This window comes from Glycine soja, chromosome 9, assembly GCF_004193775.1.
Source record: "Glycine soja cultivar W05 chromosome 9, ASM419377v2, whole genome shotgun sequence".
Classification (NCBI taxonomy): Eukaryota; Viridiplantae; Streptophyta; class Magnoliopsida; order Fabales; family Fabaceae; genus Glycine; species Glycine soja.
In genome coordinates, this window is record NC_041010.1 from 47,698,822 (window position 1) to 47,770,120 (window position 71,299).

General features: G+C 32.1%; 9 protein-coding genes and 1 pseudogene across 11 annotated transcripts; 4 read left to right on the plus strand and 6 right to left on the minus strand.

Moving 5' to 3' along the window:
• Positions 1–5,518: 5,518 nt before the first annotated feature.
• On the plus strand, positions 5,519–13,376 carry LOC114425369 (abscisic acid 8'-hydroxylase 2). Its single transcript, XM_028392283.1, has 8 exons — positions 5,519–5,859; positions 6,167–6,485; positions 6,818–6,967; positions 7,632–7,892; positions 8,100–8,189; positions 8,958–9,143; positions 9,728–9,846; positions 12,943–13,376. The coding sequence occupies exons 1-8, from the start codon at positions 5,651–5,653 to the stop codon at positions 13,046–13,048; spliced, it is 1,440 nt and encodes a 479-aa protein (XP_028248084.1). The 5' UTR covers positions 5,519–5,650; the 3' UTR covers positions 13,049–13,376.
• Positions 13,377–17,810: 4,434 nt separating this feature from the next.
• On the minus strand, positions 17,811–21,577 carry LOC114425774 (pentatricopeptide repeat-containing protein At2g35030, mitochondrial-like). The gene is made up of 4 exons (XM_028392731.1): positions 19,393–21,577; positions 19,169–19,236; positions 18,588–18,628; positions 17,811–18,362 (listed from the first exon to the last, which is right to left on the minus strand). Exon 1 carries the CDS (start codon positions 21,324–21,326, stop codon positions 19,470–19,472), a length of 1,857 nt encoding a protein of 618 aa, XP_028248532.1. The 5' UTR covers positions 21,327–21,577; the 3' UTR covers positions 17,811–18,362; positions 18,588–18,628; positions 19,169–19,236; positions 19,393–19,469.
• A 2,767-nt stretch (positions 21,578–24,344) lies between these two features.
• On the minus strand, positions 24,345–25,037 carry LOC114368573. Its single transcript, XM_028325785.1, has one exon. It carries the CDS (start codon positions 25,035–25,037, stop codon positions 24,345–24,347), a length of 693 nt encoding a protein of 230 aa, XP_028181586.1.
• Positions 25,038–27,252: 2,215 nt separating this feature from the next.
• Positions 27,253–30,353, minus strand: LOC114425371 (nicotinamidase 2-like). Of its 2 annotated transcripts, none has more exons than XR_003669220.1 (2): positions 29,479–30,353; positions 27,253–27,585 (listed from the first exon to the last, which is right to left on the minus strand). XR_003669220.1 is itself a non-coding variant. In XM_028392284.1 (2 exons), exon 1 carries the CDS (start codon positions 30,177–30,179, stop codon positions 29,571–29,573), a length of 609 nt encoding a protein of 202 aa, XP_028248085.1. In that variant the 5' UTR covers positions 30,180–30,348; the 3' UTR covers positions 27,253–27,585; positions 29,528–29,570. The 2 variants fall into 2 exon arrangements, 1 of the variants encoding a protein (XP_028248085.1); XM_028392284.1 differs by having other exon boundaries at positions 29,528–30,348.
• Positions 30,354–32,371: 2,018 nt separating this feature from the next.
• LOC114425372 (thioredoxin-like protein YLS8) lies at positions 32,372–33,602 on the plus strand. Its single transcript, XM_028392285.1, has 2 exons — positions 32,372–32,581; positions 32,996–33,602. Exons 1-2 carry the CDS (start codon positions 32,462–32,464, stop codon positions 33,302–33,304), a joined length of 429 nt encoding a protein of 142 aa, XP_028248086.1. The 5' UTR covers positions 32,372–32,461; the 3' UTR covers positions 33,305–33,602.
• A 1,568-nt stretch (positions 33,603–35,170) lies between these two features.
• LOC114425458 (chaperone protein dnaJ C76, chloroplastic-like) lies at positions 35,171–39,503 on the minus strand. The gene is made up of 4 exons (XM_028392386.1): positions 39,075–39,503; positions 37,993–38,249; positions 36,103–36,283; positions 35,171–35,970 (listed from the first exon to the last, which is right to left on the minus strand). The coding sequence occupies exons 1-4, from the start codon at positions 39,480–39,482 to the stop codon at positions 35,359–35,361; spliced, it is 1,458 nt and encodes a 485-aa protein (XP_028248187.1). The 5' UTR covers positions 39,483–39,503; the 3' UTR covers positions 35,171–35,358.
• Positions 39,504–42,541: 3,038 nt separating this feature from the next.
• LOC114425373 (protein MOS2-like) lies at positions 42,542–43,596 on the minus strand. Its single transcript, XM_028392286.1, has one exon. It carries the CDS (start codon positions 43,535–43,537, stop codon positions 43,028–43,030), a length of 510 nt encoding a protein of 169 aa, XP_028248087.1. The 5' UTR covers positions 43,538–43,596; the 3' UTR covers positions 42,542–43,027.
• A 1,472-nt stretch (positions 43,597–45,068) lies between these two features.
• LOC114425477 (lysine-specific demethylase JMJ706-like) lies at positions 45,069–50,616 on the plus strand. Its single transcript, XM_028392413.1, has 10 exons — positions 45,069–45,287; positions 46,685–47,002; positions 47,658–47,814; positions 47,900–48,119; positions 48,330–48,383; positions 48,464–48,543; positions 48,639–48,916; positions 49,211–49,606; positions 49,807–49,982; positions 50,146–50,616. The coding sequence occupies exons 2-10, from the start codon at positions 46,813–46,815 to the stop codon at positions 50,362–50,364; spliced, it is 1,770 nt and encodes a 589-aa protein (XP_028248214.1). The 5' UTR covers positions 45,069–45,287; positions 46,685–46,812; the 3' UTR covers positions 50,365–50,616.
• A 1,642-nt stretch (positions 50,617–52,258) lies between these two features.
• Positions 52,259–55,694, minus strand: LOC114425374 (annotated as a pseudogene).
• A 6,854-nt stretch (positions 55,695–62,548) lies between these two features.
• LOC114425531 (protein TRANSPARENT TESTA 16-like) lies at positions 62,549–66,532 on the plus strand. Of its 2 annotated transcripts, none has more exons than XM_028392475.1 (8): positions 62,549–62,617; positions 62,714–62,919; positions 63,778–63,853; positions 64,045–64,209; positions 65,452–65,493; positions 65,601–65,642; positions 65,722–65,941; positions 66,169–66,532. In XM_028392475.1, the coding sequence occupies exons 2-8, from the start codon at positions 62,732–62,734 to the stop codon at positions 66,174–66,176; spliced, it is 741 nt and encodes a 246-aa protein (XP_028248276.1). In that variant the 5' UTR covers positions 62,549–62,617; positions 62,714–62,731; the 3' UTR covers positions 66,177–66,532. The 2 variants fall into 2 exon arrangements, with proteins under 2 accessions (XP_028248276.1, XP_028248277.1); XM_028392476.1 differs by having other exon boundaries at positions 65,728–65,941; positions 66,169–66,530.
• Positions 66,533–71,299: the final 4,767 nt, after the last annotated feature.

Genomic DNA, 71,299 nt, shown 5'->3' on the forward strand with positions numbered 1-71,299 from the left:
AAAAAATTATTTTAAATAAAAGCAGTTTAGATAAATACGTCATAAAATCATAAAATTAAATATTTTATTTAAAAAAACGCTTATATTCTTGTTGAGTTTAAGTTTTTGCATTTTTATTGGTTTTTTGTGGTCCATTGAGTTGGGTAAGTTTTCTGTTTACTTGCTTGAATTAAAAAAAAAAAAACCAAAACTTGGCTCATGCGGTCTTCTGTTAAATGGCCCAATCTATAAACAAATGAACTATTTTTTTTTAAATTTAATTATTCATTTAATTTTTATAGTTTTCAAATTTATTTTTTTTAGTTTCTATAGTTAATAAATAATTTTTTTAGACCCTGAATCTTATATTTTAATTCTCGTGAGATCGTTAAATATTTTTAACTTTGTTAGTTAAAAAATTTAACGGCGGAAAATTTTTGAGAATTAAAATGTAAATTTCAAAAATTAAAAATGTACTTATTAAATTTTAGAAACTAAAAAATCTACTTAAAGGACTAAAAGAAATAAGTTTAAAAAGTATTGAAATTAAATGAGTAATTAAACTTATTATTATTATTATTATTATTATAACTCTATCGTTTTTATTTTCGTTTTTAAATGTTTTATATAAAAGAACCACGATGGCTGCATGCCTCCATGCCAAAACTATTAGATTTGATTGGCGGATATGATATGATGTAAGAGTTAGATAAGAGTAGCATAGGATAAAAATATTATAAGTTGATGTGCACAAGTTAATCTCTAACAAGTTTATATTTGATATCATATTTTATTTGTGAGGTGGATGATATAATATTATGTGTTTATGTGACAATATTTCCGTTTTTATCCAAATTGCATACTTTTAAAAATAATTATAATATTTTTTTTAATTTTTTAATAGATTATTCCGTTTTAAATGATAAAATTATATAAAAATTATCTTAATATTTCTTCTTTAGTTTTATACATTATTTTAATTTCTAAATTGTAAAATTATATCAAAATAACTAAAATAAATCAATGAAAAAATAAAAATTATAAAAAATTGTAAAGCAAAAGAAATATATATATATATATATATATATATATATATATATGACTAATGTTAAAAAACGTTGTGAGATATCTTAAATAATTAATGTATTTTTTAGGCTTAAGTATTGCAATTGTGCATTTTTTATCTCTCAAGTTCCAATTGCAATAAATTGGATTCTCTTGTCCTTTGGTGCCATCTCTTTTGTTGTTGTTTTTTTAAAAAAAATAAAATTGGATCCTCTAGTTGTTATAATTATACATTTTTTGTTCCTCTAGTAATTCATTAGTATTCAAAATATTTCTCTAACATGAAAGTGATATTTAAACTAATGTTACCTTACACATATGTTAACATGACTTAATTATGTTTTAGTTCCTTTGATATTATTATCCTAAGGGATGACTTAATTATGTTTTAGTCCCTTTGGTATTATTATCTTAAGGGATCAAAAGTGTAATTTAATAATGTTAACATATGTATTAGACAATACACCTATTATCACATCATCATTCAATATCACGTCAATAAAATATTATATTTTATCTTATTCACACATTGAATAGGATGAATTTGCATAATAAGACATCTCATGTAGTATCTATTATAAATTATCGGTGAATTTTGAAATTGAGTTGTGTCAGTCTTAGACATCCTAAACATGAATTCCATTGTTAGAGATCTAGACTAATTAACAAGAAGGACAATGCTTGTTGAAGAGGATGGAGTTTGCGGGTGAGAAGAAAAGCAATCATAATATAGTATTTGCTACAAGTCTTTTTATACTCAAGAATCATGATTTTTTGAAATCATAAATTCTGATAATCATAATTTCAAGAAATATTTATATAAGCTATTGTAAATCAAATATTAACGTGATGTATTTTTACCAAAATGTTTAAATATTTATTAAATTAAATGATTTAATAAGAGTAATATGAAAAACTTTAGTTATATTTACCACAATAAAACTTTTTTTAACTCAAAAAAGTTAGATTTTTATCACCTATTATGGGAATATTTTGTGAGAAACTCAATTTAAAATTATACCTAAGAATGTTAGATTCTTAAAAATGATTTTTAAAAATGCATATCAAACGTAAGAATTTAAAATTCTTGACCTAAGGTTCCTTGAAAACTTAGAGCATCCACATTGCAGCAACTCACATGAGTTGCTTCCAATGGGACCCTCATGTATACATCACTCATTTATACTATTTCCTTGCAAATAGCTAATTACTTATGAATAAATTTCCTTTGCAGTAACTCTCTTTTGTTGCTTCCAATGACTCATAACTTGATGGTGTATTCAGATTAGAAGAAGATGAATAAGCTCCAGAAGCATAAACATTTGTTCTCTTACTAGATCCTTCATATTGTGTCAATCATTTCGATTCCTTCCTCACCATAAGCCATACAGTTTCTTATTTGAAACTTGTCATTTTATCTTGAAAATAAATCGCATGTGTATCTCACATGATGTTAATCTCGGAGCCACCACTCTTCTTTCTTTAATAGGCTTGTTTGTAACATATAAGAAATTTTTTTTACAGATTCGATTGATCTTTTGCCATCAATGTTTTAGATGTGACGTTTCTTTCAACTTCCAATGTTGCTCACGACAACTATTACAATTTTTTACCAAAAAGTTGACTTTTTTTAGTTTATCCCAACAATTGCATTCTTCAAAACATATAGCCATGAGTTGGTGAGACAATCATCTTCCTCAATATTTGGGATGCTTATTCTTCTTCTTCTCCTACTCCTTCATTGAAATCAATATTTTTCTATCCAACTTGGGTGGAAAATGATAGAATTTGAGATTTTGATGCAAAGTCGATGGTCTGCCATATTATCTTTAATTACATTGCTCACTACTAGTAATTATTGAAGAGCTTTGATTCATGGAAGGGTTAATTGGTGGTGATTAATACATAGAAAATTGATATAGAAGAAATGAGAGTGTAAGATATTCAAAATTTGCCATATTTGAATTTGGATTATTGTGGGTTTGATAAATTTGAAAAAATTTACAAATTTGAATTTGTGGGAACTTGAAAATTTGGTATGAAATTAAACCACGGATTTTGGAGGAATTTTGGTTTGAATTCATTGAATGAAAACAAATCAAAGTAGAAATTGAGAATTTTTTGAGAATAAAATAAGATAAATTTTAGAAATTTTGGTAGTGTAAAAAAATTGAATGACATTCTATGAAAACAACATTGTGTGACACATGACCGTCATAATTTCAATACGAGGATCAAATTAGTGAATAATTTTATGGGAGGACAAAATTCGAAATTAGAGACAAAATAGAGGAAAAAAATATAATTTTACCTTGAAATATATCCTTATTATCCGGTGGTTGAAATAATATTTTATAGCTTTTTTCTTTAATTTGATAAGGAAAAGCAACGTTGCTTTGAGAAGTAACTGTTGCCTCGCATGCAACGTCTATTGAGCTGCAGGATCCAGAGTTGCTACTGAAAGCATGTTGTTTCGGCCTCGCAATTACCAAACCGCCTCATACGAGTCATATCTGTGACATTAATTATACACTTTTGATATTTTTCGTTATTAATTGCTCGACGGAGAACAGAGCATAGGATGGAAAATTGGACAGAACATGAAAGAGTATTTCATCGATCCATAAAGATGGAAAATTGGAGAGAACATGAAAGAGTATTTCATCGATCCATAAAAATGGAAAAATTAAAGTTAATACTTTTACATATATAAAGATTAAATTGTCCCTTGATAAAAAAAAATATATTAAATTGTCCTTATTTATCATACTGTTATTCTGTATTAGTTAAGGATATTTATGTCATTTAATATATATGCAAACTAAAAAATAGATAAATTTCCTTTCTTTAGTCTTCCAGCTGATTCAGACCTTGAATAAGTAGCATTATCCTATTTTATGAAGATAGCAAATTAAATTGAAGCAACGGATGGAGTTGATAAATTAAGCACAGGGACAAATGAGATCCTGCGGAAAATGTAGGACCACCCCTTCAATCATGGCCCCTATTTGATTACGATACAAACCTAATTAAATTAATATTTTCTTTTTTGTTTTTTTTATTACCAACATATATATACTCTTATTAATACCGGCAACTTAATGTATTTTAAATTCTTTAAAATAATAATTATTGATTATATTATTTCATTTTAGTCTTTGACGTATACTGTTAGTGCAGATATCAAATACAAACATAATATAATATTGTTGCAAATGCAACATGAGCCAGAATCCTCTCTTCACAGAAGAAAGCCCTACAAGCTAACCCTCACATAGCTCAAAATTGCTCGAAAATCCTCAAAACGAAAAAAAAATGTGAACTCAACGTTTAAAAAAGTATCACGTTTATTTTTCAACAGTATCACGTTCTCATTCATTTTTTTTTGGGGTTTGTCTTCCTCTATATATATATATATATATATATATATATATATATATATATATATATATATATATATATATATTCACATGGCTTTAAAAAGGTTTCAAGACCATTAAAGCTAATTGAAGACTCAACGTTTAAAAAAGAAATGTATCATTCAAATGTCATATTTAAAATAATTGATTTAAAGTTATGAAGACATTAAATCAAATAAAAAGCTTCTGTTCAACACATGATTGTCAGACCCGGTCCGGACCGGACAGTTCAACCATAAACCGGGGGCCTGTTCGATTGGTTTAAGCTTCAAAACCTGTGTGCTGTTGAACCGGAGAAACTGATCAAGAACTGGAAAAACTGTTAAAAATCGGCGATTATGACGGTTCCACAAAAAATCACAATTTTAAAAAAGGATTGCTGATTGATTTTATTTATTGTTGTTGTTAATAAATTTATTTATTACTGTTGAACTTAAATATTATTATGATATATATTTATTTTTGTTGTATGTTATAGCTTATAATGACACTTTAAAGTGAAGTTAAAATTTTCGCATTATAAATTTATGCCTATTATGTTATTTTATGTTTAATATTATATATATATATATATATATATATATATATATTTAAAAAAAATAATATTTTACTAAAACTGATTCACTCCCTTTAAACCTTGAACTTTTAATCAGTGTGTTCACCAATTCAGTAACGGTTAAACAATAAAATGTTTAAATGTTTAAAACAAAATTAAAAGCATATAATACAATTTAAAAAATATATATATCCTTATTTAATGTTCCATTGTACTTCAAATAAAATTGTTATTGAAAAAGAATACATCTAAAACCAACAAATAAGATAATTTACCAACTATATAACATTTTGTAATAAGATGTAAAATTTGTTATAATATAGTTGATTGATATTGTTATTAGCTTGTAAATAAAGCAGAGGTGGATCTTAATTGATTGAAGAAGAGAATTCTAGATTTTTTGTTTTGTTATTTATAGAATAGAGAGGTGGTTATTTGTGGCAATTGAAGTTGGAGGTGGTGGTGACGCCTGTCCCGACCCCAACCTGCCACACTTATAAAACCTTTTCCTCACACACCGACACCCCCACATTTTTATTTTTTCATCTATACTTATACATATATCACTATCCCTCCCATCTCTATATTTTTCTATTCCCCTTCTTCTCTCTTTTTATTCACTTCCTCCACCATGCAAGCTATTATTATTTCTTTCCTTCTCATCATCACATCCCTGCTTTTCAGTTCTTTCTTTCTTCTTCTTTTCCCTTTCCTCCACTGCTGGCACCACCACAAGCACAAAAAATTGCCTCCTGGTTCCATGGGTTGGCCTTATCTAGGAGAGACCCTCAAGCTCTACACTCAAAACCCAAATTCCTTCTTCTCTAACCGACAAAAACGGTATCATATATATATTACTCATGCATGCCAATATGTACCTCTCCTCTCATATACTATACAAACACATTAAAAAAAAAAAAAAAAAGTACGTGAGTAAACAATTTAATTTAATATTCATGTAACTAATTTGATTGGGATCGAAGCTTGTTATAATAAATCATTAAAAGAAGTTTATAAAAGTGCATTTGGCAAAATCAATTAAGGATGTGTTTGATTCTCCGTTGAATCCAGCGTAACACCAATCTGACTGAAACATATTTATTTGAATTTGTGTTTGATGAGTCATGATTCTGGATTGTACGTGTAGGTATGGAGATATATTCAAGACAAACATATTGGGGTGTCCTTGTGTGATGATATCAAGCCCTGAGGCCGCTAGAATTGTGCTTGTGACTCAAGCACATCTCTTCAAGCCAACATACCCTCCAAGCAAAGAGAAGTTGATAGGGCCAGAGGCTGTGTTCTTTCAACAAGGTGCCTATCACTCCATGCTCAAGAGGTTGGTTCAAGCCTCTTTTTTACCCTCCACAATTAAGCACTCAGTCTCTGAGGTCGAGCGAATTGTCATCAAAATGGTGCCAACTTGGACCTACAAAACTATCAACACCTTGCAAGAGATGAAAAAGGTATCTCACATGACATAACTTAACTACATCTACACATATGTCGGTCAAAACTTTCAGAATTAACCATATCTTATCATATTAAGAGCACGCTACTTAGTCGGCTTCATGGTGGAAATTTGAATAATATGCATGAGCTAGCTTATAAATTTTAATCCTAGTTTGACTTTTGTGTACCAAGAAATATTAAGAATCACGATAAATATTAACTTCATTTTGGTTGGATTATAGTAGAAAGAGGAATAAGAAGAAAACGAAAATGTGATAAAAAAAAGTATTTATTTCATTATGTGGATTTAGAATCTCAATAAATTTTCTTGGTTTCATTTAATTAGTATGCATTTGAAGTAGCTGCAATCTCAGCCTTTGGGGAAATAAAGGAGCTTGAAATGGAAGAAATCAGGGAGCTCTATCGTTGCTTGGAGAAGGGATACAACTCTTATCCATTAAATGTTCCTGGAACTTCCTATTGGAAGGCAATGAAGGTATGTAAAATGTATTTCTTATTATCCTGTTTTGTATTTCTTGCCCTGTTTTTGCATAGTTTGTACATTTATTATTATTATGTAACCGAGGACTTGAATAATTATTGCAAATCGTTAGATAGTACGAATAATTTTGATACGAATTGATTACGAGAGATATTTCCGTACGAATCATTATGAGACAACGTGGCAGTATTTTATTTAGTTAAACAATAAGTTAAAACTTTTAAAAGAATAAAAATAAAAGCATAGAAGTGGGACAAAACCCACGGTGTTCATATACAGTTTTTGCTATAAAAAAATTCCGTACCATATAGCCTTTGCACAATTATTTTCAATCATTTGTGCATAATTAAAAGATCAATCTTAGTATTAAAAAAAAGACTAATCTATTTTTTCAACAAAGTGCTTTCGTAGTAATTCATTTACTAGCTACTATTACAGTTTATACCTGTATAATCATTTTCAGGTAGATTTTCACTAAAAGTCTAATTAACATTTTATTTAGTAACTTTTTTATCAGGGATATTAATTTGTTAGGAAGAAAAATTAAACTCAGCACTTATCTCTTCTTTCTTGGGGTTAAACTTTCAAATTATATGACAGTATTCTGTGTAACAGTATTATATGATCTTTAAATTCAACACCCTTTATATGAATGTAGGCAAGGAGGCATTTGAATGAGAGCATAAGGAGGATAATAGAGAGAAGAAAGGAAAGTTCAAATTATGGTGGGGGGCTATTGGGAGTTCTATTGCAAGCTCGAGGTGAGAAGAACAACAAGTACTATCAGCAGCTCACAGATTCTCAAGTTGCTGATAATCTCATTGGTGTCATCTTTGCTGCACATGACACCACAGCAAGTGCTCTAACATGGGTCCTCAAGTACTTGCACGACAACGCCAATCTATTGGAAGCTGTGACGGTCACACTTTTTCTCTCTTTCATTATTCAATTTTATTATCAATCAATTTACATTATGTCAAAATTAATCATCTTTCTATATCTTATTTACTCCTAATATTAATTATTATTCTCTCTCTCACTTAAAGTACATATGCCCCCCAAAGCTTGTCAAGTGATTATTATGGCTGATTTTGATTCTTTTCATTGTAAAATTTATTTTTTGCAGAAAGAACAAGAAGGAATAAAAAACAAACTAGCTATGGAAAATCGTGGACTTTCGTGGGATGATACCAGGCAGATGCCGTTCACTAGCCGGGTATATTAATTACTTTCTTGCTTGCTTTTAATCATTTAGTTTTCTTTTCTTTTCTTTGAAAAAAGAGTTGTTGATGATTTTGGTAAACATCAGATTAAATTTTAAATGACAAATAATGTCATCAATTTTGTCCACTAAAAAATCACTTGGAAGACATTAACTGACATTGACAAATTTGGTGTAACTATTTTTTTATCATTAATTTGATATTACCATAAATAGGAAAAATTAAATATTTGACGCTCTTTCCATTTTTTTATTTGACTACTTTTAGAAGATTTTTTTTTGACAGAATATTTGTATTCATACCTAGAAGTTCAACATAATATTAAATATCACTTTTCAAACATACCTATTTTTATATAATTCTTGAATAATTTATATGTTTATGTTTATTATAAATAAAATAAAAAATAGTGGAGATTATATTAGAAAGTTAAAAATATTTTAAAATAAAAACACTAATTATATTTATTAATCTGTGTATTATCTTTTCAAATAAGATAAAAAGAAACAAAAGAAGTATGAAGTAAGTGGGAACAAAAATAGCTAGTTGTTTTTTTCTTTTCCTTTTTATTTTTTGTGGAAAGTATCGTTATGATAACTTCAGCTCATCTCCAAGGCCTGATTCAAATTAAATCTAGTTTTTTTTTTCTCATTTTTAAAAAATAAGAATTTAATTAATATCTCAATCAGGCATGATTAATTTTGTTAAATATTAGAAAGGTTGTGAAATAATTATAATACTACTAAACTGAATTTCATCAGGTGATCCAAGAAACACTGAGAAGTGCAAGCATTTTGTCATTCACATTCAGAGAAGCAGTAACAGATGTTGAGTTGGAAGGTTACACTATTCCAAAAGGTTGGAAGGTCCTTCCCCTCTTCAGAAGCATTCATCATTCTGCTGACTTCTTCCCTCAGCCAGAGAAGTTTGACCCTTCAAGATTCGAGGTAAAATATGCTGGAAATTTAACAATGAGTTTTAAATGATGATAACGGAGTATAAAATAAAATAACACTCATGCATATATATCCTTAACATATATGTGATGTCAAAACCCACTATTGCATTCTTTTTCTAATCTTATTGATGAATATCTCTCTCCTTTTACACATCCAACAACAAAATATATATCTCATTTATCTAACTTCATATATATATATACTACATTATAATAAGAATTCAAGCAATGATTTCGGGACCAGGGATTATATTTTATCTTTTACGTCAGAAACATAAGGTTATGAATGGTTAGAGATTATCCTGCTGTAAAGTCCCATTCGTTACCTATTTGAATCTTCCCCTTCTAAGGTGATTCAGTGTTTTTCACAATCTTGCGAGTATCAGAGGCACGTGATATAAATTTGTAGGGTAGTAGGATAATTAATTTATTTCTCTATCCTTTTTGCTCAACAGCAGACAAATATTGCTGCATATATGGTACTAGGACACATTTATATATATATATATATGAAAGAAAGAGGTGTTAAAGCCAAAGGGATATAGGTTTGACTAAGTTTATGTGATGCTGCAGGTGCCACCGAGACCAAACACATACATGCCTTTTGGAAATGGAGTCCACTCTTGTCCAGGCAGTGAGCTGGCTAAGCTTGAGCTTCTTGTCCTCCTTCATCATCTTACCCTTTCTTACAGGTATATATATATCAAACTTTTCTCACTTCTTAATATATAATATCATGATATATTAATAGTTATGTACTGTATAAAATAATTTTTATACCAGCATTCAGTCATAAATGACTATGCATGATATATTTATTAAATTTTATAATAATTAACTTAAAAATCATATCAATATATATATACATATATATAATTAAATAATAATATAATATCAATGCATAATTTTTTTTCACTAATAACATACATCTTATTCATCTGTATGACATAGTGACATTATCATTAAGGTAATTGTGTAGAAATTAGGGCTGAGACATATAACCACGAGCAAATAATGACTGAAATAAAAACTTTGTATAACTTAACCCTTCTTTGTAGGCATGATTATTGTGACCAATTATATAACACTTTCCGTTTATAGAGTTCATTACAAGCTAAGAATTGGGTCTTGCATGAACTTTTTTGCAAAATTAGTTTGTCAGCTACGATAGAGATCTCTCAATTGACCATTATATACAGAAGATTGATTGATTGATCATGGTGGTCCTAATTATATAGTGGTAGCTGCATGTTCCTTAATATATGGAAGTGGTCCTTTTTGACGCATTAAAAAAAAGGGTTTCTTTTAGAGTGTACATTCCAAAACATTATAGCTAGTGAACAAGTGAGTAGGGATTTCATCAATAACCATGTATCTCATACGTATATATACGTGGCACACATGCATGGTATTGTCGCCAAACGTATTCATAAGACTGTCGCACATGTAATTGCCTAACTTGTCATCATCCTAGCTTGAGAATATTAAAGAAAGTTCTTGCTAAATATAAATATGCAGGATAACTACAATAACATAAGTTTTTTTTATTATTAAAAAAGTATATTTCTCTTATTTTATATTAAAAAAGTATGTTACAAATTATACTTTGAAGTATTATTTTTACACATGATCACCCTCTGTTTTTTTAAATTAAAATCATCACGCACATTTCCCACTTTTATGTACAAATCATGCGTACATACAGTACCATAAAACATAACAAAATAAGGGAGCAATCAAGGACAAAAGTTAATTTTTTTAGAGATAATTTTTCCCTCAAATTTCTAAAAAAATAATAATTTGTGCAAAATAAGTTGAATCAAATGCCCACTAGATACAATTTTAATTAAAAAAAGGTGTAAATATAATTAACGTTAAACTCAAAGAAAATCGCTGTAAGTAGTTATCTTAAATAGGTAGTTGATTGCAAAGAACTCGCGTGTATGTCAAACAAATAGCCAACTTAAAAAAGTGTGAATTTTATATTTTCTCCTTGAAAGATATAATATAGTCCTTGTAAATAATATTATCGTAATATAGTCCCTTACTTATAATATGTGATATTAATTCAGGGCATATTTGGTGGGGTTATTTTTGGAGAAATAGTTGTTTAAATTCTCTTTAAAAAATTGGTAAAATTAATAGTAACAATCATATTGTGAAAGGAATAAAATAGAAAGAGAAAAAAAGCCATTTTGATGTTATTTTCTATTATGAAAAAACTATATTTATAAAATTTGTAAACATCAAATTAATAGTAACAATCATATTGTGAAAGGAATAAAAAAAATTATTCAATAAGAAAGCCTTCTCTTTTCATAACCACTTAATCAATGAATGTGACTTCACATTGATCTTTATTACTATCTGGGCCAATCAGGGTTAATTGTCCTTTAGTTTCCCAAGCAAACCTGGTCCAGAATTACTACTCATACTCAAAACTTCACACTCGTAGGACACACTCAATCATAGAATGGCACCTTAAAGGCTTAACAAAGTAGACGTGCTTTCTTTTTCAGAATGATCCCAAAGCAATGAAAAAAATCAGTATTAAGTTATCTAATTTTCATTTTTACGTCAAATATTAGATTTGGTTATAGGAAATTGTTAGGCGATACATCATCTACTCATAGGAAATTTAGTTTTGAAGAAGCTTTAACCTAACAATTTAAATTTTAGAAACGTCGGTGTTTGATATATGAGTTAATTTGGTGAATGAAAATATTATGGAAAGGGAATAGTGCCTTAGTTTAAGACAAAGATTATAGGTTTGCAAAACATTTAAATCATATAATTTGGCTTTTAATTATCTAAATACATGTACATATGTTTTATATATGAATGAATCACAAAAAAAATCAGTCCACGCAATTAGCTTGCTAGGGTTGATAAAATGAAAACAACACATGTGGATTGCCGCCAGTTCGATCTGAGAACCAAGACAAACTCCATAATGTTTAGCAGTCAAATTTCAATTAATAGAACAAGTTTTACTTGACACCACACGTAGCTCTGCACAATTACACACCACATCATCATATTTCACCTTGTCCTCATCACGGATATTAATTTGAATGTGACCCTGACCCACTTTACCCATTTTGCTCTTACATTCGAAACAATGTAACTACTATTTAGTTAGAGAATGTTAGAATATATGTGATGCCTGCATATTATATATAAGTACCATCACATTGACAAGATGGGTTTTTGTCAATTTGATGAAAGGTAATGGTTATTGTATAATCATATCCACAACAATAAAAGAATTTAATTAGAATCTATTTATTAACAGTACTTTAAAAGAAAAATCTAGTAGTAGTATATAAATATTTTTTATATTATTATTTAATCTTGTACGATCAAATTAATTAACTATTTTAAATTATTTTGGTAGTGTTTTAAACTTAATAAAGATTAGGTCATGAACATGATTTAAGGCCAAGATGGACAATATTGATCCAGTAGTTTGTCTTTATCTATATATTTCTTGGATATCCTTATAAAAGTCTTGTATTTGGGTTAGAGTACTTCTTGTACTTTGTTTATTAATGAAGTTTTACTTGTATATAAAAAAAGAACTCTATAAATAAAATACAAAATATAAGCTTCTAATTTGTCAGAGTCAGTTACAATTTAGGAATTGATAAAAAAAAAAAAAAAGACGTATATGACACCAATTCTGATGATTTGGAAGAACACGGACTATTTGCCAAAAATGTCAAAGTTCAAACAGATTTAGTCTTAATTTGTAAGTGCTCATCCTCATTTTTTTATGGTTGATTTAGGTGGCAAGTTGTGGGAAATGAAGATGGAATTCAATATGGTCCTTTTCCAGTGCCCAAACATGGGTTACCAGTGAAGATAACCCCGAGGAACAAGATATTTACGTGAAGTTGGAAACTTTAATTAGACCCATTGAGAATGAACCCAGAACATGTTAAGAAAGTGGGGCCAAAGCAATTTGTCCCCTCTCAAGATAATGAAGATTATTATTTTTTTTCTTTTTTCATTTTGTTGTAGAGGTAAAAAGATTCCTCTCACATTTATATAGGCTCTATATGAGATGAATCTAGCTAGCTACCTCTGATTACACTCTGCATGTTTGTGCAGGAAAAAAAATGTACAAGAAAATAAAATATTCAAAATTGGAATATGTGAATGCTGAATGTATAATTGAATTTATGTTTTGATTGAAGAATAAAGATAAGTTTGTAGATTATATATGCCAGAATATTTGACATTATCTTAAGTACTTCATTTGATTCTATAGTGCCCAAAAATTTTCATTGGTCCTTGCATGATCTATGTGGACTTGAGAATCTATTCAGTATTGGATCCAATCAATCAATGTGGCTATGGATAAGGTAAATATATGGTGTAAGGCTTTAACTGACAACAAACTAGGTAGAAACTTGATTAGGCCAGATCCACATACACACACGTGGCATGATTTGATTGGTGATGTTATTAGTACACGTGGGCCGTGTTTGAACACCAAAAAATAGCCTGCGTGGCCAAATTACCATGTTGTAAAGGATTCGTTGCATGTGGAAATGGGAGACAAATTAAGCCTAACATGTTAAAATCTCACCTTGTCATCCCATTGGAAAAAAAAAAGAAAGAAGAAGAAAAAACTTAGTTTTGTTGAACTAGAAATCAGCACTCCACAAACACATTGTATGGACCCAAATAATCTTCCAATTGCATTCTGAGATAAGATGCTATGCTCTGTCTCATGTTAACATTCATGATAAGCTATGAAAGATCCGTGATTTTCAAACAACCTCGACCCTTTGCATTTTCTATTATTTTGCGGATCTTCAGACAACTTACTATCAAATCAAACTGTTCTTATATTAAGCCCCCAAGCACACTGTCTGCTCCTATCAAGATGCCAGGTTGTAATATATAAAAGAAGTACAATAAATGTCCATGAATTTGTCTGTTTTAAAGTGAGATTCACTTTAAAACAAAGTTGAATAGTTATAATCATCAATTGCAAATTAAATCAGTAAATATTAATGGATAGTTTTCAATCAATTATTATAATTACTTTACAAAATTTTAGTACAACTCAATTTTGAAAAAGTAGTGTCAATATAATGGATCGATATCATTATTTATTAATTAGTGAATATCAACTTATTTAATCGACTGGAATATTACAATGAAGCGTGGTTAATTTTTTTTAATAAAAAGGTTGGTCATGCAAAAGCATCACAACAAGTGAACATAACCTATAACTACGAAGATCATTCCTTTCACTAATAGAATCTGACATCAAGTCCCACCAAGTGAACTCTTATGAATGCATACCATGATTTGCCAACTTTTTTTGTCAGCTAAAAAAATTGTCAACTACAAATAAGTTTGTGGATTTCAGTAGTTGGCTTTACCTAACCCTACCTCGTTTGTTGTATATATCCTTTCTTTTTTGCATTGTTTTTGTTTAATATAAATATGACATTGTTTTTTTTTTCTATTTTGCAACATATTTTAAAATTAAAGTTAAAAATTAACAACTAAACACTAAAATAGATTTTGATTTTACAAAATTTCAAAACTACAAACAGAAAATCATCTAAACGGGACAGCTGAGGAAGAGAGTTTTGAACATAATTGTTTGTTGTAAAAAAAATTATGATGTCTACCAATAAATAAATAAATATATATATATATATATATAAAATCAAGAAAACTATGATAAATTTGAATAATTCCATTATCCCCAAATAATCATAAAGTGAAATCGTTGAGATTTTATACCCTCCCATTATGTTGAGAATATATTAAGTTAAACTATTCTTTATCCTATATATGTGGTGTATATATATAAGTGACCAAAAAGGTTTTTTTATTGAAAAAAATATTAATTTTATCATAAACACAAAATTATTTAATTTTTAAATAATGTAAAATATTTAAGATAGTATATTTTAACTTCATTAGGCATTTGATGTAAAAGATAAAAAAATAAATTAAAAGAAATTGATGGTGATATAATATCAATGTAGAATAATCTTACAGTATTAATATAACAGTAAAAATCAATAAACTTAACCTATATCATAATTTGTTATTAAAAATAGTGTAAAATTATTTTAAATTATGCTCTGTCTAGCCTATTTTCTCAAATTAAACAGTCTTTATATAAAAACTAATATTTTACTTTTGAAAATTGAATCTAATACTAACATATTTGGTTTCACATTTCAGATATAATTTTTTACATTTTAGATATAATTTTCATAAGTTAATAAATATAGCTTTCACATCTTAAACGTTTCTCAATAAGTTTCCAAACACGCACTACAACGTGAAGGTTATCGACTGGGAGTGATGTAAAATGGACTAGTTCATTTTTTTTTTAAAGAAACTACTATAAAATGAAAATATAATTAAAATTTATTTTGTCATAAACTAAAAATTATTTAATCTTTAACTAATTAAAAATATTTAAGAAAGTATATTTAACTCTGATGCAAAATATGGAAATCAAGAAAATAAATAAATTATATGAATCAATTATTAATTTAATATACTGTATAAATTTTTTTTATAAACGACTATAATGTTTAATGCTTCAACTATTGAACGTGGTGACTTGAGGCTTCTAGGGTAAAAAGACTGTTCTAAGTTTTCATTTAATATATAGCTAGAGTTGTTATGTGCAAAGCTATCTTATTTTACATTTGCTTTAACTGTTGAATAAATTGCTTTTCAAGGATTTAATATACTTATTTGCATGATTTAATAAGTTTAGAAAGTGAATTGTTAGGTTTTGAATTCCATGGATTTACCGAACCTCACTAATATAGTTTAAGGGAGTTCCTTGCATTTTAGCCTTTTCTTTAACCAGAATACACAAGCATTGATGTGAATATGAGGCTAACATATTCGACAATATTGGCGTAATATTCCGTGTAATGCATGGGTGTTGAATTTATAATTTATAATTTTTTTATATTATTATTATATTTTATAATATATTTATCAATTATTTTTAAATTTTTATATATGTTAATATATATATATATATATATATATATATATATATATATATATTACATTATAAGTTTTTTATTTAATTTTTTTCTTAAAAAAATTAAATATGAAATTATGCCTAGGGATGACAATGGACGGAGTGTCTCATCAGATAGATATTTGTTGTGTGTTCACTCATTAGTATCCATTAACCAGATATGCGTGGATTTTTTTAATATCCATAGGTACGCATTTATATTTTTATAAAAATAAAAAATTGTTTAAATTTATTTAATTATATTTTTAGTCCATAAACTTTTTAATATTTATTATTTTTGTTCATTAAACTTTACGAAAACTGACCAACGTCTTTGAATTTTTTTTCGGTCCAATCTTTTCATTCTTTCCGTCTAATTTAACCATTAAATAATGATGTATCATTACTTTTATAATAATAATAATAATAATATTAAAAGTAATGATACATCTTCACTTAACTATTAAAATAAATAGAAAAGATCGGAAAAAAGTTTAAAAATATTGATCAATTTTCACAAAATTTAAGAAACAAAATCATAAATATAAAAAAATTTAGAAACTAAAAATAAAACTAACCCTTAAAAATATTTAACAGAGATTTTTAATGTGTATTTACATGTAGTGAAAATACATGTACAATTGTATGCATTATATGCGAGTACCCACTAAAGATGCTAATTTAGTATCTAACGTGAACTTTATTAGCAAATATATGAAGGTATGAATTTCTTTGTCATTATGCATATTCTTTCTAACTAAATATGAAACATTTTACTATATATCTATTTTTTGTAATATCTTTAATTAAATGATAAATATATTTTTCTAAATTTAATAATTAAATGACTGGACATAAAAATATTAACAAATATTATATATTAAATTGATAACTATATTACTCGATTGAAATTTTAATTTATTAGAATAAGAATTTTTAAAAGTTATGATAATTCAGAATTTAAGATACATATTTAATTAGAATAAATATTGATTATATATTCCAATCAGTTTTTTCTATAAATAGTTTTTGTTAGAAAGTAAATAAAACTAAAAAAATAGAAAAGAGGGAGAAAAAAATCACATATATAGAATAAGTATAATGATATAGAAAATCTATTTGATTGAATTAAGTTTAAATTATTAAAATGATAGTTAATGTAATTTATTATAATAAATTTTAACTGGAAAAAATATAATAAATTTTGAAATTAAATATGTTTAATATATCTATTAATTATCAACAAAACACCAATTTATTAGTATTGGTTATTTTTTCATATATATAAATATATTTTTCATTTAATGTAGTTATCAATTCTTTTGAATATTACAATGTGATAATAATTTTTCTATATATTTTTTTTTATATAAGCTGTGACATGTATAAAATCTTTATACATAATGTATATTTTTCATGTATATCAATTCATAAAATACAAATTAATTGATGTATTAATATTGATTGATAATTAACTTATTAGTAATTAATTTATTAAAATGAATCTATTATATTAATGTTAATTGATTGCATTTAATTGTTAATTATATTTGTTTGAATTAAAAATAAAATAATCTCATTTAATATTTTTTGGAAGAAATAAATATAAGATTGACAGGTGACATCATCCCATAGGAAAAAAAGTCTTATTTTATTTTATATATATATAGAGTCTTGATAAGTATGCAAAGTGAACTATCCACAACATTCACAAAGTAAAAACTAAAATTGTCACCTTGAATGAATCTTATGTACCTAAACTAAGTTCAATGCTTAAAGCTTATGTATTTGAATGCTCGAAAGGTTTAGTACTTCCAAAAGGTTGCAATGCTCTTGTTATCTTCAGTGCAGATTCAACAACAGTAATAATAGAGTCCATTACCGTGCTTTGCAAATATGAGCACATCCTCATCAATGGAGTAAATTGCTTGCTTAATTTACTGCATTTCGATCACCCAGAATATCTGTTGCAGATGGTGGATATGTAGTGCTAGCTGGTATCACATCAGTGAGGGAAATTACACAAGAGGGAGTGGAGGCTGTTCTGAATTTCCGGTTAAGCTATGGCTACAGCATACAACCAATGTGCATGAGGCCACTATAGGAGCAGCCTGGCACTGACTAGAATATACCATTTGATTGGTGAGTGCTGCAAGTCCCGCCAATTGTTGTCGGTGATTGAGTCTGTGCAAGTTGAAGGGGAGGAAAAGAGTTAAGTACAGTTATCTAGCAGATCAGTCTCATTCCTTTTTTTTTTAATAATAAGTCATGATATATTAAAACTGAAAAGAGGCTGTGACAGCCCTCATATATCTACAGCATGCTGGATTTGAGAGGGAACCTCCTCAATCCAAACAGAATTTGTGAAAGAAAAAGCTAACTTAGCTAACAGGTCTGCAACTACATTACCTGTTCTTTTGGTGTGCCTTAAGTCAACTATTTGTCTATTTCTAAGTAAAACAGAACAAAAAATTAGTATAGTACAAAAAAAAATGGAAACAAAGACAAAAGGCTAGCAGAATAGTATAAAATTAGTATTACTTCTGTCTGGACTAATTTACAATGTGCCTACAGTTGCACTAACAGAGTTATAGATAATGAATGAAGCACTATTTGTCAAAATACAATTGAAGTTTTCAATTCAATGACTACAACTTATAACATTTCTTAAAAGAAGAAAAGAAAAACACAATTATTTTCTAGCCAATGCAGATAAACTAATAGTACAATCCTAAAGTGAAAACATATTTTCAAAGAATTTATAAATTTTTATACTCCCTATATCAAAAGTCGTTCAATTTAAAAGAATATTCATGAGCAGAATTAGAGATTTTACACTGTTTGTGTTTCTTTTGATTCCAATTCAGTACACAACTGAATGTTCTCCAGATCCATATACATATAAAGATAATAAACTGACTAATAACTTGTTAAAAATTTGATTAGCATCAAACTAATAAACCAAAGGAATATAGTGATCATAAACTTACTCATTTCATCAATCAACAGAATTTAAGAAGCCAATTGCTCTTACAGTTTTCAAAAAGTGATAGATCACCTGAACAAAAACAAAGTGAACATGAGCTAATAAATCTCTCTTAAGCAATTTAAATAGCAGTTTTGAACTTTAAATGTTGGTGTGTTTGGGAGGAGGAGGAGACCAAATAACTAATTTTTACAGTCATAGAAAGTTAAAAGTGCATTGTAGCAGTACCAGTCAAAGTCAACTGTCCCACATTTCAACTCAACTGCATAATCCAAGCTTTGACTGACCAGCACAGACTTATACTACTAAAATTCCACACTAACTAATAAATCATCATCTGGCATGTCCCCAGCCTTCTTCATTTTTGTATGTAGATCATGAAGTAAATGCCCCAGGGGCTCATATTGAGAGTGTGGTTTATCACCAACTACAAATACTTGCACTGTATTGCCAACTTCAATCCAACTACAACCTGGCTGCTTTTTTAACCCCATGTCCTTCATTCTCATCCTAACGTTTGCTGCTTCTTTCCATTTCCCTACTGAAGCATACATATTTGAAAGTAATGAATAGGTGCCTGCATTCTGTGGTTCAATTTTCAAAATTTTCTCTGCTACAAGCTTCCCAATATCAGCATTTCCATGCACATTACATCCAGCAAGGAGCGCTCCCCAAACAGTCAATGGCACCTCTTCCCCAAGCCCCTCAATGATATTGGAAGCTTCTTTCAGCCTTCCTGCACGACCACAAAGATCAACCAAACATGCATAGTGATCTTCTCTGAGTTGTATCGATCTGTTTTTCAGAATTTCATCAAAGTATTTAAACCCCTCCTCAACTAAACCAGTATGACTGCAAGCCGTCAGAAGTCCAACAAAGGTGACATCATTAGCACAAACACCTAATTCTTGCATTTCATTAAATAGATTAATTGCCTCCTTGCCATACCCATGGTGGGCATAGGCAGCAATCATGCCATTCCAAGATATCAAATCCCTTTGGCTCAATAACCCATCATCAAACATCTTCCTAGCAGTATGCAACTCACCACATTTCGAGTACATATTTATCAGCGCTGATACCACACATGTGCTATCCTGAAAAACTGTTTTACTTATCATTTGATGAATTTGTTGTCCCTCAGTAAGACCAGCTAAGTCACTACAAGCTCCTAACACAGTCACAAAAGTTCCAGTGTTGGGTTTTAACTCATTGGTAGCCAGCATTTTGATAAATACCCTCAATGCTTCTTCACTTAGCCCATGTTGCACATACCCCGTCATCATTGCAGTCCAAGTAATCACATTCTTCTCTTGCATTTCACCAAACAACTTCTCTGCACGATTTAACTCTCCATTTTGAATGAAACCTGTGATCATGGTATTCCACGAAGGCATGTCCCTCTCAGGCATTCTCTGAAACAACTGCAGAGCCTCATCCAACCTCCTGTTTTGAGCATAACCTGTGATCATTGCGTTCCAAGAAACCACATTCCGAACAGGCATCTGATCAAAGAGTGCCCGAGCATCCTCAACCCTCCCGTTTTTCGCCAAACCTGCAACCATAGTAGTCCACGAAACCACATCCCTATCCTTCATCTGATCAAAAAGCCTTTGTGCGTCCTCAATCCTCCCACATTGCACCAACGCCGTGATGATTGTGTTCCAAGAAACCACATTCCTCTCTGGCATTCTCCTGAACAAGCCCAAAGCCTGCTGGGTTAGGCCATTCCTCGCATACCCATCAACCATCGTGTTCCAAGACACAACATTCCTCAGTGGCATCTCGTAAAACAACCTCTCAGCTTCCTTAACTTGATTGAACTTGATGTACCCATTAACCATGGCTGTCCAAGTGACCACATTTTTCTTGGCATCCCATCTATCAAACAGCTTCCTGGCCTCCCTGATCATGCCACACTTTAAGTACCCAGTTATCATTGTGGTCCACAGACCAATGTCCCGTTCAGGCATTTCCTCAAACACCTTGCGTGCGTAATCGATTTCACCTTCCCGGCAGAGCCTGGAGATAAAGAGATTGCAGCGTTTCATTTCCGTGTGAAGATTGCTCGTGGATGCTAACCTGATTGTAATAACATTGCTGCTTAGTGATTTGGGAAGGTGCAACAAAGTGAATGATAAATGGTGTAGCAGCTTCTTCATCCTTCAACGATAGAGTAGGAATCATAATCAATAATATCATTAATAGGTGGCTGTGAATTTGTGATGTGAGCAACGCAAACTATAAACTATTGCAATGGCTTGGCTGTACATCGGAACCACCTCGGTGCTGACGTCAGCGTCCTCGTCCTAGTGTACGGACTCGAAGAACAGCACGACGCGGCCGGCGGAGTGGATGTCGCGGTCGCAGGCGAGGTAGAGCTATACATTTTTAGAGACTATTAAATAATAGGGTTAAATGCAACTTTGTTTTCCCTGTTTTTTTCATTTCCAAAATTTGGTCCTTTTTTATCATTTTATTTTAAAAAATTCACCATTTTAATTTTTTCATTTAAAAGGAGAGACATTTAGTCTTTTATTTAAAAAAAATTGTGATTTTAATTTCTCTATTTTAAAAAGTTCATAATTTTTGCCAAATTTTCAATTATGTCTATATTTTATTTCTTTTCTTTTGATCTAATTAAATCATAAATCTAATATATTCATTTAAGGTACTATTAAGAAATAATTTAATTCATTATAAAGTAATAAATAAAAAAATAAAAGATAAATAAAATTAAATATTAAACTAAAATTATAATTTTTTAAAATAAGGATCAAAATTATAGATTTTTAAAGTAAGAAGGTTAAATGTCTCGATTTTAAAATAGAATAAACAAAATTATGAATTAAGTAAAATAAGAAAATCAAAATTAGATTTAAACTTAAATGATAACGTACTAAAAAAATATTATTAATTATTATTTTTTAAGTTATAACTTTTAAAGGAATTATTATAAAAATAAATAAATAAATGTTAATAAATTATGATTAAATAATACTGCAAAGTTGTTTTACATTATTATTTTATAGACCATTTACTCTATTAGATGTGTTTAGAGTTATTGAGTCAATTGGTTTAAATTGTTTTTAAAAAAATTGTAAAATAAACGCTTCCTATAAAATAATTTAAACAAACATACCAAGAAAAACTGTAAATGATTTGTAAGTATTAATAGAACTTCTTAAGTGTTATTAATATTGTTTCTCCAATTAAAATTAGAGGATATAATTTTATTTCTAACAGAAAAAAAAACAAGACCAAAATATCAAGAAATTATATTTTTTTCTTATATTAACATAATAATATATTAAATTACAAAAATAGTAATAAGAGATTGTATAAATAATTTCAACTAAAATAGGGTTAAATAATTTTTTTAGGATATTATTGTAATTAAGACAATTATATTAGATGTTAGACACACTTTTTTATTTGACTTATTTTTACTAATTATATATCAACATTTAATCACATTATTTTAAAAAAAAAAACTCATGAAAGTCTTATTTTATCATCTTTTCTCTCGTTTGTCTTTTAGATTTATTGAATAGCATCCCCTACCCCGGCACTATCCTAATTCCTAAGTCATACCTTTAAAGTTGAAAGTCCTTTTTTTTTCAATTGATACAAAAGTTTAGGAAAGGAGTAATTGTTTTATGTTTAAGCTAAACTAAAACATGACACGAACAATGTATTCAATTAATTATTTCAACTAATTAATTTATAATTTGGTTGACTTGTTAACAAACATTTTACCAAAATAAAACTTTTTAGTAAGCGAATTATTTTAACCTCAACATTTTAAAAAATCATGTATTCCTCATTTAATATAATATTATTTATTTAATAAAATTCCTTAAATTAAGTTATCAATTTTAATTATTATGATATTTATTTTACCTTTAAGAAAACATTTAATCTTCAAATAAAAAATTTATAAGAATTAAAAATGAATTAAAAATCTAAAACTATATAATTATATAAAATATACTTTATTTACACAATAAAAAATAATTATATAAAAAATATAAAAATATGTATTTTTATATTTATCAATTAATTCAAAATTTAATTTTATCAAATATTTTTAATTTAATAATTACATTAATAGATTTCAACTAAAAATTAAAAATTTGTTTATTTGATGAGAAAAAAGATTATGCACGTAAAAAGAATAAAAAGAATTATTTTACTTATGTATTATAAGTTTATTAACTTTTAAAATTATTATTTTAAAGTAATTGAAATGATAATCTATGATTAAATAATATTATAAAATTATTTTATATTATTAATATATAAACATTAAATTTTTATCGTATACTATTATTTTAGTGCTTACAATTTGTAGGATGATATCGAGATTATTAGAATATTCATGTGAAACCATTCTCATATATGTTGTTTATTGAACTATTAACATGATAATTTAAGTTTAATTTTTAGTTGGTTGTGATTTAAATTTAAATTTAATTTAACTTGAAAACTTGGAATTGTGTTATTTTCTAGTACCTTAAATATACACATCTTATACACATTCTGAATTGTTGAATAAGATCCTAATTTTTTCTTCTCTATACTGTTCACATGCTAAATTCCCATTCCCGTGAATGCATTTCCTTCATACAAAGCTATATGTTTGACTACAAAGTACAAACTATTGATAAGGCACATGGAGACATCCTGTTTCCAATCACTATTAGCTATATATATAATTCCAATGAAGCTTAAAAGCAATATCTGTTCTGTTGCGTATGCAACATAAACATTTCCAGTTATTCTTTTTTAGTAATTATTCCTCAAATTGTTGGATAACATAGCGACAAAGAAATCCACTTGCAGACAGCTAGATATACATTGAATCATGAAATTTCTTTCTTAATTACAATTATATGGCATATAAAATAAAGCATACAAGCAATTCAATTGCTTTTATTTTTAGTCCAAACTTATTTTCAATTGAATGCAAATCTGTGTAAAATGGTAACTCTCAGGGTGGAATAGACAATATGTTCAATTATATTAATTGCACATTCACAATGTAGTTTATTTGAAACAATCAAAGAATAAAAATAATGGTTAACAATCTAAGTAAATTTAATTAAGAGATAAAGGGTTTTGAGCTAGTTGACTTGTTTGTGTCATTGGTATATTGGGGTTCCCACCAAGTTTTTCTATTATTTGGTAAGAATGTTAAGAAGCAAAACCCTTGTGTGGATCAAACGTCTGAACATGCACTCCAACTCCACCTCAAGACCTTCTATAGCCATCCTAACCCCTGCTAACCTTTTGTTTGCACTTTGAAGCACCATGGCATCATAATAGATCATATCATCTGAGCAATAATGCAAACTCACACGCACAAGCTTTGATGTGAAGAAAGACCTTAATTTCCTTGATTTTGTATCCAACCAAGGTGAGGAAACAAGGGACAAAAGTGATTCCACAATGGAAATGCTGGTCATTCTTACTTCTCTTAGCACATCAACAACCAATACTAGCTTTTGCTCATTAATTGGAGGGTGCATTGTGGCGGTTTGACTCTTCATACCCTTCAACCACTTCAATGTTTCTTTCTTCAGTTTCTTCCTATAGCAATTGTAGGCTTCGATTTTTTCCTCAATTCCTGGATCACCAATGCTTGCTCTATGCAAAGTGAACTGAAGTTCTTGGAGGTGCTCTTTTACTAGCAAGAGAACATCTTTTGAGATGCCACACACCTCCAACATCCTCAGAGATGACTCTGACACATCATCAAACCATTTTTCTTCTCTTTGATGGACAAGTGCTTGTTGAACCATTGGTGAATGGAGAAGGTTGTTTGCTGAATTGTGCAAGTCTTTAAGGGCAACAAAATCAAGGGGTGCCATAACTTAAGTGGAACAAATAAAAGGGTTTGCACTATGTGAGAAAAATCAAGGCTAGTAGAAAGCTTTTTCTTCTCTTTTTTTTTTTTTTTTTATCAAGTCAAGGCTAGAAAGCTAGTACTATGGTATAGACTCCTAGGGTGCTTCAAAGGGTTTATATATACAATAGTAAAGCTTGAAAAAATCATTTTAATTAGATCTAAGATTCAGATGAGGAAGCAAAAGTGAAGGTACGGAATTGAGAATAGTGGTAACAGCTAAGGTACTAGTTTGTCCAAAGGAACCTTCCCTTTGTGTGGATATGTTTGAGGTTATAGGATACTGTTGTTGAATATTAAAGCAACATGATTAATTAACAATTCAAGCACGAGAGGGGATGTACTCGTGCATGCCAGCCTGTGATATATCATGTATAGCTACTCAGGAACTGACAAAATGTCGTTCAAACAAGAAGCTTGGAACATATGTTATATAAGGAATGTGAAAATACTAAGATGTTAGATTAAAAAAAAAGATATATATGTGGTGTACTTAAGCATGGGTTGCTGACAACTGTTCTTTTGTCTTTTGTTTTGTAAATGCACGGCATAGGATCTGGATGATATCATCAACCTTTGCCCTTCGATTCTACCTAGAAACTTCCCTAGTTTTAGAAAGGACAAAAGTTGCCGAATTTAAACCGGACCTTATAATTCATGCAGAGCCGAAATGTTTGTTGTTCATACTTTGTATGTAGGACAAGCTATGATTTTAAAATTTTAATATTATGAATAATAGTAGGTAAATAAAATTGGTGGCATTGTGGCAATCTTTTTAAAAGCTAGACCAAATCGGACATCTAATTGGGTCATGTACCAGCTATGTTTCTGGTCATACATTTTCTGCTTTCATAACACTACTATCACAAAAAATACACGGGGCAGCTATTTGCAATTCATTTTTTACTCTTCTCATCCCTTATTTTATTTTTAACATTTTAAATCCCCAAAACACCCTCCCCTAGTTTTAACAATTAAACACTCTTCTCACCTACCTCACCACGCTGGACCAACCCTGTATCTCTTCCATTCCTTTTCCTTTGCTTGCATTGTTTGTTGTCTCCATTCTCACGTCGCAACGTTCAAATATTTTTTCCCTTCATGCAAATTTACCAGAAACTAGTTTTGATAATGTAAAAATATGTTATGGAAATCATTGTTATTGAATATGTCTTTGGATAATCCATACTAAGCAATTTCACCTCACTTTAACCATATGACCCTGTTCTTGGTTTTCAAAACATTCCCTCAACAATCTGCGTTCTCAAGAACACTTTTCAATAAACATTCCTTCTCACCCTTTCAATGCTTTAGAAAAATTCCTACGTGACACCAACAGTTATCATTTTATATACATTGCGTCAAAAAGACAAACTTCTTTTGTACCAAAAAAAAAAATCTTTCATGCATGGCATCCGTGAATTTCATTCTTGAAGTATCACTTTCTATCCTAAGTAGTCTCTAGAGTGGGAAAAAATATATATATAAACACTCTCCTAATTAAGTATTAGAAATTATTTTAAGCAGTCTACAAATATTAAGAAAAAAAATCAAATTGATCAGTAAATTAAATCTTACTTAAATACATCAACTTAAAGACTAAACTTAAGAATATTCATTACTTTATTATTATTATTATTATTATTATATATAACATATATGAAAATGATTATTTCATGTGAGAATAGCAATGATTAATTTCAATCCTTAAATTAAAATAAAAGGTTAAAATTAAAATATTTTATATTCAAATTAAAAACTCATTTAATCATAAAATCTTTATAAAATTTATCAAACAAAAAATGAAATATCTTAAAGATTTAATTTACGTCAAAATCATCATCACAACCACCATCATCACCACAACCACTACCATCATGATCACCAACACTGATAACGACGACAACAAAAACAATGATCATATTGGTAACGACAACAATGGTCATAACAACAATCACAATGTTGATAATGGTGACAGTAACGACAATCATATTGGTGATAACGATGATTAATTATCATGATGATGGTCATGATAATGATAGGTTTGAAATATTTTAGGATGTCATAAATTAATATTTAATTTTTTGTTTGGTAAATCTTATAAAAATTTTATAGTTAAATGAGATTTTAATTTGAATTTAAAATATTTTAATTTTAACATGTCATTTTAATCTAACAGATAAAATTAATCATTTTCATTTTAAGATAAGATAATCATTCTCATACAATAAATTCTCCCTATATTGGTGTACTATGACGATGATGAATGTATAATTAATCACTTTACATGCATTGGTAACCGGGCAGTTGAAATCCAAATCCTACAATACCATCCTTGAAGGATTTGATTAGACAACATACATCACAAAAACCCATAGTTGTGCTTCTAATAATCCAAAAACTATAAAAACCTGCTACTACATAGACTAGTAAATCGACTTGATGCCCATTTCCTAAGAATACTCACTAATTGCCTTGTCAATTTCCTCAACATGACCGCGAACAACATTCGACTGCACCCACAAGAGAGAAAAAATGAATCATTGAACATTGTCTTGAAAACCATTTGTTCTAGACCTTTTGAACAACCAACAAATTCGAGACAAGCATAGAAAAGGAACTTGTAATTACAAAACACCCATAAAGTTTCAACTTTCAAGATATACATATCCATGGTCAATAAGAGATACTTGAAAACAAATACAAGAATGGATAAATCATCATCAAACCAACAAACTTCATCCCCCATGGGATTTAGAGAGAATGGATAAATGAAATATCGAGCTCTATTAGAAACCAATTTTTTCAGTAAAAGCAAATAGAAGACAAAATCTATTCCTGCACTCGATCCCCAATTGACTACTCTTTGTACATTCTAGAAGAATGTATGTAATATTAGTTTTTTTTTTTTTTTTTTTGCACAGCAAAAGATAATTTATATTATAATTAAGGGTCAGTACTAGATGTACTGAAGTGTACAACATATAGCATAGGCAGTGAGAGCCACTGCCCAAGTAAGAGTGAATACAATGACAAGAATGTATGTAATATTAGTTAAGAGAGAAAAAAGGAAAATCAATCCTAATTACAAGGAATAAGGAAATATTCTATACATAATTTACATGCTACAACACACTTATAATCTGGTTTTAAAAGAAATACTCCTTGAATACTTCCTTTGCATTTTCTAATAGTTACCAAAAATAATTTGTGAATATTCTCTTCCAATACTCCAACTTTAACTCATGACAAACCATCAAATTTTCAGGAAACTAATGCAAGAAAAATCACATTTTCTACTGAAAAGTCCATGTCCAAAACAAATTATCCAATATTGCATGGCACCAAAATAAATAAACACATAACATTATGAAAATTCCATTTTTTTTTATCTTCAATTTGGAGCCCCTAATCACACTTTATTGTTGTTGATGTTGTCACACTATGTTGTTGTTGTTATTATTTCTAAAGGTCCAAGTAATTTCTATTAAACTAGTCCTTCTTAACCAAGTTTGATATTTTTTTTTAGCGTGTCATTATGGGGTGTTGATCTCAAATAATGCCAAAAATACTGCATTCTAGTTTTCCAATCTAGGGATCCACTAATAACTCACCGTGTAGGTCCAAAATAGATTTTCCAAGGATGAAATAACAAAGGTCATGAACTTCACTAGTTCTGGTTTAGGTTTAGTTCAACTATGTATTACAAGGCTGTATGAAATATAACTCACTTGGTCAGGCTTAGAAATGTAAAGAGAGGTTTCATATACCAAAGAGAACAAGACTGAAAACAGAGGATATTATGCACTCCTACTGATAGGATCAAAGACTGCCCAACTCTGAGCAGAGACACTAACACAAAAAGGAAGAGACTTGTCCTAATTACTTGAAAATTATAAATTCCTGGATGTTACAGCTATACTACTGACCAATGGATGCAGTTCTATCAACAACTCCAATGGATGGCCAAAACCATGCTCTGCACCAAACCAGAAAAGGATTCTCTGATGCAACATGCTATCAGAGAGAGCATCTTGAGCAGCATTAGTGACCAATTAACGCCAAAGAGTAATAATGTATCGAAACCAATTAGTAAGAAGAAGGTCTAAAGCCTCTAAAAGAACCCCAACCATACTCAATGTTGTTGGGTGTGCATCTTGTGTTTAATCTTATATTTAACCATTGTCCCCTCCCCAAACCATACTCCTTAAAAGACTAAGGCCATCATATAATTGAGATATTATATGTAATTGTATAATATTGCTATCATTAAGACCTTGTTTTCAGGTTGGGATCTAATTTTAGCATGTGACTTTTGCATTTGACTCCACACTCTCATACAGATAAAAAAAAGATATCAAAGGGTTCCATGAGGAAATCAATGAAATCAAACAGAAAGAGCAAACCCTAAATCTGATTAGAGAAGAAATGCAGGTAGATCAAAGAGCAGCGTACTCCTCTCAAAATTGTTCGTCCAATTAACACACGGTTGATGAATTCACTTGGCACCAGAGAGGGCATGTTGAAGCCTCTGGCAATCAACCAAGTAAGCAAAACCATAAGCCAAGTTCTTCAAAGCGGCCTCGTGAAGCTCCACGTCAGAGGTGGCAGTGGCGTCCGCGGAGAAGAAAACCCTAAACCCTCTCACGAACGCCTCACGCGACGTCGTTTCGCAGCACAGGTTGGTCATGACACCTGTCACTATGACCTCCTTCACACCCATCTCCACCAACTTCTCTTCCAAGCCAGTGCTCCTGAACGCGCTGTAGGTGCTCTTCTCCACCACAAGGTCGCTGCTTTTCCGGTCCAGAGCCTCCAGGAGCTCGGCCTCCGCCGTGCCGTCGACGATGAGGTCCCCGGACCACCACTCCTCCAGCATGCCGGCGTCGGAGGGTGACTTGTGGCAGTGGCGAGTGAAGATGACGGGGATGGAGGCGCGGCGGCAGAGGGAGATGGTGGTGTTGAGGTTATGGAGGATTGGGGTGGCCATGGATGAGAAGTGGTTTTGCACGTCGATTACCAATAGGGCACATGATTTTGGTTCAGGGTTTCGCTTTCTGATCTCGTATTTGGTGTAGGATGTGCAGCGTTTCAGAGAAGAGGACATTTGTGAGTGACTGTTGGAGACATACTTTAGATACTGCGGATTAGAAATTTCAACAGTGCTAACAAAGAACAAATAATTATGTATTGCATAATATGGAATTTTCACACTAGCATAGCCTAAATTCAACAGGATAAGGTGGAGAATTTAGTTCATGGGCTCACTTTTGTCCCATCCCACCTAACCTGCCAACTCGTCAAGTCACATGCGGGGCAGGGTAAGTTGGCTCATCAGTCTGCCTATATTTTTAAATATATATATATATATATATATATATATATATACTCCATGTTGTTATCGTTATTATAAATAGTTATTAAATGGGTTGATAACTTAAAATTGATAACTACTTCTGTTCTAATTTCTTTAGCAAAATAACTAAAATATTTTGTCAATTATATACACCTTATGCTATTCTGCAATAGATTTTAAAATAAACAATATTTACTTTTTATATGAACAATGTAGTCATTCAATTACAAAACTGGGAATCTTAATTTTTGACAGTCATATATAATTTGTTTTTACTAATCTAATATTATATTCAATTCATACAGAACATTGTTTTTGTGCAACGTTCTTGCATGAGCACAATCATAATGTATTTAGGTTATTGTACTAGAACTATATTGATATAACATGAATTTTTCTTTTTATATTTTTAGGGAAAAGTTAAGCTTAAAACTATACCTTATTTGATATACTCACTATATTAGTTTAGTAACTTCTCATTTTCTTTTAAATTTTGCATCTTACTAGTGTACTTGTTAAGATATGTGTTCACTTGTTAAAATTTGCATTCAGTTTTCTTTTATTTTTAAATATATTTTTGAAAATTGATTTTTTTAAATGTAATCTAGCAATTTGATATAATTTAAATTAAGTTTTATTTTTTATTTTTTTAAAATATGGCCCATCCATTAGTGGGGTGGGCCAATGTGTCTAATTTTGTCTTACTTATAGCAGGCAGCCTGATCCAAACCTATTTTTGGCGAGCTGAAGGCGGGACAAGCCACCCCGAATTGCTATCCCTAGGCATTTGAATCTTATATATCTCCCATTTTAAATCTTGTACCTCCCAAAGGAAGTTGAATGAACAAAAATGTCCCGCCTTTTTTCTTTTATCTTCTTTCTCTAGTAATGCGTGACAACCCTCAACTCAACTCCACCTTGCATCGCCTTCCACCGCATCACCCACCACCCACCGTCATAAAAACCAAAAATCAAAATAACACCACCACACCACACAACATCACACCACACCCAGAAGGGAAATCGTTGATCTAAAACTTCTATTATGGAATAGTTGTTCCAAAAGTGTATATGTATTATGGAACAACTATTTCATGATAGAAAAAATCCCATTCCAAGAATAACTTTTTTGGGGAGAATTTTTTCTATTACAAAATAAATGTTTATGAAGTATATGTGTTATGAATACCTATTCCATAATAGAAATAAAAATCCTATTTTGTAATAATTTTTGTGGAAAGAATTTTTTCTATTACAAAATAGTTGTTTTGAAAGTGTGTATGTATTATGGAACAACTTTTTCATAATAGAAAAATATTATTATGAAATAGGTGTTCCATAATACATATACACTTTTAAAAAAATATATCCATAATAGAAAAAATTCTTTTAGAAAAACGATTCCAAAATGAGATTTTTTATTATGTAATAGTTGTTCCATAATATATATATACTTTTGAAACAATTATTCCATAATAGAAAAATTTATTTCTCGAAAAAACTAGTTTGGAATGAGATTTTTTCTATTATGAAATAATTGTTCCATAATACATATACACTTCTAGAACAACTATTTCATAATAAAAGTTTCAGATCGACAATTTCCTTTCTAGGGATCATGCGGTGGTGGTGTTTGGTGTGATGGTGTGTGGCGTGGTGGTGTGTGGTGGATGATGCAGTGGAGAGCGATGTAGGGCGAAATGGAGAGTCATCTCACGTTACTAGAGGAAAAAGAAAAAAGAGAGAGGGTGTACTATTTTTGTCCATTCAACTTTTATTTTTTGGAGGTGTAGGATTCAAATGTCCCATCCAAGTGGCAGGGTACTTTGAAAATTTTGTAAAGTTAAAGAGGTGTGGAGAAGGCATCTGCCCAACAGTCAAAAGAAAAAGCGGGTCGGCAGTGATAATTGGGCCCGGTGAAACCCAAGCCCGAAGGAACTAAAATAAAATCTGTACCTAAATGAAAATAAATAATTGTGTGTTGTTGAGTGGAAACGTGAAATTAGGGTTCATCGAGGAGGAAGAAGAAGAAGATGTCGTACCTGTTGCCTCACTTGCACTCTGGATGGGCCGTCGATCAAGCAATCCTCGCCGAAGAGGAGCGTCTCGTCGTCATCCGTTTCGGCCACGACTGGGACGAAACCTGCATGCAGGTAACTAACTAACCATTCATCTCACTCTTCATTTTCAATTTCAATTAAGTGTCAAATTGGTGATTGTTAGAAGATCATTTTATTTAGTTAACTACAAAATTTGTGGTCACTGGCAGATAATCGTATTCAATTAACTGTTAAATTGGTTGGATGGATTAGGTTAATTGTGGAATTGATGGTTGCTGGAAGATGATTTTATTCAATTAACTGTGAAATTGGTGGTGATTAGAAGACAAATTTATTCAGCTAACTGTGCAATTGGTACAATAGATAGATAAGGGGTGTTGGCGTCAATTTCAATTAACTGTGAAATTGGTGGTGATTAGAAGATAATTTTATTCAATTAAGTGTGCAATTGGTAACAATAGATAGATGAGGTGTTGGCGTTAATTGTGAAATTGGTGACAACAACAGATGGACGAGGTGTTGGCGTCAGTGGCGGAGACGATAAAGAACTTTGCGGTGATATACCTGGTGGACATAACGGAGGTGCCGGATTTCAACACCATGTACGAGCTCTACGACCCTTCCACGGTGATGTTCTTCTTCAGGAACAAGCACATCATGATTGATCTCGGAACCGGTAACAACAACAAGATCAACTGGGCTCTCAAGGACAAGCAGGAGTTCATCGACATTGTTGAGACCGTCTATCGTGGAGCCAGGAAGGGACGGGGTCTCGTCATCGCTCCCAAAGATTACTCCACCAAGTACCGTTACTAGTTTGATTCCTTCAAGTCATGTACTCACCCACCCACCCACCCACCCCTATGGATCGGATCTGTAACATACAACAAACAAAATTTTATCTGTTTTCTTACTTCTGTGGTGGTGGTGGTTGTATGATCATTCTGATTTCTGCTTATTCACAGACCTTAGACTCCAACTCTGTGAAATGAATTGCTTTTGTCATATGCCAAAGTGTTGTTAGAATAATTACTTAGTTTTGCAACTTTGCTTTAGTAGTTTAGGATCATTGGTGATCAAGATGCTCTAATAACAACAATATCACTTGGTTCAACACCCTACCCATATACTGCAGGACCTCTCGGATTTGGTTTGGCTCGTAAGGTAATTAAACCCCTAATCCGAAATTTTAAGTAGCAGATGGTTTGGTGGAGAGTGGACACCTTGAAGAAAGTACTAAAATAGTTTTTAGTTTTTAGTTTTGTGGACAGAGGGACCAAGAAGGGCATTGGGTATATGGTAAATATTTATGAAGGTTTGGTTTGTAAGAAGGCCAAATGGTTTTTGTTCTTCTCGTTAATTGTAAGAAGGCCAAATGCATCTAAACTTTTATTATAATGTGCATGAAAAAATAATAATTGTGTTTTATTGTTTGTCACCGCTGGACATGGATTGCATTCATTCTAGAAGATCTGCATTGCTTTTTATGTGAATTTGTCGTTAATGTTGATCCCGGTTGCTGAAGCAAACACAATTTGATTTTTTCAATAAAAGTTGACATTTATACTTTGACTCCTGTAGTGGAAGCAAGTCGAATTCGCCTACCACGTATGGTTCAGCGTGTTTGGATTTATACTATTAAGAACTTAAAAATGTCATTTCTCAGTATGATTCCCATAATTCCATTACACTTGTCACTTTTTTACATGGTCCACCGCTTGTTTGCTTTAAGGCTATAACGATTTTTTCATCCGATGCAACACAAATACTTCATTTGAACGACAACGCCTGACGCTATTAATTTATTCAGATAGCGGTAAGGTACTCCTTGGCTGTGCTGTGAATATTAAATTCCACATAGCTTATTTTAAGTTGTGACTGGAAAAATGCGGCCCCCCCTTGGAATGATTATTTACTGTGTCGTGTCGAGAATAAAATGTTGAAAATAAGATTTTTGTTTTACACTCATCCTTTGTAAAGTACCTTATTATGAAATTTTAAAATAAGATTTTTTCTACTCATAATTACTATTTATCAGAAAATGTATAATTGAAAAGGTTTGGAGTTTGATTCCTAGCTTAAGGCATGGAGTGACAACCGGAGATATTACTTTATCTAAAAAATGGACCTATCCGGTGGGAGGAGGGGTTACACCTCCTGGTTATTAAAAAACAAAAAAACAAAGAAGAAAATTGTGGTAGTATTTCCAAATTCTTATGCTAAACACAGACATACAAGACGTCAGAAGTTTATTTGGCCTACACATTCAGATGGATTTTTCTCTCTTTTCTTTGCGGACGGGAAGCAGGTAGATACTATATACTATACAACTCATAGGTTATGCTTAAGGTTTGTCAGGATAAGTTAAAATCAGATGCTACTACTCGTAGCAACCAAACCAACCAACTTTGCTAGCACAATTCGCAAAGTTTAGATTTAATGGCATCTTGCTTATTTGTACTCAAGCATAGCGGTGAAAGGTATGTGAAACAAACAGTAATAATATCCAAAATACTAGGATAAAGAAATGAATATACAAGTTCATCAAAATATTCCGTTGTCATTTAAGCTAAGTGCCCTGTGAGACATCAAGTAGAATTTTCAGTGTCTTTGGACCGTAAGGTGAGTTGGATGGTTAAGAGAAAAGAAAAATGGTAAATTTTAAATCCCAACAAGTTTGGGTTAATGTTTCAAAGCTGAGTCAGAGAATTGATAAAGTATAGCATTCTTAATGGAGAAATTGTTATACATCATCTACTGTGAATGTGATTCATGTGTTTCTTTATATACCTTACAGCTTATTACATATATATATATATATATATATATATATCTTTGCCTGAAAAATTTAAAGCTCCTAATATATACTTCTACCTATTTCTATTTCCAATTATGGCCACAAGTTCTGTAATTGCCATTCCAATCATATACCATGTAGCTGCTGCCAGGGTACACTGCAACCAAGAGCTGTTAACAATTTGCAGAGCTAGAGAACCAGCCACATGTTGTTGCAACTCACGTGTTGACTCAACTGCATGTATTTGAACTGTAACCACTGCAGTCAATGCTGTAACCATTGGTAACCCCCATCTAATAGGGCTATTTTGATTCTCATATGTTTCATTTGTTTTTTTCTGTCCTGTGGTAGTAACTGAAGGCTTTTCAAGTGGGGTTGGAGTAGTAGTACTTCTAGTTGAAGAGGGAAGAGCATGAGTTGATGGAGTCCAATACTCCTCAGGATGAATGCAATTTAATGGGGCTTGACGTTTGGTCCTTGTCCTATCTCTTACTTTCTTCCTTGCAACCGCGTCTCTGAGCTTGCTGATATCCGGTTCGGGCAATTTATATACAACTCTTGTCATGCCCTTTTCAGATTTTGATGAGCTACTACTTGTTCTAGGTGTTTGCCAGTATAACCAATTGGAAATTGATCTTATTGCCTGAATTGCTGACATTCTTGATTCTCTTTGGAGGTCTGTTTCCTGAATGAGATGTTAACTAGTTAATCCATTTAGTAGAGAATGAGTGAGGAATACAATACAAGGATTGAAGATTTAGCATAATTATGATCATTCTTGCTTTTTATGTAGTCATGCATCACATGTCAAACTAACCTTAGAACACTTATTAGCCTTTTCCATTGCTTCCTGGAATCTAGTCTGAAACTTTTCCACATCTACAAATATGTTAGAGACACGAGCACCGGCTGTATGACCTGCACCTACTCTTACGTTGCCACGAGGCTGCTTGGACATCAAGAACTCCAAAGCTGCAAGGTTGGACCTCTCAACGACCCTATTTTATTCCAAAGAAGAATGCTCATTTACAACAAGTAAAATAAAAAAGGGAGAACTGTGATTTAAGAACTCCTGACCAACACAATTTTCGTTTTAGTCCTTAAGTCACAACTCTAAAAAGATTAATGGCTATTCTTTAATGCCCATACAAATTGACAAAACCTTTCCGGGTATTGTACTTTTCTCAGCACAATGAATGCTACTCTCAGTCTTTCTTTAGCTATACTTTGTGATTCTAAGTATAGTGAAAGCAATTATCCATCTCAGTACAAACTATCCAACAATTGCTGCTTCCTAATTGCTTAACCTATCCCTTTCTTAATATCAGTGATCCTATGGAACAACAAATGTGAAAAACAAGAAAGCAAATCTCTAGCTTTATGAAACAATTTAACTGTAGAGTAGATATAGTAAGTTGTAACTTTCTTCTAGAGTTGAAACAAGAAATTTCACTCATAGAAGAGAGAGAATGACTGCAACATGGCAGATTATTCCAAGATAAAAAGGAAATAGAACTTCCTTGAAATCGGGGAATAAATAATCTTTTAAATAAAATCAAAGTAAACAAACAAATAAGTAGCAAATAGAGGAATGCCAGTATGAATCCAAAAGAATGTCTTATTCTCAAATAACTAAAAAATGATGGCTATCTATAAAGTTTCAAGCACTGTGTTCTAACCAATGTAATATCACTTCTAAGATTGCAGTCCAAAGAGAACAATCCTAACCTGGTTACTTGGAGAACTCCTTAAACAATCAACATCATCTCTAATTTGTGCACAAAAGTCAACATTTAATGGATCAAATTTAAATCCAGGAGAATCTTAGCCCAACAGATATGATTGGCAAGAAGATAACTAGATTAATGAATCCAGTACTTTGTATGCAATTGTGTAAGCATCATAGTCTGCTGTCTAAATTCCTAAAATAATTTGTTTATGTGTATAGCTAAGCTGTAAATAATTTAAAATTTCAAGAAGTTTACGGTCAAGAAAATACTTGTTAATTGGAGCATAGTAAAAAGTTGGCAGACAATAAAGATAAAAAAAAAAGCAGCAAAATAGCTTTCAAGACTAATATCCTTGAAACAAAATAAGGAATTATCAACATTGTATGGAACCAAAATAAGAATTGTCATGTGAGATGTCAGATCCAACTTTCATCACATAGCCACTTTCTCATTCATAATATTTTCTCACCCCCGGGATGGTATCTGCAGGAAAATTGCACAACCATTTCCTAGCAAAGACGATAAATTCAGATAACAACTGCCAACACCTAGAGACATCAGTATTGTAAGCTCAAATCTAGAACAAATATCAGCTAATTAGGTTACCCCTCTTCCAATCTCCGATTTTGGGAAGAAAGGTTGTATCTCATAATCTCAATCCTCTGAAGTTCTTTGCAACTCAACAAAGATACTAGAAACACGATAGTAGTTCTTATAATTAGCATTTAGCAGTATCAAAATTGCAGGAGAGAACTGTAATGGGGCCTTCCATGCTAGATTAGAATTCTAAGGAACGGTCAATGGTGTGCTAATACAGTTGTCTTTGTAAAGCAATGGCCTGAAGGTGTGCAACAATTTGCCTCAAAATATGACTCTATCATGCTAAGTAATAAGAATATTGTACGATATAAATCAAAACAATTAACAAATAAGGTATTGATTATGTAACAATTAAGAAATAGTTATGTAACACTTACGAAATGCAATTGACAGGACAAGATTCTATTGCCTCATCAATTTTGTTTGGGGAATCAGCCCACTGAGCAACAACCCTTGCTCTTCCATAAACTGATTCAACAGCAAAAGTCTTTTCAGCTAACAATGCACATTTCAGGCAACCAACACATTTGATTTCATCAACAAATATGGCCCGCTGCTCACTTTCTGACCCACACCAGACCGAGTATATGGGTCTGCCAGTGAAGCCTTTGAATTCTGAACTTTTTGCTTGCTCCTGCACAACATCAACATTTTCTCAAATTCAGCAATCAACATCAAAACAAATTGACAATTAATTTCTCTTGAAACATTATGCAAAAAGATAGATTCACTGACGCGTTCCCAGTTCAAACGCAAAATTTCATAATTTTCTGTTTTTCTTTGTCTAATTAAACAAGCAGTATATTCATCTCATGACCTGACCCAAATACTATTATGTAATCATAGGCTAGAAATTGGACTAAGCCCCAATTTGGATAAACTCCTGAACAAACACTTAAAAGGGAAAAAAAATGAGTCAAACTTCTTGTATAAGTTAAGATTAACCAATAGCCATACAGTTTAATTCCTATGGACCCAGGTACCTTTAAACAATCAGAAATCATGTTAGATATGACTTTTATGGTAATTGTTGTAAGAATCATCAAACTTACATTACATGTCAATTTGTGATTAGATGGTAGATTAAAAACACTTAACACTACATAGACTATTTAATTACTCTTAATCATATGCACCTTAACTTTTTCAAAAGATCATTTCTGACTTCTCTATAAACACTTCAAAACATAAGCGACAAACTTACATTCTTGCCTTCGAAAAGTCTTAATTAAACTTCTACAACTAAAATGTTCTCATTAGAAGCTCATCCAAACTAGTCGTAAAAGTTGAATTGGATAGAAAAAAAATCAATAGAAAATCATTGAATTGGATAGAAACACAAGTGATGAGTTGCAAACCACATCATAACATGAGATGAGTTGTTTCAATTGGAATGTCCACAAGAAGAAAATCATTGAATTTGAGGGAAATTGAAGCAAAGGAAAGAGTAAAAATTAACCTTATCATAGGCAAGGCGTGCATTTGGGTCAGAGAGAATGGCATAGGCGTCATTGAGTATGATGGCCATGTCATGGCCAGCAGGGCCAGCAATGTCAGGGTGGCAGCGCTTCTGAAGAGAGCGATACGCGACTTTGACTTGAGACTGATCACAGGAGTTGTCAATGCCCAGAAGGTCATACAAGTCAAAGTCCACCATGGACGATGATGATGATGCCTTGCATGAGAGAGTGGAAGTGGAGGCATTAGACTTAGAGAAACACTTGTTGTGGAGGTTTGAAGGGTGAAATCCCAGTGGTTTTTTGATGGTGTAGGAAGGAAGGCATGCAGATGCAACAGTGGCCATGTTGTTGATGATGGAATAATGAGTGTGAGAAGAAGAAGGCAAGGAAAAAGGATAAGACATCATCGTATCATATGGTAGAGTTTGATCACGTACGGCTCCTATATAATTCTGACCCACAACACAACAACAACGATGCAAGATATTTTGCTTTCTCTCATCACTTTTCCTGAAAACGATGCAAGATACTTGTGCTAGCTAGCTTGCTCAACTATATGTTAGGGAAAGCGTGTAAAATTAAAATTTTATGAAAAACGCTATCAGTGTCCTTAATTGAAATTTCAATGTAAAATTGAAAATATATAATGGAGCACTCCTTTGTAATTTTCAATACAATTCCAATACTTAAATTTTCTATTTATTGACTCCTTACCCGGTGAGTGGACCCTAGTTAGCATGGTCTAAATTTTATATATCCTATCCGAATGAGTTTAGAATTTCTTTTAAGAGTTTTATATAAGTGTTTTTAAATTTTTTCTTACTATCTTATATCTTTTAATATATGTTTTTCATATTTATTTCCATATTGAATTTTAATATTGTTTTAAATTTTTTTATAAATTGTTAAAAATAATCTTGTACCACAATATAAATGATTAATCATAATTTTAAATATAATTCATATATTTAAAAATATTTATTTATTATAAGTTTTAGTTATATAAAATATTTTAAAATTATATTCGAGGATATCATCATGCAGCAAGCTTTTGTCAGATGTTAGTTCGGTATCAACATGCAACAAATTTGACAGATTCAGACCATACTCTCTACACTAAAACACTTGTGGATCTTAATTAAATAAAAAATTGGGACCTTCATGAAATAAGTGTTTCGCAAACTCAGAGTCACTGGTCCAATTAATTTTAATTTGTTTAGTACATGTACATGTACTACTCTATGGTTCAGTTTTGGGGTGGAGTTAGGAGGGTTTTATATTTCTTTTCCCTTGACTTGTTTTCTCATCCTGTATTGACTTGGTGGTTAATTTTAGGTGAGCATTCTTTATGCTTTAGTAAAACTTTTTGGTGGTTCATATTTCTAATAATTTTAATTACAACAAAGTCCTCTTAATTCTTCTGATACATCTAAACTCTAGATAACTCAAATTCATAATTAACTTCACGATTCTATTTGCAACCAAACAACAGTTATAAAAGAAATAATTCCAAAACTTAAAGCAAAGGATGAGAGTTGTGTCTCTCCAAAGCCATTCTCACATAGCCATTTAAAGCTTCTCCTCTCTGTCATCCAACCAATTTAATACTTGAACTTTCTTCATGTATAGCAAATATATAAAAATACCATACAACAATTACAACGATAACATCAACTCCTTATATAACCTTAAAGTCAACAAAAAAATACACTTTCTCTGCACTAAACTTCAACTTGTATCTGGATAAGCTATGAGATAAATCCAAAGTCGTTGCAACCTCAACGTCATCCAAAATCTGAACAAAAACACTTTATTAAAATATTAAATTAAAAAAAGTCAGCAAACATGAAGTCTAAATTCAGTTTAATTTAACTATCCCATATATGAAATATTTACTACTTTTTGCTTCATAGAGAAATAAAGGGAAAAAATTGAAGCTTTTCACATGAACCACATTTAGAGAAACCCTTCTATATATCAAAAAGAAAAAAAAAGAAAATTTTAGAAAATAACAAAGATTCATTAACCAATAATCATAGATATCAGAAATGCAAAAGCATGCTGAAAGTCACCAACAAACAAAAAAGGAAGCTTAATGCAACAAACAAAAAGCATGTTGTCATTGGTTTCTCAACTCAGATTTGAGAGAAATTTTTCTAAAACAATTATCATTCAGGACTGATGCCTCGAGGCACCATACAGGATTGGTTGTGGTGTGCCCTGTGGTTCTTCCACTCTGACCTCCCTGCAGTTCAACGTGTAAAAAATTAGACTGAAGGGAAAAGGAAGGAGAATTTTGATTTGTTCAACAGGTTTACAGGATATTCCTCCAGAAATGTCTTTGATCATATCAAATGGACCTGCAACTCCACCCATATATTCTTATTTTCAAATGACATGGATAAACTCCAACAGAATGTCAGAAATAAATGCCCCGACAAAGCACAAAACACACATTTACCTCAAAAGAATTGGCTGGGAAAGCTAAAAGATACTGCATACGAGCTGGAGGACATCATGGACGAATATGCCTATTAAGAATTGAGGTTGGAGCAACAAGGAGAATCATACAAGGTACAATGCTCTTGCTTATCCTCTTTGCAACCCTAACATGTTGTTTTCCGTTACAAAATTGCTGAGAGAATCAAAAGTATAAGTGAGAGATTAGGTGATATTGCTAAAGAAAGGGAGCAGCTTCATTTGATTGAGACAGACTCGGAGAGAAGAAGTGGAGTCGCTGATTCGCGCAAAACTAACTTCTCCATTACAATTGATAATCCGAGACTACTTTCTTTTGAGAACAGAGAAATTATTGAAGTTGGTTTTGCTTTCGATCAAAGTTTTCTCCATTGCATGATTAACTAAAATAAACAACTAAAGTGCCACCGTTGGTTGGTTTTTTACACCCAGTTAATTGTTAAAACATTTAGCAATGATTTGTAGTTTTAAGAATAAAAGAAACACTCTAATTATATATTTGTTTACAAATATTTGTTACATCTTTGACAGTGTACCAAATCGTACAAGTAATATAAAATAAAAAATTTAAGTATCGTTTTCCCAAGAGACTGGTTCTATCTTTGACAATTTACACATTTTTTACTAACTAAACAAAATATAAAGCAAACTTGAAATATCAAAGATTAAAACCAAGATAAAGATGAAAACATGAAAATAAAACTAATAAAAAGGGTTTTTGATTCTCAAGAATCTAGATTGCGGAAAGGACTTACAAGAAACGATGATAATTAAACCACTCTCTCATACATACACAAGTTAATTATCAATATTTGTTTGTCATTTCTTTGTTATTACCAACTCATTAAAATGCTCATTTTCTAATTCCTTACAAGAAGAGCCCAAGTCCCATAGCTAAACTACCAATCCCTTACATAGCTTAACCAAGTTACTTGTTTTAAGAAAATGATGGAATCAAAGATGATTAATGGGGTTTGCTCAACTCCTAGCAACAAAATCCATTATGTGTTCTTCTCCATTTCATAGTTCAAATTTGAAAGCACAAGAAAAACAATCTGAAACTATCAGTTATCATCACAACCCAACACTTTATTTACCCACTGCATGCCAAAGACATGTATAAAACATTGCCACCATAACAATAACGATCCTCATACACTACTGGCAACGCACAGCCTTCTGTAAACAATACGAACCACACACCCACAACATCAACATAGAATCACCAATTCATAATGCCGATGGAGACAGCATTTGGAAACAACAAATATCAAATTAAAAGAAACAGAATCAGAGCATGGATTCAACGTACTAGATCTTAGGAATCAAGCTTCCATAGGGATTGACCCAAAGAAAAGAGAACTTGGAGAGCTATGATTAGAGAAAGAGAGAATAATACTATTGTAACCAATTGACCCTTGATTCTGTACGGCATATCTCTATTACTAGAGAACCCACCACTAAGGTGTGAATACTAGAACTGCAAATTACATAAATGATGGTCGCAGTGATTCAAATTGTTGCCAGAAGCATTGGCAACGAACCCTAATCCTTCCCTTGAGGTTCTCCCCTTGACCTGTACCACCTTCACGTCCTCTTTGGCCTTCTTCCCAATCCCCATCCCTTCCGTCCAGCCATACCCAGCGAGCAACGCCTCGCCGAAAACCTCGACGGGGACATCCTTGAACTCCTCCAACCCCTGGTCCTCCGGCAACCTCTGCAGATCTTCATCCAGTTTCAGCTTACGCAGCAGCTCGGTCTCCTCCGGAGTGCGGCGCCACCGCGTGGTGCTGTGTTCGTTGTCTTGTTGGGGGTTCCACTGGTTTTGGATTGGGGGGATTGTGATTTTGGGGTTTGCGGGTTTGGAAGGGTCGAATTCGGTGATGTACTGTTTGGTTCCGTCGCTGTCGTCGTCCTTTCGGGTGGTGGAAGTGTCCACCGATTGGGGTTTTGCGGTGGGGATGGAGAAAGACAACTTCTTCATGGCTAAATGGACAAACAAGAACAATTTTTTATTTTCACAACGTCATCACGCAAGCCACAAGTTAGTTACTTATAGTATTCAATTTTAAAAAACAACTATTTGATTTCATTTAATAAAATGATATATTTTGTTTTATAGTTAAGAATATTATACATCTAAATTATATATCTATAACTATTAATAATAGAAATTATTCATTTGACGTACATATTTTTTTAGACAATTTTACTCTCATCAATTTATATTTTTTTAACAATTGTCCTTAGTTACTTTTTTTTTTTAACTTCTAAACCTTTTTTCTTCTTTTTTATTTATTTTATTTTTGTTTAAAATATATAGAGAGGCACAAAATGTTTCTCTTCTCTTATTACTCAATAAAAAATACTACAATTGATTTTTACTATTAAATGCGGGCAAAAAATTTGTACTACTCATTTTGAGAGTCTTATAAGCCTAATATTGATTTCGTGATTTCAAGTTTTTATATAAATAATAGGTTGGTAAGCCTAATTTTGAAGTTTTTATTAAAAAAAAATCTGGTACAATGATCTCATGGCTTGGACGGGTTAAAATTATTGGTAACATTTAATCATTCTAACTTGTCTTGTTGACTTGGATATTGACAGATTTAGCGGATCTTTAAAATATAGAATCCTTCACGAATTCACTGTTGGTTCTTCTTATTCCGATTAAGGTAAATTGACTAAAACTTTTTTTAATAATTTTGTTATAAAAAAAAGTACTGCAACTTTTTTTTCTTCTTGTGATATTTTTCATATTTTTAGTGCCTTTTTTATTTTAAATTGTCAAATTAATCTTTGAAACTATATGCCAATTTCTAGTTAGTTCATGAATTGAAAGAAATTAAAAAAAAAATCGCAAAATAACTTCCGTCATTCACATAATTTGTTAGTTTCAGATACATTACATGATACCATTAAAATGCAATTTAGTTCATGTGTATTATCATTTTAAATACAATTTAGTCCTTATAGCTAAGCATTTTAAATTTGCAATTGTTATTGGTCCATCAACTTCAAAGTTACTTAATTGCCATCCACCGAGGACGAATGTGAATGACGGAAGTTACTTTCAAGAATACGGACTTTATAGTTTTATTGATAAAAAGAAACCTTTACGTACTTTTAATGACAAATCTGATCAATAACTTTCTGTTTAACCAAAGATATCTCAAACCATTAGTATGAGACTATATTTTCTTTTGAGTCAGACAAGTTATCGGAGTGAGGTTTGCTTCCTATCAAAGTCTTTTCCAATGTATTATTAACTTAATTAAACAACTAAGGTACCACTGTTGGTCTTTTTACACCCTGTTGGTTGTTAAAACATTTAACAGTGATTTATAGTTTCAAGAATAAAAAAACATCCTAATTATATATTTGTTCACAAATATCATATTTTAAAATGTAATGTGTCTTCGTTCAAAAAGGGAAACATCAAAGAAAGTTTTGCAAGTATATATATAAATATTGGATGCATATTTGATACCCAAAAAAAGGCACCACAAGGAAGGACATAAATAACGAATTTCGTTCCTGGCAGTTACAACCCGGTTTGGATTCAAAATATGTTGTTTCAGTTTCATCAACTGTCCCTTCACAACCAATTAATTAACGTTTGTCCGCCATCAAACGTATACATAACATACTCAATTCTTGGATTCACACAAATTCCAACAGCACACAATTTTCATTCAACCTTTTTGGGTTGTGTAGCATGCAAGTAAAAGGTAAAAAAATATATATATGAACAGGAAAAGGAAAAGAGAAGAGTCTCTGGCATGCCATGCGTGCATCATGCAAAGATGAGAGTGTTATCTTTACATTCATGTGTTACAATAGTTGCAATCTTAATTGCCTATTTAGTGTTTACACTATGATACTGTGTATTTATTCCCTGTTAAATATCCTTCTTTGGTTAATGGGAGGATGATGATGTCATCATAACCACTTGGCATGCCATATGCTAATGTATCCATCTCTGTACTTAATTAACTGTTATGCTTTATATTCCAATGGTAATTAATTTCAGAGGCAGATTCAGGAAATCACACTTTCATAGTTTTTTTTCACCTCTTTTTTGGGGTGTTTTGGAGATCTTCATGAATAAAAGTTAATGCATCACTTTCCGCCTGTTCTGTGCATTAGAAATCTAGAATATATTGCATGTTTGCCTCTCGTAAAGTTGGGTAGTGACACGTTACATATAAAACAATATTTGAAATTGAAAATATTTAAGCACGGTTGCAACTGTTATTTTGATGTTTTGCTTACTATTAGTTTCATTCACTAACATCTTGATGAAGATGCTTTAATATTCAAATTCAAAGCACTAAGGCTTATTGTCATGACTTTGGCTGTATATACAGGGTATTTACAAAAATATACACAACTTATGATTTATAAAGGAATTCGAACAAATTTTTTTTATCTGTAAGAACATTGATTTACATTCAGTTTGTCCCTTGAGAAAACATTAATAGAGAATTTTATTCTATTTAGTCGCGATAGTTCTATCTCTTTATTTGTCTCTCTCCAAGAAACAACAGTCTTCCTAGTTCCTAGTAATTCCTCATCAATTCTTCTGAGTATCATAGGAACCTAAGGCAAGCATCAAACAGTAAAGCCTGTTTTGAATGCCAGATTTCTGTAAAGATTATTTTGATTTCCTATTGTCATATTTGATACCCCAACAAATTACTAAGTTTCCTTTTGAGGGGAAAGGGTGTCTAAATTAAGTAGTAAAGGAGTATTAGTAAATTTAATGAGCTTTTACCTGCGTTCATGGCCATTTTGAAGCAACAAGATTTTATTTTATGCCATCATTATTCAGGAATTATTTGGAAAGTAATTAAAATGTTTCAAATTTTAGCAAATTGATCAAGGGTACTCTTGTTTCACTATTTGTAGCTAATTGCAAGAAATCTTTCTATGCAAAACAAAGTAAGTCTATACATGATATTTTCTCAACAATCTGAGTGACAATAAAAACTATAATGATGCTTTTTATCACGTGCATATACACTCATCTATTTAATTTCTCCAAATTTGTTATGCTAGTTTCATTGTTGCAATCTGGTAAGTTTGTATACTAATTAATGCCTAATAACTATTAAATATATTTTAGGTTGGAGGAAAGGGTGGAAGTTGGTGTCTCTGAAGATGAATTAGATGCTAGTGATGCTTGATATATAAAAAAGATCAAATAAAATTGGTGCACCAAAAGTTTCCAGATGTGGAAGAAGAAGAACAACAATGACCGGTAAAAGTCCAATTACTCAACGGACAGCGAGACATGGCTCACACAAACTGTGCAAATTTGATTTATCGGATCTAGAATGGACAAATATGATTCCAGAGTGTCCAACATACCACCCATCAGAGCATGAGTTTGAGCATCCTTTAGTTTATCTGCAGAAGATTGCTCATGAGGCTTCTAAATATGGTATTTGATAACTGGTTAAGGATTTTTTTCTTCTTTTAATTACATGTAGTTCATCAGTGTGTTGATGAGGTAAGGGCTTCATCTGTCATTAAACAGTTTACACCAAGAATTCCCTTTGTATAAGAAATTGATGCAGAATATTAGTATGGTTTGTAAATAAGTTGGCATTTTTTGCCATATAATGTCCAATTGCTATAATGACTTGATTATTCAGATGCTGATCAGTATGATCACTTTTATCTTGCAAATACAAATGCCAGGATTCTTTTAGAAGTGAAGGAGGGGGAAAATGAGGGAAATTAGATGGATAAAGAATTGAAGCTCTCATGCATGTCTGAGTTTCCTTCAAAATTGAAAGGAAAACCCCCTATCTCCTCTCAAAATTAAACTTATTTACCCCTAAATTTGATCTTCTTACATCCATTTTGTTTGTCCTCCTAAGCATACTAGGGATGCTACTTAGTGACTCTTGCAATTCTTCATGTACTTTCCTTAGGCCTTCTTTCTAAAAGTGTCCTAGTCACAAATTAAAAAGATTTATTTTAAACCAGAATATTTTATTCAAACAGGACAGAATTATCTACGATCTAACATTTACTGCATTTTTATGTATTTTTTTTATATGTATGCTTATAGTTTGATCCTCATATTTCAGGTATATGCAAAATTGTTTCTCCAATTGCAGCCTCTAACCCAGCTGCTTTTGTCTTAATGAAAGAGAAAAAAAATTTCAAGTTTGAAACAAATGTACAGCCTCTTCGTCTTTCTAAATGGAATGAAAAGGATATAATAACCTTTTCTATGAGAGGCAGGTAAAACAATATCATGTTTTTAATCTTTTGCGCTGCTTAACTTATGTAACATAAAATAATTCTTGGTTGTTATTGTTTCAACCAGAAAATATACATATCATGATTTTGAGGTTCTTGCAAACAAGGCCTTTTTTAGTAGATTTCACAGTTCTAGAGACCTTCCCTCTTCTTATGTGGAAAAGGAATTCTGGCATGAGATGGCTCAAGGAGAAAAAGGAACAGTTGAGTACGGAGTCAATGTCGAAGGTAGTGCCTTTTCATGTGATCCTAATGACAGGCTTGGAACAAGCAAATGGAATTTGAAGGTTGTTTTTTCAGATTTTATGCTGACTTCATTTCTTCTTAGTGTTCTCTTTTAGCATTGGCACTCCTGCAACTGATTTTTGGTTGTCATACATTGCTTCTAAAGAAGTAGAGTCTGCTATTAGAAGTTAATGTATTGATTGTTATTTGCAGCAGCATTACTTTTTATGCATGTATTTATTGTTTTATTAATGTTTTGCATTTGATTTCAGAATTTTTCACAGCTTCCACAATCCCTGATACGTTTAGTTGACAGGGAAATTCCCGTAAGCAAGCAATTTTTGAAACCTAAGATGAATTCAGAAGTTAACAATTTCTACTTTCTAATTCCTATGCAAAATTTTAGGGAATAACTGATCCTATGCTTTACATTGGGATGCTGTTCAGTATGTTTGCGTGGCATGTTGAAGATCATTATTTGTACAGGTATATCTAAGAACAGTCTGCTTTTCCACTTCCTTAGCCATTGATCATTGTTTAACTCCAACTTAACTTTTGATATATATTTGTCTTGTTCGCAGCATAAATTATCATCACTCAGGTGCAAATAAAACTTGGTATGGCGTGCCTGGCTATGCAGCATCACAATTTGAAAAGACGGTCTTACAACATGTGTATTGCAATAAGATCATAACAAAACATGGAGAGGATGGAGCTTTCAAGTTTCTAGCACAAAAAACAACCATGTTCCCACCAAATGTCATGTTACAACATGATGTGGCAGTTTACAAGGCTGTACAAAAGCCAGGAGAGTTTATCATCACCTTTCCTAGAGCATATCATGCTGGATTTAGCCATGGTAAACTATCATTCTATTTGTAGGTGTCAGTGCAAATTTGTCTAGAAATGGACTACTATATACAATGATACAAATTCTAGTTTTAGATATGGATTAGAGTTTAATTTTCAGGCAGGGTTTGGCTAAGGATTTTTATATTGTTAACCCATCAAAAGTCATGTTAAGTATAACTTTTAAAGTAATTATAATAGAAGTCAACAATTTATAATAGGATAATAGTGTAAAAATCTTTTTTTCTGTCAATACATTCTAATTAAATTCTATCAATTATTTGATTCTTTTTGCTGATCCTAGGTTTTAACTGTGGAGAAGCAGTAAACTTTGCAAATGGAGATTGGTTTCCACTTGGGGCTGCAGCTAGCAGGCGTTATACACATCTCAAAATGATGCCTTTAATTCCATATGAGGAACTTCTTTGTAAAGAGGCAATGTTGGTTTTCAAGTCCTCAAGAGTCAGAAGTTCCAAGAACAAACCTGAAGACACAACATCTTATCAAGCTATTATGCTGCCTTTCATGCATCTTATGCAATCTTATAAGACCTCCCTCTTGCGACTGAACAGTTCAAGAAAGTTGCATAGTTCTTCAAATACAACAGGTTCTCAGATATGCAGCCTTTGCTACAGGGATTGTTATGTAGCTTATTTGTTGTGCAAGTACTGCTTTTCTCATCCAATTTGTCTTTTCCACGGTAACACATGATTAATATATTCATTTTGAGAATTGTTATTTCAATTGCTTCAGTTATTGATAGGTGAACATGCTTTCTGTTAATATGTAGATGTAGACTTCATGATGATTTGCGACTTGTTAATGTCTAATTTGTTAGCAACAAGATGACTTGGGATTTATTGACATATGCTTTTTGGCTCTGCTTATTACACCATGCAGACATTGCACCACAGACTTGTTTATGTGGGAGAGATTATACTATTTTCAAAAGGAATGACATTTTCGCACTGGAAGAAGCTGCAAAAAGTTTTCAACAGGGAAAAGAATGTGTTGACAAATTCTCTCTATCAAGTATATTCTCCTGTAACATAAATGATTGCATCAAAGTTCCTGAGGTAAGTGAAATGTTAAACATAAATAGGTTAAGGCATTTTGATGGTTTGGCAATGACAGTTATAAATCTTAAGCATATATGGCATTATTTTACTTTATCTTCAGGTTGCTTATTTAAAGGTTTCTATTTTTTTTTTCCATTTTTTAAATGAAAACTGAAAGCAGAATAATCCTTGGCAGAGAGAAAAAAGTGTAAGAGGTACTAGTTTTCTAGGGGTTGCATCTAAACCGAAAACAAAAGTGGCTGACAGCACCAAGCACAGTGATGAAAGGAATAAGTCAACAACGAAGCATTGGAGAAACAATGGGCTTCCATCCGTGAGGGGTGCCGAAAGGCCAGGAATCATTTATAACTTGAGAAAACGCAAATCAAAATTGATTTAGTTGCAGCAGTAACTTCCTTGGGCAACTTCTAACAATTGAGTCTGAAAAAATAAAATAAGATATTAACCTTCTTTTCTCAATTCACAGGATAGCCACTTATCAAATTGAGACAGATTTCTCCTGATTCATCTGTTGAAATATACATTATTTAAAAGTAGTTTAACCTTTTCATTCTTTTTATATAGTATTATTTCTGGAATTTGTTAAGGGAATGAACAATATGTTGAAAGTCTTTGTTCTCAAACATATTGTCATTGTAGTAGTGACTTGTTGACTTCTTTTTTAACTCTTTCTTAGCATATATAATCGCTGTTCATTCTTAGAAGTTTAATTTAATGAAGTGGTATATTTTGTCTCCTCAATTAAGTGATGATTACATCACCACAACTAACTCATGTATTAAGTACCAGGAACTTCGAAGATATGACCAGCATTGAGGTTAACGTTACCAGCAGTTGTTAACTTCAAAAATCTTAAATTACATATCCAATATTTCTAATTTGAAACCATACAAGAGCACACTCCTAATTTGAAACCCTTACTAGCAAGTAGCAAACCCAATTCAGTAAACAAAATCCAAAACCCGAGAAAAAAAAACCTTCCTACACTATTAATCATCACCAAAAGGCAAACTGAGCAAACCAAATCATGCTAATAGAAACGAGCACACTGAAACAACTAAGAACACACCAAGTAACATACTTAAATACAATTCAACACAATAATTACCCACTGCATGCTAAAGAGATGCACAAAATATTGGCAACCAATGCACAACCGTTTGTAAACAATATGAACCAGACTCCTACAACATCAACATTGAATCAGCAATTCATAACATCATATCATCTATAATGGAAACCGCATTTGTAATTCAGCACTGAAAAACATGTTCTTACCAAAATGTACTAGTTCAGTTTCAATCCAATAGTCACACAAACACTTAATTTAATGTATGTAATCCCAGAGTCAATCTAATTCTAGTTTGTGATATCACTCAATTGAAAGTTGCCATTCCAATAAATCTCAGAGGGAAATTGTTCGAACAAATCATTGTTTTAAAAACGAACAACTGAGGTAACTTGATCCCAGGTGTTCAAATCCCAGTGGCCCTTTGCCTTAACTTAGCCTATCTTTCCCAGTCCCCAGATATTGGACTCTCTTCTAAACTATATAAAAAAGAGAACAGTATCGAAAGCAAAAAAAAGCCACTGACCAAGCAGAAGCAACTGTTAGACCAAATTCATACCAATGAAACATATAGGTGCATAGAATGCCCAGCATCAGCAAGTGATAGGCATAGACTAGAGGGCTACCAAGAAAATAAAATTAAACAGAAGAATAACAAGCTAGGTTAGATGTCTTAGTTCTTGATACATAGGCTAGAAGCCTATATTGATTTTGCACTTTCTGTGCTCTCTAATCCACAGGAGTTGTTTAACACTATCAAAAAGCATCTTGACTGCTGAAAGCGTATGAATTGTCAGGGATTCTGAAATCAATTTTTCAGGGAAATTGAAACACTAATACAAAAGCTTGACAAAATTAACATATTTTAATTCCAAGTATCACAACATTCTGCATTGCCTGTTATTTTATCCTCTAAATCATTTTAATAAATACCTGGACCTCATAAAGCTATGACAATATAGTTTTGACATTTAATACAAGCGAACCATGGAAATTCAAGAAAGAAATCAGAATTAATTTTATAATTGTGATGAAGCTGAAGAAGAATGTATAGTGGTCAAATAGTGCCAGCCTTCAAAGGCTTTGAAACAGATTGTCAGAAGAGAGCAAAACAGATTGAAGCAGATGCATGGTTAGTATAGTTACAGTTACAAAGAAAAAGTTTCATCTTCCAAAACATATAAGAAACATGAAATCATACACAGATTGAAATGAGACAATATAGATTACTCAAAATATAAAATCATCATGAATTGGATTGTATTTGTATGTGACAAAACTTTGGTGAAGCTATATAAAAATAAACTCATGCTGAAAAATTGTTCCTAATGGTACAGTACATGAAGTATGAGCTACAAACACATTCAACAACTACATGTTCTCTTCACAGCTAAGGAATGAAAAGTATCAGACTTTACGAGCCAGTGTCCTCTGCTTGGTTCCATGCTGCACTACCTTTTCCTCCACAGGAAGGCCCTTACACCGTCTGACTGCATTAATCAATTTTCTTGCCGTATTTGGAAGAACACTAGAACCATCTCCAAACTCTTCAATTTCCTCTTCCGTTTTAGGTACAAAGAAAGGATCCTCAGGAAGTGCTTCCCAGTGGCTAAGGACAAGAAGTGCACTTGCGGCGCCAGAAGTCCACCTTCTTAACTCATCCGCAAAACCAAAGCTCTCAGAAACAGGAAGATACGCATGCACAGTGAAGAAAGGGGAACCTTCTTGCATCTCTTCCTTCAATACTCGGGCCCGTCTTCGGGAAAGTACAGCATACATGGGACCCAAATATTCAGTAGGTGTATTCAATTCACAAAAATACATTGCTTCCACCAGCCGTGGTTTATTCTGAACCACAGCTGCTCTACAAGCATCTTTGACAGTTGCAATTACCTGCCCTGCAAAGATGCCGTACTGCTCTGATTGTTGGTGCGTTTCAGATTCATCATGCTGTCCTGGAAATGGAGATAACCGTGCCTCAACGACAAATGCCAAACCCCACATAGGTTCATCACACAAGGGTCCAGCTGAAGTGGCCAATTGGAAACCAGATATAACACTACTCTCAAGGTGCTCGGCATCCATGTATAAAGCCGAGTTTGCATTTGAAGACGTCTCAGTAACTGAGTCATTGATACTAGAATCGGCCACAAAGCCAAACCTTTCTGATATGCCAGGAGAACCACGTATTAAGACAGAGCTATCGGTGCTTTGTGCTTTAATATCAGGAGTAAAGAGAAGGTTCGGACCAATTTGCCTTGGTCCAAGTGCCCATATCCTCCTCAAAATCTTTAGCCACTTCAATTTACATTTCTCAGCATGGTCCTTGTCATTTTCATTCCTGCTCAAAATATCACCCCCCACTGCATCCAATATGCGTTTTTTTAGCACCTCAACTGGGTTATCGTTTTCAAGAATACTCGGTCTCTGCCTCGACTTTACTCCAATAATATCTCCAAGTAAATCAGAGCTTTCATCGAGCACCTTCGTCAAAGAAGGTAGAAGTTTCATCACCTGCACCCGAACAACACATCTTCCATTGGGTGTTGTTTTTTCAACATAATCTGATGATCTCCTGCTAAGAACTTTCAAATTTTCCATCACGTTCAATGCGTCTCCCTCAATGGTTTCTTTGTAGGACACGAGAGGCGGAGAGACCTCCAAGCTTACCTTGGCAAACCTCTCCTTTAAATCCTTTATGCATCTCTCAAGATGAACTTCCCCAGCAGCAGCAAGAACATGCTCTCCCCTTCCAGACACGGTGACCTCAACAAACGGATCTGCTCGATTCAAAAGCCTCAAGCCTTTGAGCAATGCACCCACATCAGCAGGATCAGACGGCTCAATTGCAACTCTCAAAGTTGGAGCAACTTGGAATGCCATACTCGAAAAAGGCCAACAGTTCTTAGTAGAAGAAAGAGTAGCACTCTTCAATATATGCTGCCCAAGGCCTGCAATGGCAACAATATTCCCTGCCCTGGCAGATGTCACTACTTTCAACCCTTGCCCCATCATCAAATACAGGGATTTCAACTCAGCCTCCTGTATATGCTTCAGCATCGACTCCCCTTTCACCGGATCATACAATGCAGAAAGCACAAAAATTCTTTGCCCAGCATGCAAAACCCCACTAAAAATCCTAGCAAACGCCAAAAAACACTCATCGGACTCACTCTCTCCTTCATCACCATAACCATTGCCAACCTCCACCCTGTGTCCAGGCAGCATCTTAACCGGAGCAGCAAACATCTTCGACACAAAAGCCACACAAGGAGCCTCGTCCCTACAATCACACTCCTCCACAGACTTCCTCACCAACTCCGCCTCCTCCACATCCCCAACAACCTCCCTCTTCGGAATCAACCTGGATATCCTAAATGCCTGCGCCGTCACCGGGTCCGGCAAACACCTAACCACCATCGACAAAACCGCCTCCGAAAGCGGAAGCCAGCGGCTCATAACCGCCTGCAGCACAACCTTGACATCCTTGTTCTGCAGCTCCCGCTGCGGCACCGACAAACTAAACGTCCTAATAACCTTCTCCACCAGCCCCTTATCCCCTTCCAAGGCCCCCTGATACACCTGCCACAAGGGCTCCAACACAAACTGAACAAACATAGGCTTCTTATTCCCCCCAACCCCTTTCTTCCCAACAATCATCTTCGTCTTAGGGTTATAATACCTCTGTCCCCACAACGCCCTCAGCAAGGCATTCACACTCGCCCCAAGCTTAGAAGCATAAATCTCCGCAAACTCACGAATCCCAAATCCCCAACCATCTAAAGCGCATGCGAATATAACATTCCCTTTCTGCGGCTGAAAAACATCCTCGTTATCGTCGTAGTCCTCGAGGGTCTCGCCGGTGGTGGTGCCGGTGCCGGTGCCGGCGAGGAGGGAATCCACGTCGGTGAGATACTTTTCGGATTTATAAGCGCTGACTATTCCGTTGACCTCGTGAACGATTCGTAAGAGGCGCGTGTAGGCCTCGGAGGGGGTAAGTTTGAGCTCGGTGATTAAGCGGTCGAGTTTGTTGAGGACGAGGCAGGGGGTGAGGCGCTCGATCCAGCACTGGCGGAGGACGGCGTGGGTCTGGATGTGGACGCCTTCGACGGCGTCAACGAGGAGGAGGGCGCCGTCGCTGAGTCGGGCGGCGGTGGAGACCTCGCTGCAGAAGTCGATGTGGCCGGGGGAGTCGATGAGGTTCACCGCGTAGCGGCCGGCGTAGCGGAGGAGGATGGAGGAGCTCTTCATCGTGATGGCGCGGCGCTGCTCCTCGTCCAGGTAGTCCATGAAGCGGACGCGGCCGGCGAGCTTCGGGTGGACGACGCCGCCGCCCGCGGCGGCGATGAGGTGGTCGGCGAGGGTGGTCTTCCCGTGGTCCACGTGCGCTAGGATGCAGATGTTGCGGATGAGATCCCTCTCGTTGTCGATGCAATCGGAACTTCCCTCCTCCATTTTGGAATCTCAAAACGCACTTAAGGTGATAAAATCACGCCGGAATCGGCAAAACGACGTAGAAGCAGTAGAGAGCGGGTTCGGATTGCTGCGTATGAAAAACCCTAAAACGCGATTTGGAGGAAGAAGAAGATCTCCACTATGCTCGTTCGGCTTTTAATTTTTAATTGAATATTAGTTAGTGCTAAACTGCTAAATGCTAATGTTTTATTTGTTTTATTTTAGGTATCCGTCTTAAAATTGAGATATAGATGTAATAATAATATTGTAAATTTTAAGTGAGATGATAAATTATACTAATTAACTACAAAGATACCAATTACCAAGTCTATTTTTAATTGGTATGTTTGTAGTTCGTACCGCACGGCACGAGAAAAACATCTTTTTTTAAATAAAAAAAATTCTATTCCATAAAATTATTTTATTATTATAATATTATGAATATTTTTAATCATGTTTATTTTTCTTTTGCTCAAGAAGGCTATTGGACTTGACAACTTATATATTACAAACTGGGTTGGGCTTTGAAATCCATTGATGATTTGTAAGTGGAGGTGAATAAAGTGTTTTTTGATGGGGATCCTTGCACATTGAGCTACACGATTTCTCTAGTTCTCTAATTAATTAGTTGCCAAGTAAATCAGTAAAGTGGAACCTTGGTGAATCAATCTTCAATTTTTCTGCCTTTTCTTTCCTTCCTTTTGTAGTATAAAAAATATTAAATACAAGATATATGAACCACAACTATCAAAACCAGTTCTAAGATATCAGCGATGAGGGGAAAGTACGTACACTGTTAACAGTATATTTTGGGAAATGGCTTATATTTGCCAGTCAATTATTTGACTGACTTTATGGAGTCATGGCAGTCTGGATTCTACAGGCTCTTTTGTAGGCTCTAAATTGGCTGAATGAGATTGGTGTCCAAAATGGTTCAAGTAGAAATTGATTGTAAGGGTTTTGCACCCCAGTGTGCATTCAACATTAATATATAGATCCTTTTGTCGATGTGCATCCTTTGGTTTTTGGTTTATCCTTGTTTGTCATTTATTTTTTTAGGTTGACAGATTGATCTCTTACTGGTATGAACATGAAGGATTGTATTATGTATAATTGCAGAATCTTGCTTAGCACTTTTCATTTAACCGTTGGATTTGAAGAATGGATATGAAGCATTCTTTTATTCAAATTTGCTTGAGTTATCAAGGTAGCATCATGGTATGCATATAATTGAGATTTTTAATTAACATGGAGTTATTTTTTCCACTTCAATTTTTGTTGTATTTTGATTACTTTGAATTAATGCACCCATATGCTAACGCCATTATAAGCTCCTTGGAAGACCCTGAGAATATATTAGAACAAGGTGTGCTGGATATGAACAATGATTTGATAAAGGTTTGCCAAGCTACAACACGGGTATGTAATGAGTTTGTCATGCCTTTTTGTTTTATTTACACACACATATATATATTTTGTATCCCTCTATCCTTAGTGATCAATTTTTATATTCCAGCCTGGGTTTTACTTTTATTCAAGTTTGGTACGTTAGGGTATACATAGATGCTACATTTCGATAACCTATTTAAATTTACAATATATTGTAATATATAAAATAATATTTTACTAATTAAAAATTTTAAAGAATAAATTATAAAGTAGATTTAGAATATGACAATTGTCAATTATACCATATCATTTCATTGAGAGTAGCCTTATTTCATTGATACTTGATAGTCCTCGTTCTAGTGGTTGTGGTTCCATCTAAACACAGCTCTTTTTTCCTGTAATAATATAATTAGGAGCAATTAAATCCACACCTTCACTGATAGATAAGGAATTCTAATAAAAATATAAATTCAAAGTTTAATTCATACAAAAAAAAAAACTTTCAAAAATAGAATTTTCGATGTCATATTATTCAAATACTTCCCTCATTTTCAATTCACAGATATTACCAAACTCAATTAAATAAATTTTGTAAATTAAAAAATTCAAGAACGATTAAAATAAGTACTAAAGACATGTTTCCCTAAATTTAATTGAATAAAAAATTTAATAAAACTAGAAAAATAACAAGTTATTATCATAAAAATAATTTAGAACATGAAGCTCGCAACTGTGGAAAAGATCTGAGATTAAATCACTTTCAATTTCAACCACTTCAATAGAAGCTAGTGAGGTAGTGGTTGAAAGATCTAAATAACAACAAATATTTTTAATGATTTAGAAACCTATTTTAAATTGCTCAAACAATGGGTAATCACGAAATCCCTTACTTATACTCAATAACTCTAAAAATATGTTTACTAAAAGTAAATATATGCCGAAAAATTATTTTTCAAATTTTGAGTTGTCTGTGTACCTCATGATCAAATAATTGACAAGCAAGTGTTTACAGCAATATGTAATGTGAATTGTTGAGATCCCACGAACAAGACCACACAGGAACCTGGAATACAATTCTAGTAAAGGTGAAAGTGAAACCCCCCAAACTCAGCTTGTGACAGATCACAATCTTTGAGCAATAAATTAGTAGAACAAGGGGAAAGGAGGCCAAAAAGACATGCAAAGAGACTGAAAACCTAAATTAATTTAATTTTTAAATGTTATAATACAAAATATAAACACTATATACTACACATACAAATAATCAAAACAAAACAAAACACCCTAAATTAAAGAAATTTATGATAAATAATAAGTCAGTTTACACACAATCACCATCAATCTAGGAGCAATAAGAACACAATAATGAAGTCAAAAAAATAAAAAATAAAAATATTTGTGAAATTAATAGAAAAAAAACACAAATTAGATAGAAATTAGCAGAATGCAATCTAGGAAGTCTAAAGGAAGAAGAACATAACTCACGAAGAAAACCCTGAGCAACAGTATTCCAGGGTTAAAAATGGTTTTCAAAAGTTATATCGTGATAGCACCTCTATAGCACACGTAAAGCCACTATTGTGGCCACAATGGCTGCTATTGAGTACCACTCCACTATCTGAATCTCACAGCAGTTCAGGGCCACTCCATTCCGGTTCTCTGCTATAGCAGACTATTGACTACTGTGTCCAGAATTATAATATAAAGGTTATTATGTATCAAGTGACAATGGTGTTTTAGGTCACTTAATGAGGTTAATTCAAATCCAATATATGCAATTTTAATTCTTGGCTACAGCTTTGTTAGATGGCACAAATTAAAACCAGTATTTTATTATATACTATATTATCACCTATCTACCTTGACATCATCGTGATGCTCTTAGTTTTTCTGGATCAATCTATTATTCTTTTCAGAACAGAGTGAAATGGAAACAGTACAGTTCAAGACAAATATATACATCAAATAATGAAATGTTCCTCTCAGCTATATAATTATTTATTTTTTGAAAATCATATATTTATCTTCACTAAATCTACTCAAAACAAAGGCAAAATTTCCCCTTTAAGCCTAGGATCTTATCCATGAGATGATGTTATATTTTTACACTTCATGATAATTTCCTTCCACTTTCCAAACCATACCCAAACTTTTAACCCCATATATCAAAAGATAAATCTTGGTAAAATTGGTGAAATTCGCAGAAAGCATAATAAGCTATAACATCAAGCAAGTCCCTTCAATAACCTTGATTTTCTTTTAGAGAATGCCCCAGACTTGCTGAAAATTGGAAGAGTAAGAGATACATAAATAGGAGACTGAAAACCTGCAAACCTTTACAGACTTGCTGTCTTTTTGGCTGGTCCTTATGAATTTATATTACTCAACTCAAGGAGGATAAAAAGTTAAATATTCAATGAGATTTGCTTCTGCGTTTTCGTCCTAGTCGTGGGGTAATCCAAAGTCTGCGGGGTTTAGAAATAGTGTTAAATGGGAGAGCCCAAACCTATAAGGGCCACCGAGGGGAAAAAACTAAGCTCAAGTGAATTTCAATCGTTTAATCAAATATTTGATGCATGTTAGATAACATTTATATTTAAATAAATTTTTTTATTTTATGAGATTTTACGTTATTTTGAGTTTTACCTACACCAAATAATAGTAGTAGAAGGCACATCAGTTTGACAAAGCTACTTAACAGGTTACCGAGCATAAAGTGTTTGACTCAAAGCAGTCTTGGTTAATTGTGATGGGTTCTATTTTCTGGTGGGGTTTATATTGATGAATTGTGGGTGGGTAGCTTATGTCTATTCATATGTTGATATCAAAGATGAAACTGGTATTTTAATTTGTTATGCTTTTATTTTCTGCACTGAACATGTTTTTACTTATGTTTGCTGAATGTCCACTCTCTATAGGCATGCACCCAGTTGATGAGTCGTATGACCATCAACAAAAAAGTACTCGAGTTTCTTAGACACAAGGATGGGACTTAGAGCAATCCTCCAAAATGAGAGTGATATCAACTTTTCAATTTGATTACACAAATTAAATAGATTTCTGAAACCACGATCCCAAGGAAGTCTTAAACCTTTCTTGATCCCCAAAGCTCCACATTAGTGATAGATGAGAAAGCTGTTATAAATTTCCATTTTCATCCCTTAGCAGGCATCCAGCAAGTCTGTAAATTTTCCCAAGTACAATATTGGGAAATGTTAGTGGAGCTAGCATATCTCTAGCTATTCTATTTTCATGTAGCGGACTGTTTTGATGACTATTAAATCTAAAGTATCATCAATTCAATTTGATTTATAAATATATTTTAATTCGATCATTTTGATTTTCTAAGTTACAACTTAACTCTTCAAAGTCTCTGTTTTGTTATTTTTTGTCTATCTTGGTGGTATGCAGATGCGAGGATCATGAGAAAAAAGTAGAAAGAAGTTCTGCATAATTACATAGTGAGTTATATATATATATATATCTGAATATTACGCAAAAAGAAAAAAAGAAAACATAAAAGTCCAAAATATTGGAAATTGTCTCCTTACTATGAGAAAGATTCAAACGAACTTCTAGAGTTAATCCTTGAATTCACCATTGGTAATTAATTTTAATTCGGACAAAGATCAAAGTATGATTTAGCCATTTTTTTTCTAGCATTAGAGTAATATATGGAGCTAGAGATCAATATATATGAACCAAATTATCACATTTATTTGTATCTTCTAGTTCATATATATATATATAGGTTCACCTTTTTTATCCACACCAAATCTTTTCATCACAATAATTATTTTGACATTTATGATATATTTATTGTTTCAAATAATACAGTTAAACTGAAGCCATTCAATTTGACTGCTAAATCTTTAAGTATGAAAATGTTAAATTAATTGTCTGTTTCAATGATATAGTCGTATTTTTTTTATATTTCTTTTTAAGTTGTATAGTTAACTTACACATTAATTAGCTATATTAATTTTGGTCTAATGGTGAATGACTGATCCAACATAATTAATTGATAGAAAATTTGAGGATTGAAAAACAAAATAACAAAGTAGCATGTGGGCGAAAGAAAAAATATGAACAGATCAGAGAGAACCATTGGAGATCATGCCTAGCCTGTGCATTCTGAAGTTAGTACTCATTAATTTTCTCTCTGTGTTACCGATGGCATGACGTGTGAATACATTAGTGATTATATTTACTGGCTTCATCTTTATTGTCTGAAGAAACTCACCCTTTATTTTTGAGAAAATAATGTTGACACTTTTTTTTTTATAAGGAAGTTTATTTAAAACAAACACTTTAGCATAAGATATATGCTTAAGTGTTACGAGCTACACCTTAAACCAGACCAGAGAGAAAGATCTCAAAACGTGTACAGGGTTTAAACAATTATATTAAAAAATTAAACTGGGGCATTAAAATCAAATATCTGAATATCAACGAAAGGAAAGCTAGACACAGAAAGATTAATTGAGTTGAACTTAAATGGAACCTTCAAATAAATATAATATCTCCTTGTTCCCTATGATATAGCAATGTTTACTTGCACTATTGAAATAAGGGTATTTCTAACTAGTATGTCCCAAGACACTAATTAAAAAATCAAAAACGAGAAATTTTCATTTATATGTAACTTAACATTTCATTACAATAATAATTCTTTGATATTCATGACGAATCATTAATTGTTTTACAATAATAAGGTTAAATCAAAGTTATTTAACTTGACTATGTACTGAGAATTTAATTTTAAAAAGGTTAAATTAATTGTCTGTTTCAATTGATGATATACATAGTTTGTCCTATAGTTAACTTACACATTAGTTATCTCATCAAAATGTCTGCTGTCATCACACATTTAACAAAAAAAACAAATGAATGTAAAGAAAAGGCTGAAAATTGAAGTTCTTCAATTAACTAAAAAAAGGCCGAAAAAGGTTTAAACAATATTTGGATAAATACATAGCTAGTACTGCAATAATGCTTCTCTAACCTCTAAATCAGTGGCAAATACAGGGAGGTAACTAATAATAATATGATAAGCAAGGCACGGCATATATTAACCATAGAAAGAGTAATGCAGATCACAGAGTTAAATATGCACATACAAATCACACATTGTGAAAATTATTTTCACTTTCAAACGCAGTTACTTGTACTCATCAAGCACATGTGCCAATGAAAGTTGCACACAGCAATTGTGATTCTTTGTCTTTTCTAATTTAGTCATGACCTATTTATGGAAACCTTAATATTCTCATCTTTTGCCTTTTGTGGCAAAGTTCTGATTTCACTTTAGACTAGTGGTTTTGGTTTGCAACAACTCCTTCTGCCCAAACTCATGTGAAATGACACTAGAGGCCCTGCATTTTGGAGAATATTACTGAAATGCCATGCATGCGGTGCCCGTGTACTAAAGAAAAACACTCTCTCTGGCTTGAACCTTATGCATGCACATTGGTCTCAGTCTCAGCTACGCGTTTAATTATTGTCACCAACACAAAATTACATTACTACCCTTGCTTCCTCTCTACATTTTTTATGCCAAACACAAAAAGGCATTGTGGTAGTTTCGGACATTCATTGGTTGGCTCTCAGAAATTGCCTTCATGCATATTTCTTAGTATATATTAATAGCAAGCTAGTGTGATGATATTTCTCAAGCTCTAGGTCTAATTAATTCCACAAAGAAAGAAAGTTTTCCGAGGTACCAAGTTGTTGAATAATATTCAACACTTCTATCTTCCACCACCCTTTATATCTCTCACAACTTCTTATGAACATTAATTTTTCTTTGATGTAGGGTTTGTGTATGTGAGATATGGGACGTGGAAAGATAGAGATAAAGAGGATCGAGAACAAAACCACAAGGCAAGTGACCTTCTCCAAAAGAAGATGTGGCCTCTTGAAGAAGACAAAGGAGCTTTCTGTGCTTTGTGATGCTAAGATCGGGATTATCATCTTCTCCAGCACCGGGAAGATGAGGGAATGGTGCACCGAACCCTTCAGGTAAGTGCCTACTACACCTTCATTCCATTTTTTCTCTCTCTCAGATCCCTTTTCTTTATTCTAAAAAACTTTGTTGTTTCAATTTGTGAAGTAAAATAAGCTAGGGTTTGTATATGCATGCCAGAAGGGCTAGCTTCCTTTTCTTTGTTAGGTTTTTAGCATTTTCTTGTTTAATTTCTCTCCTCAAATGTATACTAATGTTGTGGTGTGGTGTGTATTAAGGATTTCTTCCTTAGCCTGCTTCTTATGTTTTCTGTGTGTGTGTCATGTGAGGGGAGGTTTTATGTCTTTATCATCTATATTTCATTCTCAAACTTAAAGGTTGACCCACTTGAGTGCCTTGGACTTGGAGGGCAGTTTCATGTTCAGTTCTTCTGACATAGTTATTATAGATCTGATCAGTTCAACCGTAATGTTTAATTTCTTTTCAGTATGGCATGTGGTGGGTTATAGATTTCGTTTTCAACCACAATATATTTGTGATATTGTACTTAATTTAAACTCTTCAAGGGCCTAAGTACTCTTCATGTTTATGAAATCAAAGTTATCTCTTTTGTCTGCATCGATTCTGTATTATTCTACAATTAACTACTAGTACTTTTACATTCACAATTTCACATGTTAGATATTATTAACTAATAATTAAAAATGTCAGACCAAAACTTAGGGGTACTTTTATGTTGTTTTTAATATATGTATATTCTCAAAAACAAAATGTTAATTATATACGGATGGACACGATTTTCTTTTCCGAAAAATATGAAGTAATTTACAGATATAATAATTAATAAGTTTACATATATTTGGAATTTATTAATGTATTAAATTAAATAATTAACATGAAAGACTTGTGATCAGGATGGAGCAGATCATAGAGCAGTACCAGATATCAAAAGGAACTTGCATAGCGGAACGTGGACGTGATCATCCCCGAGTATGAGGCTTACGTGCTAAATTCTCGTTAATATTTTCATAAGTTAATGAAGTACTCTAGCTATATAGCTAACTTGGATGGGTTAACTTTTATATATATATATATAGATAGATAGATACACATACTATACTCTACGAATATTAGTTCCTAATTAATTGATGTCATTCCTTGCTCAATTAAATATTTTACAGGAAGAATTTGTCCATAACATGGCAATGCTGAGGCAGAAAACTATTCGTCTTGAATTGGAAATTCAACGCTATCTTGGAGAGGACACGAGGGGTTTGCAATACGAGGATTTGACTAAGCTTGAACAAGAATTGGAGAACTCTGTGGCAAGGGTTCGAAACCGTCATGTACGTGCTCTAATTAATCGATTTATTTTCTTAATTAATTTCCTCTGCTATATAAGATTAATTGGTTCTCTTTAACTTTCTTTTTTATATCATTTTCAGCACTTGATTGTAGTATTATGTGTAAAATTTGAAAGTAACTAAACAAGACATTTTAGCAAAATGTTTAATGAAAATTAACAATATATGTGATGAATGTCAATTAAACAAATAAACTATTTCATTAAAATATCAAATTGGTTGTTGTTTTGTGCTCATAGGCTTCCTGGTAATAGCAACTAACTTTTGTCACCAAATATAGTTTCTATTTACTATATGTGTTCCCCTGTTGTTACAAATCCAATGCATGTACCATGTTTATTAAACTCAATGTACGGCATTCACGGATTTAATTAATGTATATATATGCTAATATCTATTAATTATTTTGGGCAAATGGATCAAAATCTGTTATTCTCATTTTTTTCTGTCCAGTTTCTCATTTATCTCCAATCAAAAGAAAACATGTCATTAAAAGAACAACATTTCTCTCTCTCTCTCTCTCTCTCTTTTTTATTTATCAAAATAACACTTTTCTCTTATTTGTTAGTTTTTTAACTTCTTCAAGTGATATTTTAATTAGAGGAATAATATAGGATAAATGCCTCGTTTAGTGTACCCGTCATTTTTAATTTTAAACACTATATTTCCCTAAAATAAAATTCAGTTAGAATGAAAAAAAAAATATATATTAATTTTAGCATTTCATATGTCACGTATAAGTTGACATGTTTAAAAAGAAAAAGAAAGAAAAAAAGAAAACAAAGTCAGAACATGTAATCCTCGTGGAGTGTCTCAAATCTCAATTATTACAAGTTGTGTAGGGGTAAAAGGTGATCAATACTATGTGGATTAGTGTCATGTTTTCTATTTGTAACCTTCTTAGACGTTGATTGGCCATGTACTTCTTTCATGAGTACTTCTGGTACTCATTTTTTTAATGAAGTTTCATTTGTTTTAAAAAAATTTGTAAAAATTGTATTTCAATTAAGAAACAAGGTTTGTCTTACTGATTTTCTGTTTTACTTATGGAATGTTATCTTTTTCATCCCACCTTAACTTATTTGTTGCAAAATGCACTTAAGTCCGAGAGTTAAAACAATTGAAACATAAAGAATTGTTTGACAATTGTAATTAATTATCCAATTACTTTTTCATGATTCCATCTTAATTATCACTAATTGGTTGGCATGACTTCCCATGCAGAATGAGCTCTTGCAACAACAAATGGAGAATCTGCGAAGGAAGGTAATTCTTACACGTACATATATACACAGAAATATCACCTATTAATTTCCAAAAGACATACAACAACATCCATAATTATTCTATCTATCTTCTTAATTACAATTCAGGAAAGGATCTTGGAAGAGGAAAACAATAATTTGTCCAATTGGGTAAGAACAAATGGTTTGAATTTATTTGTACAATAAACTACATGATATATCTTATGCTTGTTAATATACATTTGGCAAGATTCAGGAACACCAAGCAGTGTTGGAGTTTCAGAAGGCCGCTGATACAGTGGAAGCAAGCAAACCAATGCATGTGATGGATCACTTCTCATTCTTTGAAGAGCAACCTGCTGGGAGCATCCTTCAACTAGCTTCTCCTATGCTTCCACACTTTTACCCATATCTTCAGCTGGCACAGCCCAATATCCAAGACTCAGTCAGGGACCAGAGCTATAACAATGGTATATATTAGTATTTTTTTTATCGATAAATGTTAATATGTTTGAATGTTAATTTTGTTACCAGAGGGAATTGATCCCTCTAACTTTTCTCTCTTTACTTCTCCCTCTCTCAACCATCAAAGACACCTTTTATATATATGTCAATTCTCTTTTTCTTTTAATCACATCCCTCTTTATATTTATTAATCTTCAATATGATATGTGTGGTTTCTGATCATGACTTGCAGAGCAATAGATGGAGTGTTCTTCAGAGAATGAAGTGGCTAATTCATTAATGTTATCATCAGCGAACAAGTAGACAGATTTCTGGCCTTTTTTTCCCTGTGGAATATCATGGCTGGAAGTTGACAATAATAACTTGCTAGCTTTTCGTTTTTTGGTTTCAATGTAGTATATATGTACATCATATTTCACTTGTTTTCGACAACGAATTAAGGGTATGTTCTTATGTCTACGATGCAAAGAGAGACTAGAGTATTACGTCTCTACTAGATACCTATTCATTGTTAAATGCTAATCTTAGTGATTTCCACACACACACTCAAAAAACGTAATTCATAATTTAAGAGGATGACTTGTATATATTATCAAACTCTCAATAAAGTACGTAAGTCCATTAACAAATTAAACAATTAAATTTTCTTTTTCTTTTGGTAAAATAATGCGTTAAGGTGAGCACTTGATCACCCTAAAGAAAATGAAGGGTTTAAAAGTGACATGTGGTTTATAATGTGTTTTCATGTATAAAATAATCATTTCACATAACATTTTTTACACTCTTGTCCTATGTGGCAAAATGCAAAATGTTTAAAAGTGAAAAGGAATAAAAGAATAATACAAAAAAAGGAATAAAATAAGCTCTTTTTTTAGAAATATAAATAGGTATACGAAAAAGGTAATAATATAAGTAATTGAATAATCTAATACAAGGTGTCTTTGCTCTCCTTATATATTACAAAGCCAATTTCTTCACAAAACTAAACTAGATCGTGTAGGCTGGGAAATAGATGAAAGACTTGCTTTAGGATAATTGAATCAATACTTAACACCACAATTGCTTTCATGGAAGAGGAGAAGAGTGTACTTTTTTTTTTCTTTTATCATATTATAGGTTTAAAGTATCTATTAAATTTATTGATTGATTTACTACTTTAGAGCATTTATAATGCATGATTACTTAAATGGATTGTTTATCTTAAGTTTGAGAGCCCTACAATATCACATAAATTTAAATAAAAATTTTACACAAAAATTTACTCCAATGTCAAAGTTGCTATAGTAATTGTTTTGAGTTTGGACTCTGACGGAACAACAGAGGAGGTGGTGCAAAACTCAACATGCACTCTTGATATATAGCAAGTCTCAAGGTATAAATATTTGTGAGGGTGAAGGTTACATAGTAGTGTAGAGTATGGGTTCTAATGTGGTGAGATGCGATTTGGATGGGAATAGGAATGATGTCGACTTGAAGTTACAGAATGGTCACCAGGAACAATTTGTGGTGGAGTCACATGGAGGAGGCCCAAAATTGTTGAATATAGTATCAGGTCAGGTCAGTATTCTAAAGATGTTGTCATGACTAAGCTGGAGGGGATTAGTGGGGCTATGGAGGGTTTCAAGGAGACTTTGGTGAGGTTTGGTGGGAACGAAGAGGGTAAAATTTTTTGTGAGGGGTGCATGAAGTAGTCTTATAAAGAGATTGGCAAAGAACCAGTATTTGTATGCAAGGAGCTTGGAGAGTATGTTAGAGAACAATGGAAGTTGTTGAATTTTGAAGGGTGGAGCACGTTTGTTTTGAAAGAGAAATTGTAGGCAATAAAATCTAAATTGAGTGCGAGAATGAGTTCTGAATCTGGTGTTCAAATTTTACGATGATCCAAAGGTTAATAAGTCTGAGATTGTAGTTTTATTGAGACATGTTTAAGTGTATGGGAAAAAGAAAGTTATGTACAAGGAATATTTCTCTTACCATAGACATTATTGCATAAATTCCAATGGTGGAGATGTATGAAAATGAGTTTCGAACATGATGTTCAAATTTCACAACGATCCAAAGGTTAACGAATCTGGGATCATAGTTTTACATAGATTTGAGTGTATGCGAAAAAAAAAGAAAAAAGAAAAACGAGAAATAAAAAAACGTAGAGACGTATCGTAAAATGTTAAAACTGACCTAATAGTTAAGGTACTTTCACCCTATTCTTTACTCTATTTTTTTTATTTTATTATTTTATAAAAAAAAATTTATTTTACTTTCTATCAAATAAATAAATAAAACATTTTTTTTATTTTCTAAGAACATATATTTAATTTATTTACCTTAAAATATTATTTTAATTAATAAAATTATTTTTCTTTATTTATTTAATTACAAAAATTTTATTATTTTCTTAAAATTATATTTATTTAAATAAATTTTTTAAAAAAATTATTTTAAGAAAGATGGTACGTACAATTTTGTTTTTGTTACAATCTAATACTATATACATTGATTATTTTGATTCATTCCGCATTTTGTTAAAGTTTTTTTTTATTATTTTGAATGTTATTTAAACACACATTATTTAAATAGAGAAAGACGCACCGTCATGCCCACCTGTTCTATTTCATTGGAGGTGAATAGAGATTAGAGAGAGACTACCATTGAGATGAGAGCTCTCTTCTCTAAAATTGGAATACAACATAGCGAGTTGTTTTAGTTGTTGCCTTTTGTAAAGGACCTGTGACTCATCATGCACATGAAATGGAGGAGAATAAGACATAATTCATATATACAACACAAGAATTTAGCCTTTATGTCACTTATCTAATTGGTAAGTAATATTCTGAGCGCAGCATCAGAGTTATATACCATGGTCTTAGGTAGATTTTTTATGATTTCTTGTGTTTGCCTCAGCAACTAATTGAGCCTTAAGTCAAAACATTGGCAGGTTATTCAGCCTCAATCAAAGGGTGTTCTCAAAGCCCAACCTTCCCCTTAATAGCTCTCCCTTTAAATTATATGCGCTAAACATTTGCAATTAAAAACAATTATGTAGTGGGGAAAAACAAAAAAGAAATTGTGACATTAATTTAGGTTATGAGGAGTTGCAACTTACAAAACAATCAACTAAGGAGGAGAGATGATATGTTATCTAGTTCTTTTATTGCAGTTTTCCCTCTAATCTATACATAGGAAGAAGCCATCCAACAAAATTGAATTGAAACTTAAGCTAGGCTTAGTGACAGAAATATGAACCTGCATAAGGTTACTACAAAATGCATTAAAAAGTTATACATATCTTCTTACATTTGGGTAGTTATCATTAGCAATATGCAATGAGCAAAATGTGAGAACTTAGGACACTTGATGTAAAAAGAGAAAGATAATAAAGGATGAACAAAATGGAAGAAGAATAGTGATACATGATAGTAAGAAGAAAGAAATCAAGTTGTTGCTACTCTGTTTGAAGAAAAACCGATTAAATGAACTGTAAATTTCCAAATTACGTAAATTAATACAAATTAATCAATTTGCTATGGCATAGATGACATGAGAGGTGATTGGAGGAGGGGAAAGAGATGCTTGAGAGAATGTTATGGAAATTTTTTAATGAGAGCTTAATAATGGCTGAAAAGCAATTGAAAAACATTAGTAACCAATGTCATAAGAAGTGTATAGAAATAAGAGGAGTATGCCACATAAGTGAAAAGGATGATGTGGAAGAACATGCGATTTCTGAACATCTGAGATGATGACGTCAGAGTCCACGACTCAGGATTAATGTACTATAAATATATATTAAAATGAAGAAAATATCGTTGCACATGTATATATCTAGTTATTTGTAATTAATAAAACATTTTTTTGGGTGCAATTTTAAATATAATTTTTATTCGCATATTTGGATTTTTATGAATTTAAGTACGAAGATCTAAGATTTACTATTTTTCCCCTAAGGTTCACTAAATTGTTACAAATTTAAGTATCTCAAAAAATAAAAATTTCTTATATATCTCATCTAATTAACCCTTTTAAATTATATAAAATACTTGCTTAAGCTAACAAATTATTTTGCTTTTTAATTAAATTATAAAGAATATTTGCTTTAAATTAATTTTTGAAACCAATAATTACTTTTTCCTTTTGTTTGTCGTGTCGGATTGAGGAAATCAAGGTAGGAAGCACTTGTCTCACCTTGAATATTTTACAAGAATTTATGACATGAAGACCATTAAAACACTGAGGTAATGTATGGATCAATATTCAAAAGAATGCCAGGGCCAAGGGAAAGTGCTACAACTTAAAGCAATTCTATGTGTTCCAGTAAGTGGTAATTGGTAAAGAAGGTGATGTAGAAAGGAATAAACTTCTTTCTTGTCTACTTCCCTGCAAAAATACAATACCAGCATAAGAGCAAAACTTTTACATATCAAATCCTTTAAATTTACAAGCAGGCAGATTCAAACTTTTACATACAAAATCCTTTAAATCTACAAGCAGGCAGATTCACAACAGTAATAATGTGTATTACTTTCTTGAAAATTACCATATTTATCATCAAATTGATTAGGGTCATATTCCTTACTAATAATTTTCCTTGCATATTAGTATCTTCCATGGTAGTTTTGAGTACGCTTGTATACTATTTCTACTCTGAGTAAACATTACACGCTAATAACTTGAATGTTTTAACTTTAACCAGTTAATTTATACTAAATAAAAGATTGTGGTAAACCATAGGAAGGAAATACCTGGGATGATATGATACCATTTGTTTAATTAAATTGAGACATTGAATCAAACAATTCCATTTGTTGAACGAAACTCTTATACGCCGAGGTGCTTATTGAGCTGACTCCAAATCCTTTTAAAACCTCTTGCAGCAGTGCATCATGAGTTCCTTCGTAGGTTTGTACCTCCTTTGAAACCTTGATTTTAAGCCTTGATTGAATTTTGGTTCTCCTATTTAAGAAGGCAGAACATTTTTTATTGTACATCACACATATGTGTGATTTTCTCTAACTTTGATTATAAAAATATCTTCGATAGGATTGCAATTTAGAACCTTATATATATTAGCTGGGTTTACAACAAAACTAAGCTACTAATTTTTATTATAACTGATTATCAAAAAAATATAATTTTCGCAATTGTCTCAAATACATCTTAAAAAGGAAACTTATTGTGCTTTTGATAATTGTATTTTCTTCATGTTCTTTGGATTGAACTTGATACCCATCTCAACTTGTCTACCACATAAGCCAAGATGTACATTTGACTGCCATCAGCACCTCCAGAATTAGGAAGAAGAAAAAGGCAAGAAAGGAAGAAGATAAGTATCAAATTTCTCATTACTGGCTTGATTATTTATAATG

Bases quoted from the DNA above. Each gene is read 5' to 3' on its own strand.
- LOC114425369 (XM_028392283.1), top strand. From the start codon at position 5,651: ATGCAAGCTATTATTATTTCTTTCCTTCTCATCATCACATCCCTGCTT. The intron at 5,860-6,166 runs GTATCATATATA...TTGTACGTGTAG, and splicing joins TTCTCTAACCGACAAAAACG to GTATGGAGATATATTCAAGA. The intron at 6,486-6,817 runs GTATCTCACATG...TCATTTAATTAG, and splicing joins CCTTGCAAGAGATGAAAAAG to TATGCATTTGAAGTAGCTGC.
- LOC114368573 (XM_028325785.1), bottom strand. From the start codon at position 25,037: ATGGCACCCCTTGATTTTGTTGCCCTTAAAGACTTGCACAATTCAGCA.
- LOC114425458 (XM_028392386.1), bottom strand. From the start codon at position 39,482: ATGATGTCTTATCCTTTTTCCTTGCCTTCTTCTTCTCACACTCATTAT. The intron at 38,250-39,074 runs GTTAATTTTTAC...GATGTTGTGCAG, and splicing joins CACGCCTTGCCTATGATAAG to GAGCAAGCAAAAAGTTCAGA. The intron at 36,284-37,992 runs GTAAGTGTTACA...GGAATAAAATAG, and splicing joins TGTCCTGTCAATTGCATTTC to GGTCGTTGAGAGGTCCAACC.
- LOC114425477 (XM_028392413.1), top strand. From the start codon at position 46,813: ATGACCGGTAAAAGTCCAATTACTCAACGGACAGCGAGACATGGCTCA. The intron at 48,384-48,463 runs GTAAGCAAGCAA...GCAAAATTTTAG, and splicing joins TAGTTGACAGGGAAATTCCC to GGAATAACTGATCCTATGCT. The intron at 49,983-50,145 runs GTAAGTGAAATG...AACTGAAAGCAG, and splicing joins ATTGCATCAAAGTTCCTGAG to AATAATCCTTGGCAGAGAGA.
- LOC114425372 (XM_028392285.1), top strand. From the start codon at position 32,462: ATGTCGTACCTGTTGCCTCACTTGCACTCTGGATGGGCCGTCGATCAA. The intron at 32,582-32,995 runs GTAACTAACTAA...TGACAACAACAG, and splicing joins GGGACGAAACCTGCATGCAG to ATGGACGAGGTGTTGGCGTC.
- LOC114425531 (XM_028392475.1), top strand. From the start codon at position 62,732: ATGGGACGTGGAAAGATAGAGATAAAGAGGATCGAGAACAAAACCACA. The intron at 62,920-63,777 runs GTAAGTGCCTAC...ACTTGTGATCAG, and splicing joins TGGTGCACCGAACCCTTCAG to GATGGAGCAGATCATAGAGC. The intron at 64,210-65,451 runs GTACGTGCTCTA...CTTCCCATGCAG, and splicing joins CAAGGGTTCGAAACCGTCAT to AATGAGCTCTTGCAACAACA.
- LOC114425371 (XM_028392284.1), bottom strand. From the start codon at position 30,179: ATGTCCTCTTCTCTGAAACGCTGCACATCCTACACCAAATACGAGATC.
- LOC114425774 (XM_028392731.1), bottom strand. From the start codon at position 21,326: ATGAAGAAGCTGCTACACCATTTATCATTCACTTTGTTGCACCTTCCC.
- LOC114425373 (XM_028392286.1), bottom strand. From the start codon at position 43,537: ATGAAGAAGTTGTCTTTCTCCATCCCCACCGCAAAACCCCAATCGGTG.